Source organism: Ochotona curzoniae, unplaced genomic scaffold (genome assembly GCF_017591425.1).
Source record: "Ochotona curzoniae isolate NIBS_2020 unplaced genomic scaffold, NIBS_Ocur_1.0 contig_2861, whole genome shotgun sequence".
NCBI classification, from domain to species: Eukaryota; Metazoa; Chordata; class Mammalia; order Lagomorpha; family Ochotonidae; genus Ochotona; species Ochotona curzoniae.
This window is the reverse complement of record NW_024465620.1, coordinates 2,358,259-2,422,675: the sequence shown is the minus strand read 5'-3', so window position 1 is coordinate 2,422,675 and position 64,417 is coordinate 2,358,259. Positions and strand designations below refer to the sequence as shown.

At 62.3% G+C, this 64,417-nt stretch overlaps 8 protein-coding genes and 1 long non-coding RNA gene across 9 annotated transcripts in view; 7 read left to right on the top strand and 2 right to left on the bottom strand.

Moving 5' to 3' along the window:
• SIGLEC10 (sialic acid binding Ig like lectin 10) overlaps positions 1-1,665 on the top strand; it is a 6,144-nt gene extending 4,479 nt beyond the window's left edge. The window contains exon 10 of the mRNA XM_040978051.1: positions 89-1,665. Coding sequence (XP_040833985.1) covers positions 89-316 — 228 coding nt within the window. The 3' untranslated portion in view covers positions 317-1,665. The remainder of the gene's footprint in view (positions 1-88) is intronic.
• A 5,166-nt stretch (positions 1,666-6,831) lies between these two features.
• On the top strand, positions 6,832-7,954 carry CUNH19orf84 (chromosome unknown C19orf84 homolog). Its single transcript, XM_040978221.1, has 2 exons — positions 6,832-6,866; positions 7,417-7,954. The coding sequence occupies exons 1-2, from the start codon at positions 6,832-6,834 to the stop codon at positions 7,952-7,954; spliced, it is 573 nt and encodes a 190-aa protein (XP_040834155.1).
• Positions 7,955-8,808: 854 nt separating this feature from the next.
• On the top strand, positions 8,809-13,687 carry LIM2 (lens intrinsic membrane protein 2). Its single transcript, XM_040978351.1, has 5 exons — positions 8,809-8,862; positions 9,268-9,448; positions 11,779-11,928; positions 12,958-13,092; positions 13,323-13,687. Exons 2-5 carry the CDS (start codon positions 9,274-9,276, stop codon positions 13,382-13,384), a joined length of 522 nt encoding a protein of 173 aa, XP_040834285.1. The 5' UTR covers positions 8,809-8,862; positions 9,268-9,273; the 3' UTR covers positions 13,385-13,687.
• Positions 13,688-16,090: 2,403 nt separating this feature from the next.
• On the bottom strand, positions 16,091-18,026 carry LOC121154911. The gene is made up of 3 exons (XR_005883618.1): positions 17,506-18,026; positions 16,206-17,020; positions 16,091-16,174 (listed from the first exon to the last, which is right to left on the bottom strand). It is a non-coding gene; the product is annotated as an uncharacterized LOC121154911 (long non-coding RNA).
• A 299-nt stretch (positions 18,027-18,325) lies between these two features.
• On the top strand, positions 18,326-19,641 carry NKG7 (natural killer cell granule protein 7). Its single transcript, XM_040978049.1, has 4 exons — positions 18,326-18,784; positions 18,855-19,001; positions 19,077-19,211; positions 19,458-19,641. The coding sequence occupies exons 1-4, from the start codon at positions 18,628-18,630 to the stop codon at positions 19,514-19,516; spliced, it is 498 nt and encodes a 165-aa protein (XP_040833983.1). The 5' UTR covers positions 18,326-18,627; the 3' UTR covers positions 19,517-19,641.
• A 42-nt stretch (positions 19,642-19,683) lies between these two features.
• Positions 19,684-21,765, top strand: CLDND2 (claudin domain containing 2). Its single transcript, XM_040978050.1, has 4 exons — positions 19,684-20,476; positions 20,649-20,789; positions 21,133-21,252; positions 21,605-21,765. The coding sequence occupies exons 1-4, from the start codon at positions 20,308-20,310 to the stop codon at positions 21,676-21,678; spliced, it is 504 nt and encodes a 167-aa protein (XP_040833984.1). The 5' UTR covers positions 19,684-20,307; the 3' UTR covers positions 21,679-21,765.
• A 245-nt stretch (positions 21,766-22,010) lies between these two features.
• ETFB (electron transfer flavoprotein subunit beta) lies at positions 22,011-31,156 on the top strand. Its single transcript, XM_040978048.1, has 6 exons — positions 22,011-22,111; positions 27,647-27,805; positions 27,941-28,099; positions 29,552-29,614; positions 30,070-30,228; positions 30,944-31,156. The coding sequence occupies exons 1-6, from the start codon at positions 22,055-22,057 to the stop codon at positions 31,112-31,114; spliced, it is 768 nt and encodes a 255-aa protein (XP_040833982.1). The 5' UTR covers positions 22,011-22,054; the 3' UTR covers positions 31,115-31,156.
• A 1,543-nt stretch (positions 31,157-32,699) lies between these two features.
• Positions 32,700-37,389, top strand: VSIG10L (V-set and immunoglobulin domain containing 10 like). Its single transcript, XM_040978220.1, has 10 exons — positions 32,700-32,739; positions 32,831-33,586; positions 33,743-34,036; positions 34,496-34,780; positions 35,108-35,362; positions 35,446-35,724; positions 35,992-36,288; positions 36,718-36,831; positions 37,010-37,158; positions 37,318-37,389. The coding sequence occupies exons 1-10, from the start codon at positions 32,700-32,702 to the stop codon at positions 37,387-37,389; spliced, it is 2,541 nt and encodes an 846-aa protein (XP_040834154.1).
• Positions 37,390-41,001: 3,612 nt separating this feature from the next.
• Positions 41,002-51,795, bottom strand: IGLON5 (IgLON family member 5). Its single transcript, XM_040978350.1, has 8 exons — positions 51,717-51,795; positions 46,129-46,207; positions 45,236-45,468; positions 44,107-44,226; positions 43,237-43,371; positions 42,966-43,086; positions 42,509-42,663; positions 41,002-41,090 (listed from the first exon to the last, which is right to left on the bottom strand). Exons 1-8 carry the CDS (start codon positions 51,793-51,795, stop codon positions 41,002-41,004), a joined length of 1,011 nt encoding a protein of 336 aa, XP_040834284.1.
• Positions 51,796-64,417: the final 12,622 nt, after the last annotated feature.

Below are 64,417 nucleotides of genomic sequence, written 5' to 3'. Positions count from 1 at the left end.
TGGTCCCGTTGCTGCAGATGCTGGCTCAGTGAGGGCGGGATTCAGGCTCAGCAAGCACGAGTGATTTTCCCTCCTCACCACCACCCAGGCTCGGAATCACAAGGGCAGACCCAGCAGCCCTCCCCAGGACCCGGCTCCAGGTACGGCTGCCCTCTCCCAGGAACACAAGAAGAACCCAAAGGGCCTGCACGCTGTATCTGAGAGCTGCCAGGAGGAACTACACTACGCCGCACTCAACTTCCCTGGCTTCAGGCCCCGGGACACCTCGAAGTCTGAAGATGCCTATGTGGATTATGCAGAAGTCAAGTTCCACTGAGGAGCTCATGGGCTTTAGAACGGGGACTCCAATAAAGGGGGTGCAAAGGCCCAGTGTCTCTCTTGCACTCTCTCTCAGTCCCCCCGAGAACACGTCACCCCATTCATACCCAGGCAAGCACCTGGAACATCTTAGCAAATCTCTCATCCACCAACTGGCCAGAAGCCACGTCGGTCCTAACTTTATCTTCCTGCCATCACTCTTTAAGCAACAGAGTGTGGTGACGACTTACAGAGGACGGCACGGTGTCAGGGGCAGTGTTTGCATTGTATTCGGCATGGTAACCCCAAGATGGCCCCAGGTGCCGGGGATGCTGCGTGAGTGAGCCACGAATGCCTGCCACTTTCTGTCAGCACCTCACAGCTGGTCCCTAGGTGGGTAAAGAGATGTCCTGCTTTCACTCACAAGGACAGATGGTATTATCAAGATCCAGATCTTAGGATCGGTAAGTCGCAATTCCAACTCCTGGCGCTTTCTCGGCTTGTAGCAGGTGCAAAGGATGTACGAGGTGTGGAGAGCAGGGAGGGCAGGCTGCAAAGCACGGAGCTGCTGTGTGCTGTGCCTCCTCTGCTCTCCTGGGCTCCTCTTGCTCCTTCACCAGAGGGGCCTTCGTCCGGCCACTGTGGCAGATTGCACAACAGGTCAGTGGCTGGCCCCGCTTCCTTCTGATTGGGCTAAGGAACTGACCCTAGCTGCCAGGAAACAAGTCTTGTGGTGTGAGGTCACCCAGCACAACCTCCCTGTCCCCTAGAAGGGCTGACGGCGACACAGCCAATGGCTGGGATCCAGCCCAAGGCCTTGGAACAGACAGCACTGTAGCACCCCCGGGTTCACTTGGAGCCAGAAGGCGTTGGATGAGCCACGTGCAAAAATCAGGAACTCTCCAGAAGCCTTGTGAGGACTGAGAGATACGCTGGTCCTGCCCTGCCCTGTGTTGCCAAATCCAGCCACGGTAGCAAGCTTTAGAGGTCTGCGTGACCCTTGGGAACTGCCAGGCGGGGTCGCCAGGACGGCCCGTTTGGCCAGGGGTAACTGAAAATCACCCGTCGGGGTGGCGAGTCCTGCGGTAGTGACTCAGGAGTCGGAGGGAAAGAGGAAGGATGCTGGGACACTGGGACCCAGCACCCAGGAAAAGCAGTGCCAAGCAGAGCGGGAACTCTGTACACACCAGCGTGCCTGCAGGCTGCTCACTCCAGGAAGTGCAAATGCTAAACGGTGCGGGTCTCCTAGTCCACTCTTCTCTGCCACACACTTTTCTTTCCCTCGTCCCTTAACACTGTCCCTCAGACATCCTGCCGCTCTCTGGCCGGCCCTGAGGATTAATCTGCCTTTCAATAAAATATTTTTTAGAGATTTGTTATTTTTTATTGGAAAGTCATATTAACAGAAAGGAGAGACAAATATCTTTCATTGGCTTGTTCACTCCCAAAATGGCTGCAACAGTTGGGTCTTAGTTGATCCAAAGCCAGGAGCCAAGAGCATTTTCCAGGTCTCCCATGTGGGTGCAGGGTCCCAAGGCTTTGGGCCGTCCTCCACTGCTTTTCCAGGCCACAGGTAGGGAGCTGGATGATGGGAAGTAGAGCAACCGGGATACAAGCCAGTGCCCATATGGGATCCTGGTGTTTGTGAGGGCACACCTGGCTCTCAATAAAATACTGGGGGAAAAAAACAGGAGAGGGGAGGAGAGGGGAAAGAGAAGAACGGAAATGCAGCCTAACCTCTAACTCAACTTAAATCCCATCACTCCTCCTCCCATCCAGTAGGACTGGACCTTCCAATGGACAAGGACCATGTGGCTCTGAGATCAACTTCTTTCTCTCTCTATTTGTGGTTCATTGGTTTCATTTCTCAAAGCAGTGAGGCTTGGAGAAGGGACAACACAGCGGAGCGAGACCCTTGATCTAACTGGCCGTAGCCGAGATCTCTGCTGGCTGAAGCTCCTCCCCAGCCCTCAACGAGCTGGCCCAGTGTCCAAGACAGGCTCTCTTGCACAGCAAAAACCCAAGGACTCAGAGAGGTCCACTGAGATCGTCTCAACTCCCATGTGCCTGCCCGTGGGCACTGTGCCTGGGTCCCTTCTCCAATGCCACCAGCTGGCACATGCCACACACCCTCTTGCTACCCTCCTAGAGGAACAGCTAAAGCCGAGCTACCTCCATGGCACCCTACACACCCTGCAACCCCCTGGGTACCCAATGCTTCCACGCCCCTTAAGCCCTGCTGAACTCCTACCCCACAATACCAGGGCTTGTCGATGGGGACTTCAGGTGGCAAGATCGGAACTGTTATGAACAGAATTAAGAAAGAACTCTGGGGCGGGGGGCACAGCAGGGAAGACCCCAGCGGAGATGCCCACCTCCCGGACATACCCGAGGAGGGTGGGAGAGACACATCTCTGTAGGAATCCCATCAGAGCAGCGCAGACTGAGCCAGCCTCCAACGCAGGAAAGCCTGGTGACAGCACCCCTCCTGTCCTCATTCAAATTTCCTACAGGGGGCCAGCATTGCAGTGCAACGGGTTAAGCTGCCGCCTGTGACACCAGCATCCCATATAACTTCAGGCTGAATCTGCTGCTCTGCGGCCAACCTAGCTCCCCATTAATACACACGGAAACGCAGCAGAACATGGCCGAAGAGCTTTGAGTCCCCTGCCACCCACGTGGCAGACCCAGAGGGAGTTCCAGGAATCTGGCTCAGTCTGGCCCAGCCCATCATTGGGGCAGCAAACCGGCAGATCAAAGGCTTTTTTGTCTCTGTAACTCAGCCTTTCGAACACATTTTGAGGAAAGAAAAGACAATGGACAAAATCAGTGTTCCTTATGAAGAAACAGCAATCCTACAACCCCACCTCTGACTATTGCCCAATTTGAACTTTTTTTGCCCAAATTTCAAGGCCTCTTTCCTGACCTCACAAATACTCCTGTGCCTGAAAAAAAAAAGGGGGGGGGGGGGTCTCTGCATGGAAAATCCTTACAACTTCCAAAGTCTGACTCAAGCACAAGTTTTGTGGAAATAAAATCAGGACAGAAAAAAAACCATGAACTGGGTTGCCTGTGGAGAGAGGCGGGTGCGGGGGTGGGGGGGCATTCATGGGGAAGGAATAAGAGGGAATTTCCTGGGGGTTGAGTAACAGTGTCCAATATTTCAACAGGCTAGAATTATTCATTCATACCCCTCAGATCTGTGCCTTTCATGACAAACTTCAGAAGAACAAACAGTGGACCCTAGCTGATGACATGAAAAAAATTAAGAGGAAATTCAAAAAGTTAGAGGAAATCATGAATGGATGAGAAACTTAGATGTGAGCTACCAAGTGTACCAGGAAGCCATTACAGAATCGAAGGGTGGGTCACGGTGTAATTCGGTCATTTCCTATGTGTGTGGGCCTTCCAAGCCACACCCTCCGTGGACGAATACGCCCTCCCCAGGACCCGCAGTCAGCCATCGTCCCCACCTGGGGCACCCAGTCCTGCGAGCAACACTTTAGCATTGTGTCTCAACTACCTGATTTATCGTGCCATTTTTGATGCAGGACCAGAGGAAACGGCGGGACCCCGGCCTCCCCACCCCAAGCCTCTGCAGTCCCCTGGGGAGACAGTAGTGGGTGGAGAATGAAGGTCTGTTCGATCCTACAGGTCAGTGACCTCTGCCGCGGGGTGAGGCCCCTGCACACACAGGAGGAGGGGAGAAGAGAGGGTGGATCCCGACTCAGGGGTGAGCGGCGGGCGTGAAGACCAGGCTGGTGGTCGAAAGGAGATCTCGGGAGTCTACGGGGAAGAATAGGTGGAGGGGGAACCTCAGCCGCTGCAGACAAAGACCCGGGCAGAAAAAGAGCTCAAGAAAGTGCGCGAAAAGGTGAGAGCCAATTAGGGCACGAGGGCGAGGCCGCTGCAGCCAATCCAGAGCGAGGTTGCTAGCTCAGGGCAGGACTGGGAAACGACCCCTTGTCTTCCGGAAACGGGACGGTAACGCGCGCTCGCCCGCCCGCCAATCAGAACGCGGAATGTTAGCAAGGAATGGGCGGGGTCGACGCACGTCCCCCAAGACGCGGAAGTTGATTGGTCCTTTTCCAGAACGGCCCTGCCTATATCCCGGAAGCGTTTCCTTGGTGATGCGTTCAGCTCTTCCTGATGCGATGGAGTGCGGTGCGGCCGGCGGAGAGAGGCCGGCACCGGGCGTCGGCTGCCTGATGGACAGCAGGGAAGGTCATCCGTCCTGCCGGGACGGTGCTGTCTCGTGAGGACGCGGACTCCGGAAGCATCACAAGGCCACGGTCAAGGTCACTCCCGGACTTTTCTAGAACCTCACAGCGGCCAGGAGGATGGTCAGGGCTCGAACCCCTGCACCCATGAGGAAACGGGGACGAAGTTCTGTGTCCTGACTGGCCCAGCACGGGTCATGGCGACCAGCCGGAAGATCTAACTCTGCCTTTCAAATAAAGTATTATTTAAACAGAACATCATGAATTTCTCCCAAGAAAATTCACAAGTGTTTGCACCTACATAAGTTATGCCGAATTGTTTAAAGTTGATTGTTTTTATTGGAAGGCAGATTTACAGAGAGAAGGAGAAACAGAGAGGAAGGTCCTCCGTTTGTTAATTCGCTCCCCAAGTGGCCACTTCCACCACCCAGTCTGTCAACTCCACTGGTTCCCTCCCCCACGGACATGGGCACTCACTGCCCTTGATGCGCCTGCGCTGTGGAAGACAGAGTGCCTTGATGACCACATGAGGTTGCATTCTAAGTGGAGGTGCCGTGAGATTCCCCCCCCCCCAAAAAAAAAGTTAACCCCACCTGGTCCGTATGTTCTGTTAAGGCAGCGTTTGCCTCGTTAAAGACACAGATAAGGGCCAACACACCCTGCCTGGGTACCCTGCCTTTGAGTTCCAAGCTGCTCCACTTCCCATCCAGCTCCCTGCTGTGGCCTGGGAAAGCAGTGGAGGAGGGCTGATGTCCTTGGGACGCATGTGGGAGAGCCGGAAGAGGCCCCTGGCTCCTGGTTTGGGATCAGCTCAGCTCTGGCCGTTGCAGCCATCTGAGGAATAAAGCAAAGGATAGAAACTTTCTCCCTTTCTCTCTTTAGCTCTGCTTTTCAAACAAGCCTTAACATTCTTTCTTTTTTTTTAATTTTTCATGATACAATCCCACAGGCATAGGGACTCCCTTTCACTCCCCACTTTACCCACCCCACCCAGTAAACCTTACAATTAAGATGCATAAGCCCATTGCACTTGGGCCTCCACTGAAAACACAGACTTTCAAGCTCAGTTGCTTGGGTTTGAATCCCAGCCGTGCCACTTACCTGCTCCGTGACCTTGGACCAGTTACCCCCTCTGAGGTCCGGCTGAGTCACACACGAGCTGAAGGCTAAACTGGGTCGGTGGTATTCACTAGAAGAGACCCCCATCGGCTGTGACAGCTCCTGGAGGCCTGCCCAGGACGTTGACTGCCATGGAGGGCAGACATTGGACCAAGCTTTGAGGAACGTCTCTGCCAAGTGGACACTCTGAGAAGGACCGCCAGCCAATGGACCTTGGCAGGACTTCCTCACCCTTGGAGCAGCAAGATCAACAGAATCCCAGAAACCGCTCGAGTGCTGAACTCAGAACATGCTCCACATCAGGGACCCTGGGGTGACACTGAGTGGCCGTCTCCCATCCCCTGGTGCAGTTAGGCTGCTGGGAGCAGCCCTCTCCTCTCCCCTCTTCTCCAGATACAGAAAGAAAAAAAAAAAATGGAAACAAGTGTCTCCTCATCCGTTTCCCTCCATCCCTCAACCCTTCCCACCCTGATCAGCAGTCCACATGGGCCTGTATCCTTCTCAAGTATGTAATCATCAAAAATAAAATAAATTTATTCTTAAAAGAGAAACCCCTATCGCTGCCCTAATACCCTCAAGGAAAGACAGCAGGGCTGCAGGTGGGAGAAGCCTGCAGACATGCAGTGTGGGAGCCCAGAGTCCAGGGGCACGAGGGACTCCATGGCAGAGGAAGTGTGGGCTTCCATCACAGGACCGGGGACAATGACAATACTGGGGGGAACGTGGTGAGGAATTCACAGGATCCACTACATGATTTTCGCAACTTTCCTGCCATGTCCAGGGACCCACATTCCCCCTCCTGACTATCCCTTTATGGCTGAAGAACAAGCTCGGAGGACCAGGCAGTAGTGGGGTATGGGGGACAATCGGGGACCCAGGATTCCTGGGGCCTGAGAAAGAGATGGGTTGTGGGTTTCCCCAGCTATGAAGAAGGCTGCGGGATTGTAGGGGCCGAGGGAGGAGACGAGGGCTTGTGCTGCTAGGTCAGCTGGAACGAGCCGGGGACTCGGTCCCCCTGAGGCCCAAAGCGGAGGAGTCTGCCTCTTGGGGTGCTGGGCGTTGAGTAAGTAGACCCGGCTTGGGGCGACACTCTGCGCGCTCTGCGCTCCGGGAACAACGCCCACGCCTGCCGCCATTCCACCAAGGCCCTGGGCCGTGGAACCTGCTGGAAGACGCTGGAGACTCCCTGGTGAGGATGGAACAACCAAAGGGCGAGACTGAGTCGGACAGGTGAGAAACAGAGAGACCCTCCACGACACCCCGAGAGAGGGCGCGGAGGCGCAGCTAGGGAGGCCAACCCACAGCTCCCCCCTGCTCCAGGGTGGCCGAGAACTGAGGCGGGGAGGGGTCCGGGTAGGATGGCAGAGAAGCCAGGTCTTAGAGGGTTTGAAGGGACAGAGCTAACCCTGGGCTTAGAGAAAGAGAAACGAATGCTTCAGATGGAGAACTCCGAGAACAGCTTTGGATGCCCAGGGCACAGACGTGGAGGAGGCCACACCACCGGAGCCCCTGTGGTCAGAGCCCTGGCCACACCCAGCCCTTGTCCTGGCACTGACCAAAGCTGGTTTTGATGTGAAGAATTAAGCTTCCCCCAAAGTCAAAGAATTGAGCCCCTAGCGTAAGGGGGCAGCCGGATGCCCTCTGATATGCTGAGGTGCACAGCGGGGCTGGTGCAGAGGGGAAGGTAAGAAGTCAGGGGGCCGTGGGCAGGTGCACAGGTAACCCAGCAGCAGGAAAATGCTGAGTCTGTAAGATCCTCAGACCCGTCGTCTTGTCCTAGGAGCAACCTGCCCCTGCCGTCGGAGACCGGGTCATGTGCTGCTGCACCCTTCCCAGTCCTCCCAGCCTCACTCCTGGGCACCCCAGACCCAGCCCACCTGGGGCTCCCTGAGAGCCTGGCCTCGGTCACCGTGCCCATCCGCCTCGACGCCCTCTCCTACCTGCTGCACAGTGCCCTCCTCGGGGCTTACAGCCTCCAGCAGTCTATGCCTGCCTGCCCATGCTCGGCCCAGGACTGCTGCACCCAACCCAGCATGGCCAAGAGGCCACCCCGGGGCCGCGGTGGGTGGGAAGCATGGCGCAGGCCAGGCCGAGGCCAGGGCCCGGGCCCGGGGCCAGGTCAGGGCCAGAGTCAGCAGCGATGGGGCTCAGGGAGGGCTGAGCAGCCCGAGAGAGGCTGGCCGGGGAGGCCTGGGGCTGGTCCCAAGACCCGACCGACAACACCGCCACTGCCCACCCAGGATGGGAAGAAAACACGAGGCCTGGAGCCCCCTCCTGAGACGCCCCCAACTGCTGAAGACTGGGAAACTGAATACTAGGCCCCGGGAGGCCTGGTACCCAGCCCCTGCCCCCCGTCAGCTGATGAGGGGGTTCCCCTGAAGCCAGGAGTGACCCTAGCCTTGTGAGAGAAGTCCCCGGAAAGACCCTGTTGTCATCCCCACCCCCGCCTTAGGGGCAAGTCCTGGAAGTTTCCCTGGTGGACCCTGGACTTGGCTCAGAAATCTGAAAAGGCCGGAACCTCACCCACATCTGTCTCTTTGGTCCCTAACCACGTCCTGGGCATTCCCACCCCGTCTGTACCCCGGGTTCCCCATTCACAAGCTCCACCCTCCTCCTGGACACCCCAGGCCCAGCCCACCTGGGGCTCTGGGAGAGCCTGGCCTCGGTCACCGTTCCCGTCCGCCTGGACGCCCTCTCCATGCTCATTCCTAACTCAGCACAAGCCTAAAGTCTGCTTCACCTGCTTTCCCACCTCAGCCCCCGCCCCGCCTCCATCCTCACCCCCCTGTCACCCCACAGGAGCACACACACACCTGTAGCCCCACCCCCTGCCCTGTTTCTGCTTCCCCAAAGGGGAGGCCTTGGTTGAGAATAAATGTGTGCCTTGTCTGTCTCTTGCGTGTGTTCAGTTAGGCAGCCGGCTGCTGTGAGCAAGGCCTGTGGGAAGAGGGGAGCTCACAGAGGGTGGCCAGTGGGGCCAGGAGGGGGTGGCAGGGTGGGAGCCCCTGGATCCCTGCCTCAGCAGATTGCATTCGGGGGCCCTTTGCCACGGCTGCAGTTCTGCCCGCTGGAAGCTGCTGGATGGCCGAGCCATTGTGTGGGAAGGCTTAAGGGATTGGGGTGGGGGTGCGCTGCAGGGCCAGGGAGGCCCCTCGAGCTGGGCCAACTCAGTCTGCACAGAGAGGCCGAGGCAGAAGGAGGGCTTGGAGCAGGCTCCGCCGCACAGGTAGGCATTGGGTCCGGGATCCGCAGCTGGTCCCTCCCCAAGGCCCTAGGGGACAGGTGCTTTCCTGCCTCTTGCTGGGATGTGGTGTCCCAACCCCCAGACCCTCTTCTCCCAGGGCCCCAAGTGTCTGGCTCCCAGGGGTAACCCCAGTCCCTTTTCCCTCAGACCCAGGAATCCAGGTTCAGCCCAGCCCCTCCTCCCTCACACCCAAGGGTCCAGACCCTCAGCCCCTCCTACCTCACTCTCAGAAGTCCAAGATCCCAGCCCCTCCTGCCTCACACTCAAGGGTCCAGGCCCCAAGCCTTTGCACCCCAGGACCCAGATCTCTACCTCCAGGGCCCTGGTAACTCACATCCCACCACCTTGCCTTCAGCAGCGCCTCCTCCTGGTTCCCCTTGCCCGCAGATCGCCATGTACAGCTTCCTGGGCGGAGGCCTGTTCTGTGCCTGGGTGGGGACCATCCTGCTGGTGGTGGCCACAGCGACAGACCACTGGATGCAGTACCGGCTGTCAGGGTCCTTTGCCCACCAGGGCCTGTGGAGGTACTGCTTGGGCAGCAAGTGCTTCCTGCAAACGGAGAGCATCGGTGAGCTGGGCTGGCAGGGGTGTGGGGCTGCTGGAAGAGGGGATAGGTCCCCCAGGGCAGAGCCTCACAGCTCTGCAGCACAGAGAGTGGAAGGGACCAGCCCAAGGCCACTCAGCAGGGAGGGGACAGAGCCGGAATTGGGATCTTGGGCTCACTCCCCATACGGCCACCATCGCCACAGCTGGGAACAAAGCACTTCTTCCAGGTCTCTCATGTAGGTGGCAGGACCCAAGCATGTGGGCTATCGGCTGCTTTCCCAGGCCCAGTAGCTGGGAGCTGGGTCAGGAGTGGAGCAGCCAGGACTCGGACCTATGTCCTTGTAGAATGCTCGTGTTACAGACAGCAGCTTAACCTGCCGGGGGACGGTGCCGCTCCCTCCGGGTGTTCCGTAACTACAGAGACCATGAGCGGTGGCCCTGGGCTCAGCTGCTGCAGGAGGTGGCATTTCCTGACTCAGGAAAGTTTCAGGCACGGCAGGCTGAACCGAGAGCGCTGCCAGCCTGGCATTTTCTGACAGCTGTTAGCCACCATGGCATGCAGAAGCCAGGCGGAGACCCTACACGTGCCAAAATCTTGGGCAGGATGCGATTTGACCACCTGCCATGCATCCAGCCACCCATGCCTTAGATCTACAGATGTTTACATTCCCGCAAAGCAGGTTTCGCCTCAGAAAGCTGTTCTCCTGCGGGGGTTGGGAGAAGTCTTGGGCGGAGCTGTCACCTGCCTTGCCTGGGGGAGCCAGCCTGTAGGGGGGCACAGCGTGGTGCTTGTGGGCCATGGGGATTCAGAGACAGGAAGCTTTAGAAAGCCGTGAGCACACACAGAGTACATTAGATAACATGTATCAGGCACAGCAGCTCGGTAACATTGTATATAATTCACTGTGTGAGAATGTAAGTAAATACAGTTAGGACATGAAGGGTACATCGTACCTTTCAATGTGAAACAATGTGACATATTGTATATACTTCTGTGAGACATAATATATACTAAATATATATATATCCTATAATGCATGGATCCTATGGAATATACTTTTACATGCTAGAGTAACTAAGGACTATTCAAAAACTTCGTGGAAAAACTCTTCAAAAACTAATGAAAAGGGACCTACACGGTAGCCTAGTGGCTGGAGTCCTCGCCTTGCACGTGCCAGGATCCCATATAGGCACCGGTTCTAATCCTGACAGCTCCACTTCCCATCCAGCTCCCTGCTTGTGGCCTGGGAAAGCAGTCAGGGGCAGCCCATAAACCTACCCATGTGGGAGACCAAGAAGAAGCTCCAGGCTTCGGATTGGCCAGCTCCAGCCATTGCAGCTGCTTGGGGAGTGAATCAGCAGATGGAAAATCTTCCTTTCTGTCTTTCCTCCTCTCTGTATACCTGCCTTTCCAGTTCGTTCATAAATAGATAAATAAATAGAAATCTGAAACAAAAAACTCATTTAAAAAATGCACGAACGTCAACAGCTGTTTGCCTCAAACCAACTGCTCTTCCGATCCATTTTCCCACAAGCTTGTTGAAGTGCTGTCATCTAACATGTTAGTAAATCCATGCTAGTGATAGGTTACTGCTTCCAGCAGCAGGATGAGCCTCTCCCGGGGGCCTGCTGCGTGCCCCGCGCGGCACTCAGCACTGCGGCGGAACGGACACGTCTCTGTGTCACTCAGCTAAGAGGGCGAGCCAACGGTTTGCATGAACAAGACTTGACCCCCGTTCTCCTGATGAGGGACGGGAGAAGCCCCACCCCACCCTGAGCTCCGTGACAATCACAGGCACCTGCTTCGTGTCATTGAGCCAACCCTGAGGGACAAGGTGATGCCTCTTTATTGAAGGGGTAAACTGAGGCATGGGGCAGTGGACGGGCCTGCCCTGGCCCAGCAGCTGAGTAAGTCAGAAGCTCTTAGCTTGGTTTCCAGAGCACAGACCACAGTGGTGCGTGTGGCTGATTGCTTTGCATGGCATTTCAGCACCTCTAAAGTCTTGGCCAGGATTTAAAAGGTCGGGAGAGACTTTTACATACACCTCCGGATGTGCAGCTCTTTCAGAAAAAGAAAAAAAAATTCCAATTTTGCATGCCCCACCTCCATAGCCATGCCAACAGCTGGGCTCTGAACAGCGGCCTGCTTGAAACAGGGCAGAGGGAGGAGGTGTCTCGGGAGCTGGGCTTTGCAGGGTGAGGACGAGTTTGTAGGGGAAGCAGACGGCATTTGCAAAGAAGTGGAGGAGATGGAGAGAAGGAGGAGGTGGTCCTCAGGCTCATGGTGACCCTTCCTGCCCTGCGCACTGGCAGTGGAGGAGGCCTGGGTGTGACCGTGGGGTCCCCCTGCAGCATACTGGAACGCCACCCGGGCCTTCATGATCCTGTCTGCCCTGTGTGCCACCGCGGGCATCATCATGGGCGTCCTGGCCTTCGCGCAGCAGTCCGCCTTCACCCGCCTCTCCCGGCCCTTCTCGGCTGGCATCATGTTTTTTGCCTCCAGTGAGTGATGACGCCACCCCAACCCCTCTCCTTGCCCCATCTCCCTGTCCTCTCCATGCCGCCACACCCCAACTCTCAATCTTCCTCATTCCCATTCCCCACCCCATCCATGCCCTCAGTGACCCCACTCTGTCTACTCTTCCTTCCTGTCCCCAACCCCTCTCACCCCCACCCCTCCTCTTCCTCTGTCCAACCCTATCGCAACCATAGGCCTCAGCCTGGACTATTCCTGTCTCCACCCTACACTAACACCACCTACCCCCAGAATTAGGGGTGGACCACACAGCCTCCAGGGCACAGCCCCCAGTGAGCCCACCCCTCCCCGCAAAACAAGCAGTCTATCCGTGTCACTGCCCCGTTGACCAACTGGCTCCGCAGCTTAGAGGCTCCCAGGACCAGTCAGGATCAAACACTTGCTGGAAGCTCTCTTTCTTACAGCCTCAGCTTGAGCACAACAGGACGTGACTCGAGGTCAGGCAAACAAGGACAATCCTCTCTCCTTGTGGTCAGATGCTACCCTCCTGCGGGGGTCCCAGGCCAGGAAGCCCCCACTGAGCTTCAGCACCCAGGGCTTCACTGGCCTGGCATCGTGTGAGCCTGGTCAACTGCAGCACTGGCCAGTAATGAAGCTCGCTCTCCAGCTCCCTTCTGAGACAGAACTGGTGCCAGGCGGCCCACAGCACCCCTGCGGCACACCCACCAACACACACCCTCCCCTCTCATCACGTCACCGGTCTTGCTAGAGACCAGAGGCATCACCCATTGGCCCGTGAGTGATAGGGATGCTCCTTACATGAAACTAGGTGACAACCACCACATTCTTCATAGTACAACACATCCCCACCCCATCCCCATCCCACTTTCAACCCAACCCCCTCCTTATCCTCCCCTGCCCCCAACCCACCTCAACTCCCTTCTCTACCCTCACTCTCCACACCCAGCCCCAGCCCTGGTCCCCCATCCACTTCCTCCTTCCCTCTCTCCCCAGCTCTGGTCACCCACCCACTTCCTCCCGCCCTCTCTCCCCAGCCCTCTTTGTCCTGTTGGGCTTGGCCATTTACACCGGTGTCACGGTCAGCTTCCTCGGCCGTCGCTTTGGGGACTGGCGCTTCTCCTGGTCCTACATTCTGGGCTGGGTGGCCTTGCTCATGACCTTCTTCGCAGGTACCGGGGGGCCCAGGGGTGGGAAAGGCAGTGCCATGCACAGGAGGGCTTGGGAGGATGGAATGGCTGGGCCGGGGGCAGGGGGTGCCCACACGGACCACAGGGAGGTTGAATGCAGATTCCATACATGAGGTGTCCATGGGCTGTGAGACAGCCAAGCTGAAAGCCAGCACAGTGTTGCGGAATCCGGGGGGTGGGAGCAGTATCGCCTGGGATCCATTCTCACGCAGGAATCTTCTACGTGTGTGCCTACCGGATGCATCAGTGCCGGCGCCTGTCCACACCCCGCTGAGCCCGCGTGTGTCCCCCCAGCTTCTCCCAGAACTCAAAATGAAGTCGCTGAAAAGGAGGGCGTCTAGAGACCTGAGATCTTGGTTTCTGGGAGCGTGATGGGGCTGGAGCCTGGGCACCGGGCACGGTGGTTGGCTCCTGGGTCCCCACGGTGGGGGAAGGAGGAAGGATAGGACCTGGCTGGAGTGTGGGGAGGACACCCAAGCCCCCGTCCCACCTCATCCCACCAGGCAGGTCGCTAGAGATGTGCGGTATCCTTTAGAGGAACTTTTTGGGGTCTAATAAACATGATGTGAAACTCTTACAAAGCGTTGAGTGGTTAGGGTAGGGGGAAACGGTGGTGGGTGTGGGATGGCCCACATTGCTCAAGGTTCGGTGGGGATGGGGATGGAGGCAAGTCACGCGGTGCCTGCCCAGGAGTTAACCGCAGGGCAGCCCCGAGGAAATGGAAATAAAGAAGCCGTATACACCCCTCTCCCACTGCCCCCCAAAGTGATGACTAGCACAATGGAAGTAGACGTGTTCTCCAAGGCTTACCGCAGTCATGTTTGCAGGCACTGATTCTGATACGAATAATCCTGCTGTTGTCATTCCACTCATCTCGTTACTCACTCAACTTTTCCACTCGAGACCAGGCACCTCAAATGTCATGGGTCTAAAAATAAGTTTCTGAGCTCTTGATCGCTGCCCACTCCCCCGATACACACCCAGTACTCCTCCCACGGTCTCCCCATCTCACAAAAAGACAAGCCCAACTTTATCCAGCTGCCAAAGCCAAGGACATTGGGCTTCTCGGCTCCTGCCACTCCCGACCTCTGTCAGCAGCTAGCATCGGCTGTGTCTGCTTCTGGCTCAGCCGCAGTCAGCCCCCTGGTCCGAGCCATAACCTTCATCTCCCTCATAAGTCACTGCCACAGCCTCCGAACTCTCCACCTTACTTCTGTCCTCACCTTCCCCAGCTCCCTATAGAATATTCCTCAACAGTGTCCAGCTTGAGTTTTATTAAAACAGGATTCAAGCTGTGACCCTTCTCTGCTCCACGCCCTCCGGTACATCCATTCCAAGCCAGGAGCGAAATTCCACCAAGCAAGAATTTCTACTATAGCTTGGATATTTTTATTTGAAAGGCAAATTTTACACACACAAAAAATGGTTTTCTCTCTGTTGCTTCACTCTCCAAATGATCTCAACAGCTACAGTTGAGCTGATCCAAAATTGAGAGCTAATAGCTTCCTCCAGGCCTTGGACCATCCTCGGCTGCCTACTGAGGCCACAAGCAAGGAGCTGGAAGGAAGTGGGGCCGCCGGGATACGAACTGGCATCAACCGTACTGGCCCCTATTTGTCTCGTCCTCAACTCATATTGATATCTGATTGCTGGAGTGAGGAGCCTTGAGGGAGGTATGTGGATCCGGGGGACTGGGTCCTGAGGCACAGGCCAGTGCCTTTCTGGGGAGATAGGTTAGCAACTGGGGGAACTCGGCCTCCTCTTTCCTGCGTGAAAGGACACAGCTTGAAAATGAACAAGTTAGGGGTGGGCACTGTGTGTCACAGGCAGGCTTCACCTCTGCCGCTGGCATCATACATAGGTACCAGCTTAAGCGTCAGCTATTCCACTTCTGATCCAGCTTCCTTCTAGCACAAAAGGTGGCTCAAGTACTTGGGCCCCTGCCCCCACCCCCACTAGGGAGACCCAGGAGAAGCTCCTGGCTTGAGCTTGGCCCAGTTCCAGCCATTGTGGCCACTTGGGCAGCAAACCAGCAGACAGATCTTTCTCTGTCTCTAACTCTGCCGATCAGATAAGTAAATACATCCTTTAAAAGATCAGCAAACGGGACAGAGTTGGGGTAACCTTGGGGAACTTCCAGCTGTCCCCTCTCCCTGGAGTGGGGCAGACAGCTACAGTGTAATGGAGTCATCATGTCACTAGAGATGGTCCCCTGGGACTAAGCATCCAGGGTTTGCATTGTGATTCGTCTCACAAACACACATCACCTGCTGACCCTGGTCGCTCAGGCTGCAGCCCCTCCAGTGGTGAGATGCGCAGAGTATGGCCACTCCCACCCCTGCATAAATCAGGCATAGACTACCTGGTGTGGTCAGCAGAAAGCTCTTAGCAGGTAAGTCCTTCCAAGGGCTTAGAAGTCCCCTGTCCAGGGGCTGGACAACGGCCCGATCCTTCTACGGGGCTGCTTGCTGGCCTTGCTGCAAAGGCTACTTGGGCGGGAAGGTGGCAGCAAGGCGGGGGGCCCTGTGGGCGGCTGGGGCCAGGGCGATGAGTTGTTTTTTTTGTGTGTGTGTGTGTGTCTGCTTTTGGAAGCCTTTTCCTCTCCAGCTTTCAGTAAGACAGCACCAAGGACCCGATCTCCACTCAACAGAGCATTGGGAGAACATTGAGTATTCACGCAGGCCGATTCGTATGTGTTGGGATGTGTTGTAATGTTAGAGTTTGGGAATCACTGTCATTTTACCATGATGGTAGGCCACATTCAACGTCATTAATAGAGTGGGGCCCATAAGTGCGGTGGTGGTCGCCATAACTGTGTATTTATTGGGAAGGCAGTGTTATTAGAGGGCGAGAGACAGAGATCTTCCATCTGCTGGTTCACTCCTTGATTGGCTCCAGCCGCTGGGACTGGGCCAGGCCAAAGCCAGGAGCCTGAAACTCCAGCCGGGTCTCCCACGTGGGTCCAGGGGCTAAGCACTCGGGCCATCCCAAGTACATGAGCAGGGAATTTTGGATCAGAAGTGGAGCAGCTGGGCTCAAGCTGCTGTTCTTATGGGATGCCAACCTCACAGCTGATCTTCTAATGGGATGCCAACCTCACAGCTGGCATTCCTATGGGATGCCAACCTCACAGCTGCTGCTCTATTTTATTTTGGGGGATCCATGTTTTTAATAGAATGTAGGTTCACTGAGACCAACAATCCTAGCTGCCATGTGCCATGTGGCCAGAACCCCAAGCCCTGTCTTAAGATCGCTGAGGTCCAAGAGCATGGGGATGGTGGGAGAAGGGACAAGGGGAATCCTGGAAGCCCTAGGTGCGATGGGCATTGGGAAGAGTCCCAGACTAGGGGGTGCAGCCCTGGGACAGTGGGCACTGTAGCACCAGTAGAAGGACTCAGTTTGGGGAGTAGTCAGGGTGGGCCCTGGGGTCAGGCAGAGGCTCACAAGAGCCCCCCTCCCCAGGTAGTCATGCTGTGGGTGTCCCGTGACACCTAGGGCTGCTGGGGATGCTTTGGACTGGGGGAGGGTAGAAGGGACAGCAGAAAGGAGCAGGGGGTTTCAGGCAAGTCCAAACACCAACACTGCTGGGGTAAGACTGGCAGAGACGGAGCAGACCAAGGCCTAGGGCAGTGTCGATGACAAGGGGGCATACCCTTCAGGCAATGCTCCCCAGAGGAACCGGAGCACATGTCCCAGGGGAGCCGACAAGGACACACCAGGCACCTCCAGCTCGCAGGCCCCAGCAGCTCAGCTTGGTGTCACGGTCCACCCCTGCTGTGTGGGGTGTGCAGTCCAGGGGCATCAAGCACCTGGGCCCGTGGTCAGCCATCAACAGCTCCATGTGCATGTTCAGGTGCAGGCCCATGTGGGGACATAGACTGGACAAGAGGTGATAAAAGTGGGCCAGGAACTAGAGGGTGGAATGAATGAGGCAGTGAGTATGGGACTGGAGCTGGAGAAGGGTTGAGAATAGGGCTAAGTTTGGGGATGGAGACTGGGTTTGGCACGGGGTGGCAGCTGGAGTAAAGATGGAGAGGGGTTGGGTTTGGGAATGGTGTTGGATTTGAGGGTAGGCATGGGGATCAACTAGGGTTTGGAGCCGGGGGTAAGGATGGTGTTGGGTTTAGGTGTGAGGCGGTACTGAGCTTGTAGTCGTTACAGCGTAGGATGGTGTAGACAGGGAGTGTGCTGATGGGATGGGCACGGCATTGAGTTTGCAGTTACATCTGAGCAGGACTGGGGTTTCATTAGGGGTTGGAGCTAGGCTCAGAGATGGGACTGGCAGCAGTTTCCTTGTCCGAAGAGAGTAGGGTTAAGTGAGGGGTGGAGCAGGCTTGGGGCTAGGACTGGCTCACCATGGGGTCCTAGCCAAGGTGGACCCTGCTCACCACTCACCTGGCCAGACACCCCGAGGTCGGGCCAATTGCTGCTGCTCATGGGGGTCCCTGACCCAGACTGTCTGTGCTCCCGTCTGTGCTGCTGGCATCAGGGACTTCGACTCTGTGAACATGTTCCTGGGAGCAGCCAGTGTCCTTGCTGGGGGCTGCCACTCGTGGGTCTCCCCTAAGGGAAAGGATCGGGCTATGGGGCTGCTTTGGGCTGGCCTGGGTCAGGCTGGCATGGTGAATGCTCCCATAGGAACCCCTCTCTCTGAAACTCACCTTAGCCCGGTCCTTCCACCTGGGTCGTGGCACACCTTCCCCTTGCACCTGCTCACAGTTGAGACCCCATCCAAGTCCTGGTGCTGGGAGCACCAAGGGTCCCTTCCTGGCACCCTTGAGACCCTCCTGCCACTGGGCTGCCATTGCCCAGATCCTGGTGGGTGCGGGGAAGCCAGCCCAAGCACAGCTGCTTCCAAACTCACTGAGGACATGGGGCAAGTGCTTCCTCTCCAGAACCCTTTCAGAAATGTTAGCAGCACTTGTCCATCCTGTACGTAAGCTCCAACTGGGAAACCCAGGGGTCTTAGCTCCGCACCGGCCCAACCCTTCCTTCCTCAAGACCTGAAGTTGTGACACGTACACCATTCCCCCTTAACCAGCCCCTTCCTTTGGTAGAGACCCCAGAGGTGAAGATGAAAAGTTACAGAACCACAGGAAAGCATGACACATCCCCAACTGTCCCCCTGTGGCCACTTCGCCCCTCCCCGGCCCACTCCTGCCCAGGGCCTGATTGGCCATCCGCCACTGGTCTCACCGCTTCCAGGAAGCCCTCTGGGGTGCTGAGGGTTCCACCGGTAGGACTTACAGAACCTGCGACAGAGAGGCAAGCGCTAAACCACACCTAAACCACGGAGGTGCAGACAACCCCGCCCCGGGCCCTCCGTTACCCTGGCTAACGGGGGGATTGGACCGTTGTCTGTGCAACTCAGGAAGGGGGAGTGTGTGAAGAGTCCTCTGCCGGGAACTGTGTGAAACCAAGCATTCCTCGCTGGGTGGGGTGCAAGGACTCCCAGCAGGCCCTGCTGCCCACTGCTCGCGCTGTCTGGAGCTTGGAAGACTCCTCGCAGCTGGCTCCATGGAACCCCACCGCAGCCTCGCCCTGCTGACTGGCTGCCTGGGCTTGCTGTCGACCCTGGTGGCTCTGAGCACCGATCACTGGTTCGTGGCCAAGGGGCCGGGTTTCTTGTTTCACACGGGGCTCTGGCCCCAAGTGGCTGGGGTCCCAGTGGCAGGTAGGTGAGGAGGAGTGGGCTGTTCTGGGGAGGGGGTGGCAGAACAGCTCTCAGTCTCGTCTCTTGCCAGACTACATCCACGTGACACAGGCCTTCAGCATCCTGGCTGCCCTGTTTGCCCTGGTGGCTGCGGTGTTCCTGGCGCTATCTTATATCGTCTCACTGTCGGCCCCGGGCAACGGTCCCCTGGTATCCACCATCACATCCTTCGCTGCCGGTGAGGAGGGGGGCTGGGCTGGGCAGCAGGAGGCAGCGAGCGCCAGGGCACCTGCTGAACGTCTCTCGCCCGCAGTCCTGTGTATGATCGTGGCCATGGCGGTGTACACCAGCGAGCGGTGGGACCAGGTCCCGCACCCCCAGGTCCAGACCTTCTTCTCCTGGTCCTTCTACCTGGGTTGGGTCTCGCCCATCCTCTTCCTCTGTGCAGGTGACTCTTACGGCTCTGCATCCCTGGGGAGCTCAGGAGGGGGGGGCGTTGGAGGCCATGCGGGGGCCAGGAGGGCAGGATGGGGGGAAGGGAGGCAAGGATGGGGGCCAGGAGAGCAGGATGGGAGGCAAGGATGGGGGCCAGGAGAGCAGGATGGGAGGCAAGGATGGGGGCCAGGAGGGCAGGATGGGAGGCAAGGATGGGGGTGGGGGCACCACCCACTCTGACTGCTCCCTGGCACCCCAGGTGCCCTGAGTCTGACTGCACACTGCAACAGCCGCCGGGCCGGTTATGAAGGACTGTGAGAACAGCGGGCGAGTTTGGAGTCTCTGAGGCCTGGACTCACCTCCACCCCCACCCCTCTCCCAGCCTTTCTCCAGCGCCCTTGCATATTCTTTCCTTCATTCAACAAAGATTGGTTTGGAATCTGGCTCTTGCATGATCACTGTGACCCCGGGGAGGGACAGCGCCAGCTCTGGGGTGGGCCTAGGAAGCTGAGGGTTGGCCACAGCGGGCAGAGGGAAACGGGGTGGGCACAAAGAAGACAGCTGCATTGCGTGAGCGAAAGGAATGGGACATGCAGAGTTGCAAGGGGTCTGGACCTGCCGGCCAGATGGGGTGTGGCTGGATGTCAGGGGCCGGGGGCTGCAGGAGGGGCGAGGTGGGCTCCCCTGTGACAGGGCCAGGGTAACAGCCACAGGAAAGCCCAGGACCAGAAGAGCTCAGGGAAAGAGAAGCATCTAGAAGCACCAGGTCTAACTGTGAGGCCTGTGATGTAACCTCTGTTAAAAGAGCTGCCGGTGTGTGTGTGTGTGTGTGTGTGTGTGTGAGTGTAAGAGAGGGGGTGTCCCTTTAAGGGGTCCCTGGGAAGGGGGTTCTGGAACCCTGGCTGCCTCACAGAGACCCCGACCTCCTGCCCCCTCCCCCCGCTGCCTCTCTGGGCTCTGTGTCTGCCAGGGCCTGGGAAGCTGGGTGCTGTGAGTGCTTTCGGGGCGGGCCAGGCCTCTGGGCACTCCAGGGGAGGGGGCAGCCGGGTTCGGGGAGCCGGGAGCGGAGGCCAGTCCTGCCGTGTGGCCCCTGCCGCAGGCTGCGTGGCATGGGCGTGAAACACAGCCTTCAGACGGGCGGCACCTTCCTCAGCTTCTTGGCCAACATCCTCAAGGTGCTGTCCACCAGCAGCAACTACTGGATCCGCTACCATGGCGGCCACAGCGGCCTGTGGCAGGAGTGTAGCCAAGGCACCTGCTCCAACACCCCGTGCCAGAGTGAGCGCCCCCGTGGCCGCACACGGGCAGCCCCACATGAGCCCACTGGGGCTCAAGGCCCTCCAAGCCCGTCCACGCGTGGGGTCCCCTACTGCAGTGGGATGGGGTGGCAGCACCCCGCAGGGCTCCCGGTGGCCAAGGGCTGGGGGCTGACGCGGCCTGGTCTCCCCAGCCATGCTGGCTATGACTGGGGCATGCATGGTGCTGGCCACCGGCTTTGGCGTCTTGGCCACGGTGATGGGGCTGCGGATTCTGTGCCAGCAGGACGAGTCGCTGCGGGGCCAGCAAGTGTGCGCATGCCTCTTCCTCGTCGGTGAGAGGGCGCCGGGCTCCCCGGGATGGCCAGGGGAGATGGGGGAGATCTGGGGGTCCCGGGAGGAGGGCGACCTCCAGGGGGCAGGGCTGGGCCAACGGGGGTGGGCGGGGCCAAGGAGGGGTGGGCGGGGCCTGACAGCTGAGGAAGGGGCGGGTGTGGGTGTGGCCAAGTGACTGGGATGAGGCTGGGTGGGCGGGGCCCTGGAGGTGGGGCTTGGGGCGGCAGGGCTGTGGAAGGGCATGGCCCGGTAGGCGTGGCCTGTGTGCGGCTGGGGGCGTGGCCTGGGCGTGGCCCAGGGAAGGTACCCACTCACCTGGAGGTGCGGGTCGGCCGGTCCCAGGGCTGCTGTTGCTGATCGCCTTGACAGGGTACACAGTGAAGAACGCCTGGAAAAACAACGTCTTCTTCTCCTGGTCCTATTTTTCGGGGTGGCTGGCTTTACCCTTCTCTATTCTGGCGGGTAACCAGGGCAGGAGGAAGAGGGTGGACCCTGTCCAGGGGACGCCCCTGCCCCCAGACCACCTGCAGGCCCCTGTCCCTCGCCCACACACCCCCACACCCTTCCCTCTCCCTACCCCCAAATCCCAGCACCCCTCAGTTCCTCCCCGACTCCCTGGACCCAGGTCCCAGCCCCGGGGCGTACTTGGCCGTCCAGCACCCACCTCGCTGCACCTGCCCTCCCCCTGCCCCCAGCACCAGCACTCCTCTGTCCCTCCCCGACTCCCTGGACCCAGGTCCCAGTCCCCGGGGCGCGCCCGGCCTCCCTCCCGGCTCCCACCTTGCTCACCCGCCCTCCGTCCCCACCCCGCCAGGCCTCTGCTTCCTGCTGGCAGACATGATCGTGCAAAGCACGGACGCCATCAGCAGCTTCCCGGTGTGCCTGTGAGCGCGGCCTGCCTGGTGCAGAATAAAGGCACAGACTGCAGCCGCGCGGCTCCGCGTGCTTTTCTGGGGGAGCAAGGACACGGGCGTGGAGGACCCCGCAGGGCGAGAGTTTGGGGGACCCCGCGGCCCTCCCCCGCACGACCTTTCCCCTAGTTCCCCGCCACGCCCCCCAGCGGCAACAACTTTTCCGCCCCGCCCACTCAGCTCCATCATTGGTCCGCCTCCGCTGGCCACACCCCCGCGCTCGGCCTCGCGGCCTCCTGATTGGGCGGAGGAGCCGCGGAGTGGCAGGCGGCGCGGGCACGCAGGCGCAGGGCGGCGCGGGGGCGGGGCGTCGGGCGCTGACGGACGCGGCCGCGGGGCGCTGCTGCGGGAAGATGGCGGAGCTGCGCGCGCTCGTGGCTGTCAAGAGGGTCATCGACTTCGCTGTGAAGGTGACCGGGCCCTCCCCACCACCATTCCCACCTGCGGGGGAGCCTGCGGCCGCGAGCTTCCGGCACCCCGAACGCCACGCCGTGTGTGTGTTGGGGGGGGTCTTCCCGTGACCTCTGACCCCGGCAAAGTCACAGCTGTCAGGTTCTGACGGTCAGAGCGCCCCGGGCCCCCGACCCTGAGAACGTCTTCCCGCGGTGTCTGGGAAGCAAGGTGAAAGTTCAAGGGGTCCACCTTGAACCCTGACCCTCAGCTAGGTCAGGGGGCTGGAGGAGGTGTGGTTCAGAGTCACCCCTGCAGGAATGGGGGGCCAGGAGCGGGCTCAGAGTCACCCCTGCAGGAATGGGGGGCCAGGAGTTGGGCAACAGCCGGAGACCCAGGCTTGGAAGCCGGAAGGCAGAGAAGGGGGCCTCTCACACACACACACAGCAGGTGGACCGGAACCCCACACCCGGTGTTGGTCCCATCTGCACTCCTCGGGCAGCAGTGCTGACCAGCAGGTGCCTCGTGCTGCTCTGGCAGTCACAGGACCTCCACTCTCCAGGTCTCCTCTCATCTCCGATTGTTCCCAGAAGTCAGCCCTACCACTTCCTCCCCCCACCTTGGGAGCTCCTCCAGCCCCTGGGCCCCCCTCTGCCCCTGACCCCCCTCCAGCCCCTGGGCCCCCTCCGCCCCTGGGCCCCCTCCGCCCCTGACCCCCCTCCGCCCCTGGCCTCCCTCCACCCCTGGGCTCCCCTCCGCCCCTGGGCCCCCTCTGCCCCTGGGCCCCCCTCTGTCCCTGGCCCCCCTCCGCCCCTGGGCGCCCCTCCACCCCTGGGCCCCCCTCCACCCCTGGGCCCCCTCTGCCCCTGGCCTCCCTCCACCCCTGGCCCCCCTCCACCCCTGGGCCCCCCTCCGCCCCTGGGCCCCCCTCCGCCCCTGGGCCCCCTCTGCCCCTGGCCTCCCTCCACCCCTGGGCCCCCCTCCGCCCCTGGGCCCCCTCTGCCCCTGGGCCCCCCTCCGCCCCTGGGCCCCCTCTGCCCCTGGCCTTCCTCCGCCCCTGGGCCCCCCTCCGCCCCTGGGCCCCCCTCCGCCCCTGGGCCCCCTCTGCCCCTGGGCCTCCCTCCACCCCTGGGCTCCCCTCCGCCCCTGGGCCCCCTCCGCCCCTGGGCCCCCTCCGCCCCTGCCTGGGGTATCTAGGGTCATTTTCTTGCCCCCTTAGCTTGTTGGACTCTGACCGACACAGAGCCTGGCCCAGCAGAGAGCAGAGGGGGAAGGGCAGGCCCCATCCCCTCGGCTCCTGCCCCTGGGACGTCCTGTCTGGACCTGTCCAGGCCCTTTAGGAACAAATAAGTGATTCAGACCCTGCCAGCTACCTGAACACCAGGCCAACCCGGATATTCAACCGTGTCTGCCCTTCCTCACCTCCCGCAGCCCCACCCTTTGGCCGGCCTCACCCCTGCCAGGACACCCACACCACCACCCTTTGCACCTGCTGGTGGAGCAGGCTGCTTTGCCCCTGCCGGGCCCCAGCTACTGCCCCTCCTGCCTCTCTGCTTTCACCCTCTGGCCTGCCCAGCTCCAAGCCACCTGTTATATCAAATCCAATATCACTTCTTCACGGAAACTGCCCCTCTGGGCTGGGGTCCTGCCTGCCCAGATGCCCTGGCACCACATGCCCTCCCCAGACCCACAGCCCTTGCTGGGAGCCAGGGCTGAGCACTGGCGAGTGCCCACAGCACTCACGCCCTCACCTCTGTGAGGCCTTTCTGGCTTAAAGCTGCAGCCCTCTGTGTGTCCCCACAGCCCTTGGCGTGTCCCCACAGCCCTCAGCGTGTCCCCACAGCCCTCGGCGTGTCCCCCAGCCACCCCCTTCTCTTGCTGCTCTGTAATCCAGTGTGGGGTTCTTCCTCACTGCTTCTGTATCTCTCCCCTTGTTGGAATTGGCAGGGTTTGTGTGACGCATTCAGGGCCGACTCAGGCAACAGGTGCACTGTGGGACCACGGGGGGCGTGGGCGCCGCGCTGTCTGGGCTCACTCCCTGCCAGGACACCTTTGCACGTCGCTGAGCTGTGCGGTCGTCTCAGCCATGGAGTTGATGCTAGCTTTTTTTTTTTTTAATCAAAGATTTATTTATTTTTAGTGGAAAGTCGGATTTACAGGAGACACAGAGAGGAAGATCTTCTGTCTAATGATTCACTCCCCAAGTCACCGCAAGGGCCGGAGCTGAGCTGAGCTTAAGCCAGGAGCTTCTTCCAGGTCTCCCACGTGGGTGCAGGGTCCCAAGGCTTTGGGCTGTCCTTGACTGCTTTCCCAGGTCACAGGCAGGGAGCTGGATGGGAAGTGGAACAGCTGGGACACGAATTGGCACCCGTATGGGACCCTGGCACCTGTAGGGAAGCGTAAGTCGGTTGAGCCATGGTGCCAGGCTGGCACACACCATCACTGGGCTGTGTGTGGGAAGCCAGGTGCCCCCTCCTCAGGCCTGTCTCTCCAGCTACCGGCCCACTGGCTGGCCGTGGCCATAGCAGTGAAGATTTGCTGGCCACACCATCTCCTGCCCCCAGCCTGACCTTGGCTGTTGTCATGCTTGCCCTGTGCCCCAGCACGTGGCCAGGGACTCAGGGGACAGAGGACGCTGGAGGACAGGGCTGGGGCTTATGTAGCTAGAAGCTGCTTTGTAAGGAGTGTCCTGCATGAGGGGCGGTGCAGGTGTGGTGTTAGTGTGTGTTAGTGTGTGTGTCAGTGTGTGAGTGAGTGTGTGTTAGTGTGTGTGTCAGTGTGTGAGTGTGTGTGTGTGTGTAGCCGGTCAGGAGATGATCTCTTCAACCCTGGGGCCACATGGGGACCCTGAGGGTCTCGGGCTCCCAGGACAGGTGGGGGGACAGAGCACTGGCCTGCCATGCCGCTGACCTGGGGCCTCCCTGGGCCTCCACTGCAATGTCTGCTAGCGGGCTGTCGGGGTGAGCGAGCCAGCATGGCGTGGCCCGAGGCTGAGTGGGGAAGGGTGAATGTGAATCCAGGGATGCTGCCAGACTCCTCCCGGGTCGGAGAAGCGGAAGATAAGCTTGCCCGGGCGCAGAAGCCATCGCTCTTCTTACACCACCCATTTCCCATTTGAAGGCCTCGCGTCCTTGGTGGCGAATGGCCTAGTTCAGTGTGTACAGCCACCACTGCTTTGTATTTTTAGGTTTATTTATTTTTATTTGAAAGTCAGATATACAAAGAGGAGGAGAGACAGAGAAGAAGGTCTTTTGTCCGATGATTCACTTCCCAAGTAAGTGCAACAGCTGGAGCTGCGCCGATCTGAAGCTAGGAGCCAGGAGCCTCTCCCAGGTCTCCCACACAGGTGCAGGGTCCCAAGGCTTTGGGCCATGCTCTGCTGCTTTCCCAGGCCACAAGCAGGGAGCTGGATGGGAAGTGGAGCTGCTGGGATTAGAACCGGCGCCCATATGGGATGCTGGCACTTGCAGGTGGAGGATCGACATACTATACCACCACACCAGGCCAGGTTTGCATGCTGGCGAGTAAGTGGCCATGCCAGGCCAGGTTCTAACAAGGAACCCATGGCAAGCAGATTGTCTGTCGCGCCTTTACCCACCTTCCATGCAGCAGCCAGGGCTGGGCAGAGCTATGGAGAGTCCCTGTCCTGTGGGGTGGGCATTCTGGGGCGGGAGACAGACAGGTGGCAAGGCAGGGGTGACAGCCGGACATGGGATGGGCAGAGGGCGCAGTCCACATTGTTGTGGGAAGAGCTTTCCGGCAAGGGAGGCTGGGAGGGCTGGGAAGCGGGAAGGATGGCTCCGATGGCAGCAGCAGCTGTGCCTTGCCCAACAGAGGCCGCCTCCTGCGTCCCATGGGCCTGGGCCAGGCAGAGACGCTTGGCACGTGCCTGTCGCTCCCCTTACGCCCCTTCAAGGCGAGTTTGCTCCTTCCTGGCTCCCAGCCTTAGTTTTAGTGTTAGAGCAAGCAGCTTTTTATAGAATAGTAGGGGCCCAGTGCGATGGCTCAGTTGGCTAATCCTCCCCTTGAAAGTGCCAGAATTCCATATGGGCACCGATTCAAGTCCCAGCTGTTCCAGCTCCCTGCCTATGACCTGGGAAAGCAGTCAAGGACTGCCCAAAGCCTTGGGACCCTGCACCCACGTGGGAGACCCAGAAGAAGCTCCTGGCTTTGGATTGGCTCAGCTCTGGCCGTTGTGGCCACTTGGGGAGTGAACCAGCGAATGGAAGATCTTTCTGTCTCTCCTCTCTGTAAAATCCACCTTTCCAATGAAAATAAATACGTCTTAAAGAAAAAGTGAGCTAGCAGCCACAGGAAGTGACTACTGGTGCCCTAGGTGTGTCTTCCTCCTCCGTGCCAGCTCTGATTTGTGTCCTGTCTGAGGGGGAGGCAGGGACAGTCCTCCCCGCTCAGCCCCGGACGGGGGAGTCCCAGCAGGCCCTAGGGACGCAGGCTGCCTATAGCTTCTCTCTGGCCACATCCTTCCTCGGGGGCGGCCACAGGGGAAGAGCGGGCAGGCTCAGCGGCTCCCCTGGGCCACCTCGGGGTGCTGCTCAGCACCACTGCCCCAGCCCCATGTGGCCGGCGTCACCTTGTGCCCGCCCCTTTGACCTTGAGGCCGCCAGGCCAAGAGCTGTCCTTGGCTGCCTGGTCTCCCGCTGTCCCACAGCCTGCCAGGTGCAGCCTAAAGGCCCCTGCTGTCACGCCCTTCTGCGTGTCCTATCACGGCTGCCTGAGCCCCCACCAGCTGGCTCTCTGCCCTTCCCCCCTCTGCCTGGCTCCTAATCATTTCCACCAAGAACCCAGAATGATCTGGAAGTACAGCGGGTCCACTGCCACGCTCCCCACCCTCTTGCTCTGGGGATCATGGCCCAGCAGTACCTGTGGTCCAGGTGGGCTGCTTTGGAACCCCAAATCCTTGCCACTTAAGTGAACCTCAGGACTGGACATGACTGATCTTGGGCACACCATGTCTCCTGGCTTTCCCAGCTGCCAGAGGCCAACTGCCATTGCCTGGCACATGCGCCTCTTCCCTCAGATCTGCAAAGCCCCCATGTGAGCACTCCCTGACTCAGACCATAACTCCCTTAGTCATCCACAAGGTCCCCCTAAATGGCCACTTCACCCAGAGCGCATGCGTCCCAAAGCCATTTGTACCAGGTGAGGTGCCCTGCATCGGGGTTGGGATCTCTGTAGGGGGCCCTGCCATGCCTGTCTCAGCAGCCTAGCCTTGGAGTGAGGGCATGAGGGCCGCCTTCGACTCTGCAAACCCCAGGGCCTTGGCATGCGCTCTCGTGGGATCAGCCAGCCACCTGCTGGACAGAGAGGCTCCGGTCAGCTCAAAGTGACCTTGCTCAGCAGCTCCAGAATCCATGAGAGGCTGGTGGGAGGGCCGCAGCCCACGGGACATGTGTGCTGAGCTCTGACCCTGCAGAGGCCCCAGCTCCGGAGTCCCGCTCCGAGCTGTCCCTGTGCAGCCCAGGGCGAAGCCTGCGCCCTCCCCACGCCGGGCAGCCTGTCCGGCCTGACGCGGCCCCCTCCCTGTGGCCGTGCAGATCCGGGTGAAGCCGGACAGGACGGGCGTGGTGACGGATGGCGTGAAGCACTCCATGAACCCCTTCTGCGAGATCGCCGTGGAGGAGGCCGTGCGGCTCAAGGAGAAGAAGCTGGTGAAGGAGATCATCGCCGTGAGCTGCGGGCCCACACAGTGCCAGGTGCGCGGGACAGGTGGGGCCGATGCCCAGGGAGTGGGCGGGGCTGGACCCCTGGGTGTGAGGGAGGAGCAGCTGGAGGCCTGCCCTCGACCCTCCTGGGACAGGAAGCCCGATGAAGCCGTCTGTCCTTGGCAGGAGACCATCCGCACAGCGCTGGCCATGGGCGCTGACCGCGGCATCCATGTGGAGGTGTCCCCTGCCGAGGCAGATCGCCTGGGTCCCCTGCAGGTGGCCCGAGTCCTGGCCAAGCTGGCCGAGAAGGAGAAGGTGGACTTGGTGCTGCTAGGCAAGCAGGTGGGTGTGGCAGGCCCTCTCTGGGGACCTGGGGACGGGGTGTGTGATGACAAGCATGGGTGGCCCCGCCCCCGGCCCCGGGGATGAGTAGCTGTCACCCTGCAGTGACCCATGACTGCCGTCTGAGCCAGGAGGGCAGGTCACGCTGGGGTCACAAAAGTCCCTTGTTCTTGGAAGCTGTGGCCTGATGCACACGGCAGCGCGTGGTGGGGGAAGGCCGGGGCCTGGAGGAGGTGGCAGAGCAGGGAGGTGGGCGGGAGCCATGGGGAGGGCTGGACCTGGCCCTGGCGCGTGTGTGGGGAGCGTGGGGGGACTGCCGAGGGCCAAGCAGGTGGGCCCTGGGCAAGTGCCATGTGGAGCTCCCTGTCCACTCTGGAGAGCAGGCAGTGCCCCTGTCCCCGCTGGGTGCTCAGCCCGTCCCAGGAGCCCAGCCACCAGAAAGCCAGAGGCCAATGGGAATGACATGCTCCCTGTCAGGTTGTTGGGTGTGGAGGCTGGGCTAGAAGGTTAGGGTGCAGGGTAGAACAGGCAGCAGGGCCCACAGGAGAGGGTTGGGGAGCCTGGGCAGCTGGCTCAGCCAGAAACAAGAGGACGCACACAGTGCTGGGGGCCGGGGGCTAGGGGCAGGAGGCTGGGCGCTGGGGGCCGGGGGCTGGGTGCTGGGGGCCGGGGGCCGGGGGCTGGGTGCTGGGGGCTGGGCGCTGGGGGCTGGGCGCTGGGGGCAGGGGGCCGGGGGCTGGGGTCCGCTTCCCTGGAAGCCTGGGCTCAGGGCAGGTCTCACTGATATGCAGCTTGTCCCACTATTGGGGACTGCCACCCGAGAGAGAGAGAGGCCGCATGAGCTGGTCAGATGCAGCTCAGGCTGGCTTCACCCAGAAAGCTCCTTCTCGCTCCCATGTAAACAGCTTCAGGCATGGCTTGACCCACGGTCACCCATGGGCGACACAAGGCCCTGCCCCCCCAGCTTGTTTTGGTGTCCTGCGTCTCCAGGCTAATGACACCAGTGGCCAGACGGCCTCGTCCCCTCCTTGGGTCCAGCCGCCATCACAGGGGTGCAGGCTGGGAGGTTCCCACTGGCCCAAAGCCTGCCCATCCAACCCCCAGGAGATCCCGGCTCCCTTCTGTTCATCACAGCAGCGGGAATGCTAGGAGGCCCCGTGTGGCTCTGGATGAGCAGTCGCTTAACTTGGCCTGGGTGAGGAGTCCCTCTGGGCGAGCAGCCCTCAGCCGTTGCCCTGTAAGACAGCCTCACACACGCTCCACCCCGCTCCCTGTGGCTGCTGGTGCCCCCACTGAGGCAGGGCTGAGCGCTCGTGAGCCGGGTGGCTCCCAGGGCCTGGAACGGCCACCCCGAGACGCAGTGGAGAACACGAGCTGACCCCTCCCTAGCCCGAGCCCTGGGATGCTGCACCGGCCCCGTGTGGGTGCTGACGGCTCACTCGCTCCCCTCAGGCCATCGATGACGACTGCAACCAGACGGGACAGATGACAGCTGGACTTCTGGACTGGCCGCAGGTGAGGCTGGAGCAGGGAGCGCCTGCCAGGGTCCCTGCAGCCTGGCTTTACCCCAGGGCTGCTGCACACGCTGCTGTCAGCTCCTGGAGCAAGGTCCCCTCCGAGGCCTCCTGGGCCCCTCACTCACCTCCTCGGCCCCCTGCTCCTCATCTTCCCCCTCCTCTTCCTTCTGCTGCTTTAGTAGGTGCAATGGCACGAAGCTGGGTGGGAAATGGAGCAGCTGGGACTTGAACTGGAACCCTTATTGGATGCCCGCATCACCAGTAGCAGCCTAACCCGCTGCCCCGCAATGCCGGCGCCCAGGGGTGTCTGTTCACATGCCCCTTGGATTCCAGCCAGCGGCTCCCACCCAGTTGAATCCCCGCCCTCAGACCTCCAGGTGGGCGCTCCGCAGCGGCCCCCCACCGGGGGCTGCCCTGGTCTGACCTGGGTCCACCGGGCCCCCTCCCGTCCAGGGCACATTCGCCTCCCAAGTGACGCTGGAGGGGGACAAGCTGAAGGTGGAACGGGAGGTGGACGGGGGCCTGGAGACCCTGCGCCTGAAGCTGCCGGCCGTGGTGACCGCCGACCTGAGGCTCAACGAGCCCCGCTACGCCACGCTGCCCAACATCATGGTGAGCGGGGAGAGACAGCCAGTGGGACCTGGCGGACAGGGAGGGACTCAGACGCTGCAGCCAATAGAAAGCTTCGCTGGGTGCACTGCGGCCAATGGGAAGAGCCCGTGGGGGGATCTTGCCCAAATGAAGAGGATTGATTGGATCAAGAGGCTCATTAAGGAGGGTTTATGAAGCCTCTTGACTGACAGCTCCCCATCACGGTCAGGAGGACGGTCAGTGGGTCGTTCCAGCCAATGGGGACGGTTCCTTGGGTCATCCACCAAGTGGTTCCCACCAGAAGGATGGGTTTACCACGCGCCCTGCCGCACCTGGCACCCCAGGAGGAACCGTGCCCCCAGGCATGCCCCCCCAGAGCCTGTACGTCCTAGCTGGTGGTGAGGCTGCAAGGCTGCCTGGGCGGGAGCGGTCCAGGAGGCCGCAGGAGGGCAGGCGGAGCCCAGGCCACCCCGAAGGAGCGGTCAGGAGGGCAGGCAGGCCCAGGCCACCCCGCAGGAACGATCAGGAGGGCAGGCAGGCCCAGGCCACCCCGCAGGAGCGGTCAGGAGGGCAGGCAGGCCCAGGCCACCCCGCAGGAACGATCAGGAGGGCAGGCAGGCCCAGGCCACCCCGCAGGAGCGGTCAGGAGGGCAGGCAGGCCCAGGCCACCCCGCAGGAGCGATCAGGAGGGCAGGAGGGGCCCAGGCCACCCTGAGAACCGTGACTTGCCGTGCAGAAAGCCAAGAAGAAGAAGATCGAGGTGCTGAAGGCAGGGGAGCTGGGCGTGGACCTGACCTCGCGGCTGTCGGTGCTGGGCGTGGAGGACCCTCCGCAGCGCACGGCCGGCGTCAAGGTGGAGACCACCGAGGACCTGGTGGCCAAGCTGCGGGAGATCGGGCGGATCTGAGCCGCTCCCCGAAACTCGCCAATAAAACTGTGACGCTCTCAACATGCGTGTCTGTTAACCTTCTTCCCGCGAGGCCCGGTGTTTGATTCACTCAACAGCTATTTACTTAAATCTCCCGTGGGAGCCAGGCCTGTACAGGCCCTGCCGAGGAGCCGTGAGTCAGGTTCAGGCCCCGGACTTGAGACGCCTCCGTGTGGAAGTGGGTGCTTGGGACGCAGGGGACTGGGGTTGGGGGCACAGGCGCTGCACAGAGGGGGGACCTGGGGAACGAGGAGGGGGTGCATCTGGCCTGGCCTCTGGAGTCACTGAGCCTCAGCCACGAAAGCATCCGAGTGTTGAGTAAGTCATGAGGCCAGTCTGTGGTGCAGTGGGTGAAGCCTCCATCTGCAGTGGTGCCGTGGTTCAAGTCCCAGCTGCTCCACTTCCACTCCAGCTCCCTGCTAACTTGGGAAGGCAGTAAAGGTCTCCCACACGGGTGCAGGGTCCCAAAGCTTTGGCTCAACCTTGACTACTTTCCCAGCCCACAGGCAGGGAGCTGGATGGGAAGCAGGGCTGCTGGGATTAGAACCGGCATCTAAATGGAATCCCAGTGCTTGCAGACTTTAGCTGCTAGGGTACCGCCCCAGACCCACAGGTCTGATTTCTGTGTCAGCTCCTGTGGTCTCTTGGAGCCCATCCCCTGGTCTGCAAAGCCAGGGTGACCAAGCCCACCTCACAGGGCATTTGGGAGGGCGCAGCCCACTCAGGCACAGGAAGTGGTGAGTGTGGGCCCTGGCAGAGCCCAAGTGGTAATTATTATTTTTCTTCTTGATAAGGCAGGACCTGCAGGACAAGGTGTGGTGGCTGAGCCAGGGTGGAGGTGGGCAGGGCGCCCTCAGGAGCATCCCAGGGAGGGAGGGCAGCCTGGGCACCGGCTGGCAGGTGGGAGACAGCTCACGGAGGGCAGGAGGGTGGAAGGGTCAGCGCCGGAGAGGGTGGGTGTGGACATCTGCAGAGGGCGCTGGCGAGCCAGTGGTGGGCAGGGAGGTCCTGGAGCAGATGGGGCGTGGGGTGTAGATCCAGAGATGGACAGTGGGGAGGGGGCGGCCCTCCCACCTGCTGCACAGCAGGGGTCTGGCAGACGGAAGAGGGCAGTATAGGGGACACAGGTGGCGTGCAGAGAGGACTGGGTGGGGAGACTTGGTTCTGGAAGCACCAGGGAACCTCGGGAGGCCAGGAGGGAAGCCGTCGGCGGGGGGGTCTCTCGGGAAAGTCACCTCACCCTCCTCCTCCAGGAAGTCTTCCTGGCTTTGCCTGCCCCCCCCCCCCCCGGTCTGCCGGGGGTGAAGGATCTCCCCATTTTCCCCCTAGGCATGGCGAGCGTGCATGGAGCCTGTCATGAAGATAAGTGGGGTGGGGTGGGCGGCTCAGCCAGCAGACAGCCGGGGTGGGGGTGCCAGCGCCACCCGCCGCTGCCCGCCGGGCCTGGCTCCCTTCCCCGCCCAGGAAGCTAAGCCACCAGGCCTGTCAGACTCGTCCAGCCCGGGAGGGACCGCACAAACCCCGGGTCCCACTCCAGTGTCCTCTTGGAGGTGCGGCCAGCAGCATGGGCACAGCGCCGGCTCTGCAGGTCCTCCTGCTGCTGGGTAAGCCCCCTTGCCTGGCCTCCTCTGCCCTGGCCCCCTGCCCACCTCCCCAGCAGCCTCCCCCTACGCGGCTGTCTGCTCTCCTCCACAGCCTCCGGAGGAGGGGTCCTCGCCCTCAGAGCCACTCCAGGACCCACACAAACCAACTTCTCCCAGGGGCTGGAATCCACCAAAGCCTCCAGCTGGAAACCGCCCATGGAGGCCCCAAATCCAAAAGTACCGTCCCCTGGAAGTGCCAAGCCCAGGGATTCCGACTGGCTGGCCGGGGCCCTGAACTCGAGCCAGATGGCGGGCTCCGTGTGGTCCAACGTGGGCACCGAGGGCCAAGATGCCGTCTGGTCCGACATCCCTGGGTCCCAGATGGTTGCTGACCACCCCCGGGGGGCTCCTTTCTCCACGACCACCCGGGCTCCCAGACCCTTTGCCCCCGTGTCTCACACCACAGGAGCTGCCCGGGACCCCCTTGATTCTTCTGTCCTGAACCCCCAGTCCAAGGTGTCTTTGGGGAACCCCCAGGCTAGCTTCCCCCAACAGGCCCAGGGGCCTCTGGCGGTGCTGGTGGGGTCCACCATCCGGTTCCCTCTGGATCCAGTCCCCAGCCCCGGGCCCCCCACCCCTCTGGTGGTCTGGCGCCGGGGCTCCAAGACCCTCGCAGCGGGGGCCCTGGGGCCGGAGGCCCCTCCCAGCAGTCTGGACCCTGCCCACCGCGCCCGGCTGCGATTTGACCGGATCTCAGGCGGGCTGGAGCTTGCTTCTGCCAGGCTGGAAGACGCGGGCGTCTACACAGTCGAGGTCATCCGGGCTGGGGTCCCCGTGCAGATCCGGGAGTTCACGGTGAGCGTGTATGGTAAGCGTGTATGCGAGATGGGAAGGGGGTGGTCCCTGCTTGGGGCGAGGGAGTGACCAAGGCAGGTGCACTGGGGGCCACACTGAGGAAGGGGTTGGGAGCCCGGCTTCCGAGCGGAGCCTGAGTCGGACGCCACCGTCCCACCTCCGCTTCTAGAACCCGTGCCCCAGCTGTCCGTGCAGCCCCCGGCCCCGGAGACAGAGGAGGGGGCGGCCGAGCTCCGGCTGCGCTGCGTGGGGTGGCAGCCGGGGCGCGGGGAGCTGAGCTGGAGCCGGGACGGACGCGCCCTGGAGGCGGCGGACCCGGAGGGAGCAGAGCCGGCCCGCGTGCGCGCGCTGGGCGACCAGCTGGTCATCGTGCGCCCGGTGCGCGGCGACCAGGCCCGCTACACCTGCAGCGTCCGCAGCCCCTTCGGCCGGGCGCAGGCGGCGGCCAATGTCAGCGTGTACTGTGAGTCAGGGGCGCGCGGACGGGGGCGGGGGGCGAGGGCCGGGGGCCGGGGGCGAGGGGCGGGACGGGGGCGAGGGGCTGGGGGCGAGGGGCCGGGGGCGAGGGGCCGGGGGCAAAGGGCGAGGGGCGAGGGGCTGGGGGCGAGAGGGGCGGGGGCGAGGGCCGGGGGCGAGGGGCCGGGGGCCGGGGGCAAAGGGCGAGGGGCGAGGGGCGGGGGCGGACGGGGGGCGAGGGGCGAGGGGCGAGGGGCCGGGGGCAAAGGGCGAGGGGCGAGGGGCTGGGGGCAAGGGGCGGGGGCGAGGGGCTGGGGGCAAGGGGCGGACGGGGGCGAGGGGCCGGGGGCGAGGGGCGGACGGGGGCGAGGGGCCGGGGGCGAGGGGCGGCCGGGGGCAAAGGGCGGGGGGCAAAGGGCGACGGGCGACCCCCGGCCGGCCGGGTCCCGACCACCGCCTCCCGCAGACGGCCCGGACGCCCCGGTCATCAGCGTCTCCTCGGACCGCGACCCGGCGCCCGCGCGCTTCGTCAGGGCCGGCAGCACCGTGAGCCTGCGCTGCAGCGCCCCCTCGCGCCCGCCCGCCGACATCGCCTGGAGCCTGGCCGACCCCGCCGAGGCCGCCGTGCCCGCCGGGCCGCGCCTGCTGCTGCCCGACGTCCGCCCGGGACACGCCGGCGCCTACGCCTGCCTGGCCGCCAACCCGCGCACCGGCCGCCGCCGCCGCTCGCTGCTCAACCTCACGGTGGCCGGTGAGGGGGCGGGGCCGCGGGGCGGGGCGGGGCCGAGGGCTGGGTGGAGCCAGCGCGGCCGGACAGGGCGGGGCTGAGGGCGGGGCCAGCACGCCGAGTGGGCGTGGACTGGGCTGGGCTGAGGGCGGAGCCTGCACGCTGGCTGGGCGTGGCTGGGCTGGGGTGGGACGAGGGGGCGGGGTTGGCGTGCCGGGGACGGGGTGGGCGTGGTGGGGCGGGGCTGAGGGCGGGGCCAGCACGCTGAGTGGGCGTGGCGTGGGCTGGGCGGAGGAGCAGCAGGTGCGGCGGGGCCAGCGCCCACCCCACGGCTCTCCCTTCGCCCCGCAGATCTGCCCCCCGGGTCCCCGCAGTGCTCGGTGGAAGGCGGCCCCGGGGACCGCAGCCTCCGCTTCCGCTGCTCGTGGCCCGGCGGGGTCCCTGCCGCCTCCCTGCGGTTCCAGGGTCTCCCCGACGGCGTGTCCGCGGGGCCGGCGCCCTCTGCGCTCGAGGTGGCCGTGCCCGCCGACCCCCGGCTCAGCGGCGTCCGCGTCACTTGCCTGGCCCAGCACCTGGTGGCCACGCGCACCTGCACCGTCACCCCGGGTGAGAGGGGGGCGGGTCTGGCCTGACCGACGGGGCGGGTGAGGGGGCAAGGATGGCCACGAGGACGCCCCTCCGCCCCGCAGAGGCCCCGCGCGAGGTGCTGCTGCACGCCGTGGTGGAGCGGTCACCGTCCGGGGAGGCAGAGGTGGCGCTGGAGGCTTCCGGCTGCCCCCCACCCTCACGGCCGACCTGGGCCCGCGAAGGCCGGCCTCTGGCTCCGGGAGGCGGGGGGCGCCTGCGGCTCAGCCAGGACGCCCGCAAGCTCCTCATCGGCAACTTCAGCCTGGACTGGGACCTGGGGAATTACTCGGTGCTGTGCAGCGGGGCGCTGGGCGCAGGGGGCGACCAGATTACACTCACAGGTGAGGCCCCACCTTTCCAGGGGGCAGGTCACAGGTCCCAGCCGCTCCCTCACACCCAGGGGTCCAGCCCCTCCTCCCTCACACCCAGGGGTCCAGCCCAGCCCTCCTCCCTCACACCCAGGGGTCCAGCCCCTCCTCCCTCACACCCAGGGGTCCAGCCCAGACCCTCCTCCCTCACACCCAGGGGTCCAGCCCCTCCTCCCTCACACCCAGGGGTTCAGGCTCTGTTTCTCCCCCTTACACAGCTGCTCTTCCTTCATGTCCCAGGACCGTCCATCTCTTCCTGGAGGTTGCAGCAAGCCCAGGGAGCAGCCGTGCTGACGTGGGACGTGGAGCGCGGGGCTGTGATCAGCGGCTTTGAGATCCAGGCGCGGCCAGAGGGACCTGACCTGGGCAGAGCCGCTGCCTCCAGGGACTGGATCTCGCTGCTCCTCCTGGGGCCCCGGGAGCGCTCGGCGGTGCTGCCCCTCCCTCCCCGGAGCCCTGGCACGTGGGCCTTGCGGGTGCTGCCCACCCTGGGGGCCCAGCCAGGAACTCCATCCCAGAGCCGGATCTACCAGGCCAGTAAGTTGAGGCTGTTGGCACCTCCGCCAGGGTTCCCTCCTGGTACTCAGAGCAGCTGTTCATCTGTTCCCTGCGCCCAGGACCCTGTTCCCACAGGTGTCTGTCCAACCCAGTGATGCTTCCTTGGTGTTTTTCAACCACCACGTTGGCGTGGTAGCATGCTCCCTGCCCCAGCATTCCACCGTGTGCGAGTGATGCATGGACCCCAGGGGCACCTGCTCCACCTCCTTGCCCACCACCCGGCCCCATGTCAGGCAGGCACACCATGGCCCTCACTAAACGGAAGGAGAGCTGTGTAGAGAACAGAGAGGGGCAGGAGGCCCTGGGGTCCTGGGTCTGCCCCCAGCGAAGGCTGAGCTGGGGGCTTAGGAAACCTGGCCCCTGCCTGCCCACCCCACACCCCTCCTTCTCGCCCTTTGTTCCCTGCAGGTCCAGCCCTGGGCCCCGGGGCCATCGCTGGCATCGTGCTGGGCTCCCTGCTGGGCCTGGCCCTGCTGGTGGCACTCCTCATCTTGTGCACCTGCTGCCTGTGTCGCTTCCGGGGTGAGTGAGGCGCACAGGGAGGGCCCAGGGATTGTGGCTCGCGGCTGAACCAGTCAGCACAGCCGTGGATCCTCTGCCCCACCCTCCTTAGCAACTGATCAAAGTGACGCTGCTTGGCTGGGTGGACGCGTGGGCGCAGCCAGTCACGACCTGTGTCTCCCTTCTTCCCGGTGCTCAGACAAGACTCTGAAGAAGCATCCGCCTACCTTGGCACCTGTGGTCTCCCCGCCGGGGAAGCAGCAGCTGAGCGTGACCCCACTGCAGACCCCCTGGGCCCTGCCCTCCAAAGTCCCGCCCACGGACCCTTTCCCAGCCAAGACCCACCAGGTGGGTGAAAGTCGAATTGTCATGTGGCTTAGCTCCCCCTTCCCCTCCTTTCTGGAGGGAGCCCAGCTAACTTCTGGAAGTCTCTGGCTGGAGCTGGAAAGTCTGGGTGAGCCTGGTGTCATGCACCCCCTCTCTTAGGTAGCTCTGTCTCTCTCCTAGGCCTCGGACCCCAGGCCAACCATCTCCCCAGGCAGGGGCCCCAAGGCTGTACGGATAGCCACGCAGGTGTGAGCGAGCCTCGTCTGTACAGGAAGCTGTGGGGTGACACTTGTACAATGGAAGGTTGAACTCCCCAAAGTGGGGCTTCCGTTCCCTGCCCCTTTTGCAGAAGATGAGCCGACAAGTTTGTGCAGCTCAGCTCCCAGAGACACCCCTAGGACTCTGAGACAGGCGGGACCCACGTCGCCTAGTCCTGCCACACTCCGCTGCCCTAACCATGGCCCCACCCCTGCACTGACCATGGCCACAACCCTGCCCTGGCTGTGGCTCCACCCCTACTATGACCATGACCCCTGCCCTGACCATGGCTACAATCCTGCCCTGGCCGTGGCCCCACCCCTGCACTGACCATGGCCACAACCCTGCCCTGGCCGTGGCCCCACCCCTACACTGACCATGGCCATAACCCTGCCCTGGCCGTGGCCCCACCCCTACACTGACCATGGCCACAACCCTGCCCTGGCTGTGGCTCCACCCCTACTATGACCATGACCCCTGCCCTGACCATGGCTACAATCCTGCCTTGGCCGTGGCCCCGCCCCTGCACTGACCATGGCCAGAACCCTACCCTGGCTGTGGCCCCGCCCCTGCCATGGCTCCTCGCACCCTGACTGTCCTGGTCCTGCCCTGACCACAGCCATGCCCCTGCCATGGCTCCTCCCACCCTGACTCTGCCCTGACCATGGCCCCGCCCCTGCCCTGGCTCCTCCCACCCTGACTCGGCCCTGACCATGGCCACGCCCCTGCCCTGACCATGGCCCCGCCCATGCCCTGGCTCCTCCCACCCTGACTCTGCCCTGACCATGGCCCCGCCCCTGCCCTGGCTCCTCCCACCGCCTGACCGTGGCCCTGCCCTGACCATGGCCCCGCCCCTGCCCTGGCTCCTCCCACCCTGACTCTGCCCTGACCGTGGCCACGCCCCTGCCCTGACCATGGCCCCGCCCCTGCCCTGGCTCCTCCCACCCTGACACTGCCCTGGCCATGGCTCCATTGAGCAGCATAGACTCCAGTGTTCCTTCCGGCCTTTGGTCCTGGCGTGTGTTCAGTCTGGAACATTCTCTTTCCTCAGTGTTCAGCCCTCGAGCCCCGGGATCGCCATTACTATCACAGAATGCCTGAACCCAGCCCCTCTCTTGGTCCACCCTCCCTGGACTAACGCCTCCTCACACCCAAAGGTGCCTCCTCACTCACGCAGCCTTGAGCTTCGACTCTAAACTGAACAGCCTCGGGAAAGCCAAGACCTGCCCTGACCTCAGCGCCGGACCGAGCAGCCGGCAGGTGGAGGCGGCCAACCGAGACCGGTTAGCCGGGCAAGGACCGGACTTCCTGCTGCTGCTTCCTTTTTTTAAAAAAAAAAACACAAGGTTTTATTTATTTATTTTCATTGTATTATAAAGAGGAGAAAGAGGCAGAGACTGACGGATCTTCCCTGGTTCACACCCCAGTCGCCTGCTGGGCTCCTGACCATCCTGTGTCATGTCCTGCCTTGCCCATGGCCTCATGTGACAACAAGGCTGCTGTAACTCCACTCCTTACATCTTCACAAACCAGAGTTAGAGGACGGGAACAGAGCTGCTTTCCGATACACATATTGCTTTCTCTCTCCCTCCCTCTCTAGTCAACACGCAGACGTCCCTTTGTGTCTAGTGAAAGAAGAAAAACAGAACCGCTTTTGTCAAGCCTTCCTTAACCAAAGCAAATCAATAATCAAAGCAGGGGTGGGGGTAGGCTGTAAAGGAGAGAAGTCTCCTGCAGGCGCACCTCATCACTGGAGCCATTTATTCACTCAACACACACGCTTGCACAGCGGTCCCTGCTGCCCGGCCAGACGCTTCCTGCAGCCACAGCTGCCTGCTCGCTGCCTGTGTCAACCTTGGCCGGACGCTGCCCTCGCTGCCGATCCACACAGCCAAGGATGCGGCCCCCTGCTTTCTGCCTTGAAGCCCTCCCCCCGACTCGGGTCCTGGATCAACCCTGGCTGTCTTTTCCCTTCGAGCCCCTGAAAACAAGGCTTGATGATGCCCGAGGCTCGGCCCCCTGCCCCGAGCCCTCTCCCTGGGAGGAGAAGCCCCTGAACCACGCTGCCCAGGAGGACACCACCCTGAGAGCAGTCACCTGTCTACCTCTGAACCAGTCATGGCAGGAAATGGGCTGTGTCCGGTGGCTGGAGCCCACCAGGGACTTCCTGGGCGAGGGTCATTTCCAGCTGTATCAAAGGGGAGACCAGGGTGCAAAGGAATGACCCCAGGTACCCCTGCCCGTGCCCCCTCCCACCCCCGCCATCAACGACACTGACCCCAGCAGGCGAAGACTTTGGAAAAAGGCGTTTATTGGTGTGGTGGTCTCAACACTCCCCATGAGTCGGAACACACGGCCCCCAGGGTCCTCGCCCTCCCCTGCGCCCCCGCCCCCTCCCCAGCCCTGGACCCTAGGAATGGAAGACAATGCAGGATGGGGCCCACGCCCCCGTCTGAGGTACAGTCATTGGCCCCTGCCCCCGGCCCCCCTCTCCACAAGCTCTGGGTGCTGGCAGGAGCTGGTGACCAACGGCTCAAGGCTGTCTGTGTGACGCCACTTCCTCCCCCACTGTGTGTGGGTGGCGTGTGCTGAGCCAGCACCCAGTCTGACAACAGCCACTCCACCCCACCCCGGGGACGCCCAGGCAGTCACCGGCCACAGGACAGCTGGAGCCCAGGGGGCCTATTGCTGATCACAGTCGCTGGTGTGTGTGTGTGTGTGTGTGTGTGTGTGTGTGTGTGTGTGTGTGTACGCGCAGGTCCACCCTGGAGGAAGACCCAAGCTGCAGGAGGCAGACAAGCCCACCCACTCTTGTGGACCAGCTGCAGGGGCTCCAGGGCAGCCAGCTGGTGCTGCAGGTGGCAGAGGGGGTGGTGACAGGCTTGGGGGGCAGGTGGGGAGGGCAGAGCACTGAGGCAGGCTGGCAGCTGCGGTCACCTGCGTGCCTGTTGGATGGAAGCACCGATCGGCCCAAGAAGGAGCCAGAGAGTCCAGGGGAGGCAGGCTGGGGGCAGGGGCCAGGGCGGGGTCTCAGGCACCTGAGCCAGTGCTGGGGCCCCTGGCTACAAGTAGTTCAACAGCAGAGGAGGCCAGGGCCTTTCACAGGGAAGGACCAGCGTGCATAAAACTGGGGAAAGCAGGGAGCCCCCCTCACCCAGCAGAAGCTCCCATACCTACCTCCAGCCAGAGGGGACAGGTAGCAGGGTGGGAGGCAGGGATGTGGGAGTGGCCAGAGAGGGAGGCCCTAGCCCCTCCTCCACTCTCTCACACGCACACACACACACTCACACACACTCACACACTCTCACACACAAGCCAGGGACAGCCTGAGCTAGGAGAGGTGTGGGTGCCCGGGGATGGGTGGGCCACAGTCGGAAGCGTGAACGGGTGGCGAGAATGGCTGTAGAAAGATGCATAATTTTGCGTTATCCCTCACAGTGATGGGTTCTCTAAAGATCTTCCTCTTCCTCTCTTCCTCCTCCTCTTCCTCAATGGCCGAGAGGTCTTCTGCCCCCTCGAGACCCACGGCGCTGCTCCCCCTGGTTCTCCCACGCACTTGGCCGGAGGCCCCCTGCCCGAGGGGAGGCGGGCTGCCCTGCTCGGTGCCTACACCCTCCACCACAGCCAGCCCAGGGCCGGGAGCAGAGCCAGGGGCCCCGGGGGTCTGGGTGCAGAGTTCTCCAGGGATCCCGGGCCTGCGGGAAGAGAAACAGGATCACAAAAGGGCTCCTGGGACCGTGTCCCCCTGGGGGCTGTGCCGAGTGTCCCTGGGGTCCGGTGGGTGCTGGGCTCTCTCCTCTCTCACTGGTCCATCTTTGACGTCTTGCAGATTCGTCCTGGGCCCGCCTCCATAGACCCCTCGGCTGACACTCACTGGGCCCAGCGGGCTGCACTTCTGCCCTTGAGGTCCCAGACTGTGCAGGGTGCCCTCCCGCCAGCATCTAGGCCTCTTGAAGGAGACCTGGTTTTATACCCAGGGCCACTTGGATGTTTTAAAACCACAAGATTATCCACTTAAAACCTCAGCTTGCTATTGGTGCCGGCATCTGCTGCCCATGACCCCAGCATCCCATAGGAGCACGGGTTCGAGTCCTGGCTGCTCCACTTCCACCCAACTCCCTGTTAAGGAACCTAGGAAAAGCAGTGGAGGATGGCCCACGTGCTTGGAGGCCTGCACCAATGTGGGAGACTCCTACAGAGTTCCGGGCTCACAGCTTCAGCCACCGCAGCCACCTGGGGTGTGAGCCAGCAGGTGGGATCTGTCTCCTTTTGCCTCTGGTATAGCACTGCCTTTCAAATAAATACATCTTTTTTTTCTAAGTAGCCTGCTGTAGATGTGTTGAATTCTGAGTCACAGCTGTGGTTGGCTGGCTAGGGAGGACCAGACCACAGGATATTTAAAGGGCCTTAGCCCACCTGCCCGCCAGCAGTTCTCACAAGAACAAAATCTGGGAACACAGATATGAGAAGGGAGCTGCCTCAAGGCCCAGGTCTGCCAAGCTGCTTCCCAATGCAGAGGCTGGCCGCCAGCGAACTCCATCCAGAAGCTTCCATCTCTAACTGCGCCTGTCCATTCTCTCCCAGGACCACAGTCGGTGTGCAATAAGGACCGGATGAGAAGTTCCCCCTCTCAGAGGACTTTTTTCTCCCCCTGCTTCGGGTTTTTGCAAAGTCTGCATATACATAAATGGGCCGTCTTGGGGGCTGGCAGCGAATTCGCCCCTGCTGGACATATGGCCGAAAGGTCATTTTTCTCAGCTATTGGTCATGGCTTTAGGCATTTTTCAGACTGTGAGACCGATCACACGAAATCAGATGGCAAGAGGCCCGCATTGAAAACGCCTGGGATTTGCAGGGCCTTCGGGGACACTTTGGCCGTCAGATCTCAGCGTTGCAAAAATGCCGGTGCCTCACTGCTAAGCTACAAGCTCTGGTCTCTGGCACACTGCTGCGTCCCGAACTCCCAGCCTGGAGCTGGAGCTCTGCGCCACGGAAGGCCTCCGGAGACTTCAGTGTGTGCCTCTGGTCTAAACTCGGGGTTCAGTCTGGGGACAGGGCCTTGTCGGGGGTCCCACCCACGCTCCGGGACCGCCACCACAGCGCACGGACGCACGTAGGAGTCGCATGGAAGCGCTGGACGCTCCGAGCCGGTTGGCGGCGCGACACGTGTAGTTGCCATAATGCCGGGCGCTCACGTTGGCGAAGAGAAGCATGGAGCGGGTGCGCTCCGTTTGCACCTTCAGGCCCTCGGCTGTGCCGCTGCTCAGCCTGCGGAAGACCAGGGTCGGAGGTGGGCCCGGGGAGGGAGGGACCCGGACCCTGGCGCCGGGCACAGCGCAGGGTCCACTCCCGTCCTCACCCATCCAGCCCCGGCCTGGCTGCGCGCGGGGACGCCTGCTTCGGATTCCAGCTACAGCATCCAGAGGCGCTCCCGCCGCCGCGCGCCCCCAGCCCCTGTCCTCAAGGGGCCCCGGCTCCAGTCCTTCTCAGCCCCAGGACCCACGTGCGTCTCCCTGTGCTGCCCGCCCTGCAGCCCGCCGGCCCCCCGCTGGCCCCGGGGCGGTCCTCACAGTCTGTCGTCCTTGTACCACTGGAAGTCCGCGGGTGGCACCGCCATGGCCTCGCAGCGTAGGAGGGCGGCCCGGCCCAGGGCGGTGCGCGCGCTCGTCACGTCGGTGATGGTCGGAGGATCTGGCGGAGGGCGAGGCTCAGCGGACTGTGCTGACCAGGGAGGTGGAGAAGCGGGGAGGAAGGGGCAACTCCGGGGCCTTGCCCCCAGCCCTGTGCGCTCCCTCCACCCCGTGCCTGGGGCCCTCCCGCCTGCAGGGGAAGGGGGCTCACAGTTGACTGTGACCAGCACGCGGCGGCTGTCGGGCGCCGAGTTCACCCCGTTGTGCGTCACGCACTCATATTCGCCAGCCTGGCCGCGCTGGATGCCGGAGATCTCCAGGATCTCGCCCTCCGAGGTGAAGCCATCTGTGGGGGAGCGAGGGGAGGGGAGGCGGGGCCGGACACAGACACTTAACACGGGACAACACGGGCACAACACGGACACACATCAGCGGGGCGGGCACAGCATGGCCTGGAGAGCCCCGGGGGCCGGAGGAGCCGGGTGGAACGAGGATGGGGTGGGTGGAGGAGGCTTAGGACTTGGGGGTCCCGGGAATCAGGTAGGGGTGATGACTCAGCTCTGGTAGGAGTGAAGGGCGCTCAGGGGAGAGGGGAAGCCCGGAGTCTGCGGTCTGGTACTGCAGACCCAAATGAAACACCTGGGAGGAACCCCGAGCCGGGGGTCTTGGGGGTTGACGGAGGGCAGCCCTGAGGTCAGAGAATATGCATGCCAGCAAGGGCCACTTGCTGTGAGAACAGCTGGGCCAGAGCATCCCGCCAGGAGAGGCAGGGGTGTGGCCTGGGCCCTGGCTGGAGCCTGGTTAGGGATTAGCAGTTAGAGACCTCCATTCAGGAGACTCCCAGCCCCCCACCGCGCCAGGCACGGAGCACAAGCCTGGACTGGTCAGGGAGAAGCAGAGGCCCCAACCTGGAGACTGGGGAAGAGTCTGGGGGCTGGTGGGGTTGGGGCAGGGAATGAAGTCATAAGAAGGGAGGGTGGGAGCAAGGGAAGGAGCCTGGGCATCCGGTCGGGGTGTGCGGGTGGTAGTGTGGAGGGTCCAGGCTGCCTGCCGCGGGGGGAGCCCAGGCTGGGGTGCTCACCTCGGAGCTGTCTCCAAGTGACCGTGGGCTCGGGCCGCCCCACAGCCAAGCAGAGCAGGTTCACGTTGCCACCCTCGTTCACGGTCACCGGCGAGGAGATGTTGACGATACGGGCGGGGACTGCGGGCAGGGGGCAGTCAGGGAGGGGCTGGGGTGCCCCCTAAGACCCCATCCTTACAGGCAGGGCTGGCAGACACCACACCTGCACCATCGCTCCCTTCTCCCCAAAAGCCCTGTGTTTGCTCCAGCGGCGGGCCTGGCTGCTGAGCCACTGGCTCCTCTGTGTAGACAGCTATCCACCTGCTGCCTGATGGTGGCTGATCTACCTGTGTAGATGGCTGGTCCACTGGCTCTGCTGTGTGGACACGTGTTCTATCTGTTCCTCTCTGTGAATTACTCATTGACTTCCTGCCCTTTGCAGACTCTGTTTTGGGGTCTGTCTTCCTTAACTCCCTGTTTGTGGTTTCCTAAATGTCCATTTTTGCGGTAACTGGATTAACACTCATGAGGTGCTGGCTGCACTGTAGATTCTAACTCCTTTACTAAAGCCTGCCCTCTGGGTTGCCCCACTCCCGGTGGGCGGGAGGCAGCTTCGCCACGTGCCATCAGGTCACAGGTAGGAGAGCTGGGTGCAACATGCAGGTGGCCCCTGTGTGCCTGCAACACACAGCACCCCTCCCCGACTGCAGGCTGGACTCCCGGCTGCCCAGGGTCTCAGCTGGTGGCCATCTGGTGTGCCGCCAACCCACTCAGCGCTCCCTGTCCCCGGGGCTTGCATCTGTCTCCCAGATTCCCTCTGATGCTGCACTGTGAGGAGGCTCCTGAGCTCTGGCCCATCCCTGCCCTGCCCCCAGCCCCGTCTCTGCTCTCTGCACCTCCTGGTCCATCCCCATTCCCCTGCTGTGCCCCATCTGCTTCTGTTTTTGCCTGGGAAGCACTCTCAGAGCCCTGCTTTGGAGTTCCAGTCCCAAAACAGTGCCGGCACACAGCAGGCGCCCACTCAGTGCAGACTTCCTGAACATGCCCACCCCCATCCTGTCACGACCCTAAGAATGTGGGTGGTGGCACCAGGGGGGTTCACCTCCCCATCCCCAGCCACGCGCCTCCGGGGTTCCCAGCCTGGGCTCACCGTGCACAATGAGGTAGACCTGAGTGGTGTACGGCTGGTGGCGCGTCTGGAAGGAGCAGGTGTAGAGGCCCTCGTCGCCCAGTCCCACCTGCGTGATGAGGATGGAGAACTCCTCAGGCGTGTTGATGAGCAGCCGCACGCGGGGGTCGCTGGTCCAGCGGTCATTGCCAGCGTACAGGATGTTGGAGCGGTTCAGCCAGGCCACGCGGGTCACGTGCTCGTCGATGAAGCAGCTGTGGGGTGGAGGCGAGGGTTGGGAAGGGTTGTCTCTGCTCACTCCCACAGCTCTGTCACCTCCACCCTCCATTCCTGCCAGCAAGGTGTGTGTGGGGGGGGGAGGGCAGGTGGGCAGAGGCTGAAGATAGCCGCAGATCACACTGCAGCCTGAGGGAGTTGGAAGAGGCGGACCACGAGCACAGCAGAGTGAGCACTGGGGGTGACTGAGGGTGCTGTGTCAGGGATCTCAACGGGCAGGATTCAAGGAGGAAGAGAGAAGGGGGCGGACAGAGAGAGAGAGAGAGGGACAGAGACCTGGGGGGGGGCAGAGACCCAGGGGGGACAGAGACCTGGGGGGGCCACAGAGACCCAGAGTTGGGAGAGGAGAGCCCCGAGAGAGGAGAGACAGGGTCTGGGAGATGACCATTCGGACTGTTGTCCACGGAAGGTGAGGCTGTGCTGTGTCCTGAAGCACGCGTGCGTGATAGAGTGAATATCCCCAGGGCGCCTTCTCTCTCCACCCCTTTGCCAGACAAGGAGCCGGCTCAGAGTCCACACCCTACCAGGTTGGCCACTGCTGGGGCCACCCTCCCCGTGCTTGAATGTCCCCAGAGTCGGGAGGGCGAGGAGGGACAAAGCTGCTGAATCCAGGCCTGGATTCCCTGTGGCAGAGGTACCTGAGGGTGGCGTTGTCCCCTTCACACACTGTGTAGTTGTCAGCCGGGGAGTTGAACTCCAGACTCTGGGACAGCAGCCCTGTGGGTGGGAGGGACAGCTCAGCCTGGCAGCGTGGGCAGGGCATGGACACGTGGGCACACGCCTTTGCATGCAACCATGCACTCCCTTGCAGACGGACGCCTCCTGCAGGTGGCACTGCCCACCTGCCTTCCTTGGTGTTTCCAGGGACACACATGGCAGACATGCCCAGATGGGGACACACCCACAGCGTTTCCTGCCTGTGGGCTCCTGTGGATGCAGAGGCCCGCGATGGCCCAGGCGCACCCACCCACACGCAAACCCATGCATCTCGCCGGAATTCACAGTCGCGCAGCTGCAGCTGCAGCTACAGACACACAACACACACGCGGGCACACCCATGCTCCACAGAGCACACTCGCCAGGGCACGCCCACGCCAGCCCGCGTCTGGCTCTGCCACCATCCATCTCTCTGTGGACCGTGGCCAGCGGCTGGACCTGGGCCAGGGAGTGGGGGCTGGGCAGGCGGAGGCGAGGAGGAGACACCAGGCGGGAGAGGAGGGAGGGAGACGGTTGCATGACCTTGGCCGGCTGGAGCCGGAGGGCCCTAGCCCTGCCCCCAGCTGAGGACGAGGAGCTAATTAATCTAATGAATTAATTGCCCGTGCTGCCCCAATGACTCCCGGGGGTCCTCTCCATCAGAGAGGCCCCTCAGGACAGGTCTGGGCGGGGCCTGCTGCAGCAAGCAGTCCAGGCCAGGCCTCAGGGCTGGGGCTGAGCCTCCTGGCCACTGAGCTGGGCCTTCCCAGCCTCACCCCACCGACTGGTACTCAGTGGATGCTGCTGTGTAGCCTCCAGGAGCAACAGGGGTTGGCCACACACACACACACACACACACACACACACACACGCACACACACACACACACACACACACACGAGTCTCACAGATAGTTACAGAAGGTCTGGGGTACACACAGCCATACCAACACATGCCGCCCCAGACACATGCTCAGCAGCCCGTCAGTGGGCAGTGACCACTCTCCCAGGGGTACTCCTGTTGTTATGCCCAGTCCAGAGGGACAGTCCCAGGCCAGGCTGCACAGGGGTCTGCAGAGTCCGTGGGTGATGCACAGCCCTCCATGGGCTCTCTCTCTCTCTCTCTCACACACACACCACTTGACCACAATGCTGTGTTACTCTCCCACCTTGGAAAGCCCTATGTCATAGAGGGGCACCAAGTGGCAGGCACAGCCTTGGTCAGGGTCCCCTAACTTCTGCACTGCAGGTGTCTCGAGCCGTGAAGGGTATTGGGCAGTGGCCCTGGCCCCAACCTGCCGGTGCCAACAGCCACCACCCCGGGCACTGCCAGAGGCCCTGCAATGATGGTGTCCTGCAGGAGGTGATGGCAGGAGGCCGTGGCCTACGGTGCCCCAAGGGCAGGGGGTCCGGGCCCCCATCCTGGCATCTGCCGGCTTCACCCTCCTGCCAGTCTTCCTCCTCCTTTCAGGAATTCAGGATGGGAGGGTGCCCAGGTAGGGTGCCCACCACCCCAGTGAGCAGCCACTCAGCATCCCGAGGCCCTGGGAGTGGACAGTCCCAGCAGCCAAGGGAGGAGTCCGGGCCTCCGGGGATCCTCTGAGTCCCGGTCTCTGTGCCTGGCGGTTCGGAGTTCTGGGCTTGCATGCCCGTCTTACAAAATTTCTGGATGCCCCAGCAGCGCCAGGAGTCCCTTCCTCTCTGGGTCAGGCTGGCCATCCACGTGTTCCAAGATGACCGACCTAGAACCCAGCCCCTGTCCCTCTGGTCACCTTGGGTTGTGCCCCTGTCTGGCCCCAGGCTGGCACCTGGGTGGGACATAACTGCAGCTGCAGGACTACATCATGCAGGCATGGCTTGAGGCTCTGCTCCGGTCTGTGCCCTCTGCGGTGGGGGCTCAGGAAAACACTCACTGAACCCAAGAGGGTGCCTGTGACACACTGCCATACTTAAACTCCTATTCACTCCTCAAGACCCCAACACAAATGCCCCTTCCTCCAGGAGGCCCTCCCGGACTGTTCAAGGCACAGTCCCCACCCCATCGGCCTACTGGGACTCCCCTGGACTTGGCTGACCTAGGGGCAAGGAACCCTGGGCAAAGGTGCAAACAAGGCGATTAGATCGGTGCTCAGCCGAGGCTAGCGCTCCTGGCTGCACCTGCTTCTTACAGACATCCACCTCCACTGGGCCCGGCGGCTGGGGCGGGGGCCAGCGCTGTGTCCGGCCTGGCGGCTGGGGCGGGGGCAGCGCTGTGTCCGGCTGTTGCATGCTCTGGGTCAGTGACTCCTTCCTTCAGCTCTGTCCTTGCACTGGCTTTGTCCAGCGTAACCAAGCAGGCAGCCGGAAGAGCCAGGATGGCAGACTCAAGGCACGGCTCCCACATGCAGGACTCATCCTCTCCTAGGGACTCAGCTTACCCCTGTGAAGGGGAGGGCTAATCGTACCACCCTCCTGGGGTGCGAGGAGGGGGCTACAGGAGTGTGGGGGGCAGTGAGCCTGATCAGCACACACTGGGAGTAGCATGGTCGTGGCCCAGGCTGGGCAGCCTCCCCACTGGTTGGTGAATGGAGGTGCAGGTGGGGGCAGGAGACCGAGGTGACACCTCGGTGCGGAGGTGGACACCTGCTCTGTGCCGGGCACTTGGGGCAGAACCGGGGCCAGGACCGAGACAGTGCCCTGTGAGCCTGGGAAGGTAGTGAGGAGGAAGTGAGGCTGGACCTGGAGACTCGGGCATGGAGAACGTGGGGTGGCTCACCACCAGAAGGGCAGCCAGGCTGCCACTGTCTCCTCCTCCTCTCCCTCCTCCTCCTCTCCCTCCTCCTTCGCTGTCTTGAATCTGGGTCCCTTTGCGACCAGCCCTGACTCCTGGAGAGCCCAGATCCTGAACGTGGAGCCCCAGATCCAGACGCATCCCCACCTCAGGGGCCTTTGCCTCCTAATGGCTAATTCTCTTCCTTTGGGTCTCATTCCTACTGTCACCTGCACAGAGCCTGTCCCCGGGGGCGGATGAGGAGGGGCCTGGAGCTCCAGTGGTCAGCAGGTCTCCACCCAGCCCTGTCCCAGGCTCCTCTCTGCAGCCACCTGCTCAGGTGTGCAAGTTTTCTGCTGTAGCATCTGGTCTCTCTTCTTCTGGCTACGCCGTGAGATCCAGGAAGGGCACTAGCTCCCGTCCACTGCCCCCAGTGCCCCCACTCCGTGCACCTCCCTCACCCAGCTGCCCCAGGACGGAGCCCCCACCCAGCTGCCCCAGGACGGAGCCCCCACCCAGCTGCCCCAGGACAGAGCCCCCACCCCAGCTGCCCCAGGACAGAGCCCCCACCCAGCTGCCCCAGGACGGAGCCCCCACCCAGCTGCCCCAGGACGGAGCCCCCACCCAGCTGCCCCAGGACGGAGCCCCCACCCAGCTGCCCCAGGACGGAGCCCCCACCCAGCTGCCCCAGGACGGAGCCCCCACCCAGCTGCCCCAGGACGGAGCCCCCACCCCAGCTGCAGCGGAGGGAGCTGCTGTTTGCTGTTGTTGGATTGTGTTTTAGTCCAACGACGGAGCTGCTTTTGTGAATGAGTGCGGATATGTGTCTCGACATAAAAGATTCAGGAAAACAAATTAAAGGTAGATTCCTGCGTGCGGCTCCAAGGAGGTTTTGTGAAGTGGGGGATGAAAACATGGCCAGTGGCCCGGAAACAGACTTGCTTTGCGTCAGCAAAGCCCAGCCGACTGGGCTTGACCCTGATCTTGGTGGGCAGCGGCTGGGTTCGTACGGCAGGTGCCCCCCCACTGCTGGCCCCGTCTCTCAGGAGCTGGGGGCCCCAGGGGGATGGTGGGGTTCCCTGTGATCCCTATGGGATGAGGCCTCTCTCTCCATGGAGGCTCTTGGAATTTGGGGGGCATCAAGAAGAGGCAGGCGAAGATGCTGAGTTGCGTTTCAGGCTGTCGCCTGGGTGGGTGGCTGGGGTGGCGTCAGTCACACCCTTCTTGCTTTTAATTCCCACGTGGGGACCCCAAGAGCAGCCAGAGGTGGGAAAGCACTTGGGCACCCCACCCCTGCCCCAGGAGGCGGGTCCTGTCTGGGATCTGTGAGGGGCAGAGAGGGCAGTTAGCTTGAGACGAAAGGGTAGGGAGATGGACAGAATAAGGAGAAAGAAGAAAAGGGGAGAGGACACGGCAAGAGACCAGGATGGGCTAGGAGAGGTGGCAGTGGCCGAGATGCCCGGAGGAGGCAGAGGTGAAAGGACAAGAGGTCAGGCGGAGGCCGTAGGGGACAGTGTGAGACACACAGACAGTGGGGTGGACAGCAGCAGGGCTGCGGGACAGGCAGAGGGATGTCCCAGCGAGTGCCAGGGATGGCGCCCTCCGGGGATGACAGACAGAGAGAGAGAGAGGTCACGCAGCAGGCTGTGGTGGCCCTGGCCAGCGGGGGAAGCAGCGCGGAGACTCTGGTCCACTCCCCTCCCTGCCTGATGGGCAGTCAGGCCTGTGTGGCTGTGGGTGTCAGCAGGTGCCATGACTGTGTTGTGGCCACTCAGTCTGTGTGGGCGCCTCTCTGAACCTGCTTGGGGGGTGGGGGGTGTCTCTGCTAAAGGGTCCCCAGACTGCATGTCCCTGACTGACCCTCTGTGGTCGGGGGTGGGGGAGCAGGTTCCCTGCCTGCTGCACGCCTGCCAGCAGCCTGCCATAGGCATCCTCTCTCCTCCCTGTGCCCGGGGGCATCTCCTTGCCCAGCTGTGCTGGCCAGGCCTGTTTTGGGGAGACCCCAGCCTGGGCACAGGTGCCTGCCTCCTCTGCTGAAGACCACCCCCCCCGCCCCCTCCCAGCTCCTCCATGGCCTCCCTGTCCAGTTCTCACCCGCCTTGGCTCCCCCAAGCCTCCACATTCCATCATGAACCCCGACATCCCATCAGAGCTGAACCGCCCAAGTCCTCAGCACAGCACCCCAAACTCCAGGGTCCCCCTGCTCCGTTCCCCCACATTCCGCACTTCCCCACCCATCCCCCAAATGCCAACACTCTCCACCCAGGCGGCCCAGCTGGGGGCTGCTTGCCCCCTCCCCTCCCTTCAGGGCGTCGTGGACACCTCCCCGGCCCAGGCAAGGACTTCCTTAGGGACCCGCTCCCACGCAGAGGCCAAGACCCCCACGGGGCATCACCCACTCCCCTCCCACCCAGCTCCGCATCCCAGCTCAATTCTAGATATCCTGCCTGCGGACCCCCGGCCCATGTCCGAGCCCCCTCTCTGACCCCCAAGCCGGATTCCTGCCTCGAAGCCGGGATCCAGCGTCTGCGACCCCTCCGCCCGTGCCAGGGAACGGCAAGGAGACCTCCACCCCCTAGACCCGGGCCGGAGACCCGGGCGGGCAGACCCCTGCACCCTGGAGGACATCGGAGGACCCTGGTCCGTGCCGGGGCGCGCCGCCCCCGCCCCTCCGGGGCCTGGACCCGAGCGTGCCGGGGGCCTCCCCGTCCGGCCCCGGGATGCAGCCCCGCACGCCTGCACCCCTCGCCCCAGCCTCCCCACCCCCCGGGCGCTGCGGTACCTCGGCTGATGACGGCCAGGCCGGCCAGGGCGGCGGCGGCGAGGAGCCGGAGCCGGGCCCCGGGCGCAGGGTGGGGCATCGCGGCGGCGGCGGCGCGCAGGGGGAGGGGAGGGGGCGGCCGGGGCGCGCGAGGCCTGGGGGGAGAGGGGAGGGGGAGGGGGACCCCGCCTGCGGCTGCACCGGCCCGGGGGGCGGCGGGGGCGGGGGGAGGGGCCGGGGGGGCGCGACGAGGCGGCCGGAGCTGCTGCAGACCCGGGGAGGGGGGCGGCGCTGACGGGCAGGGAGAGCGGCCAATCAGGGCAGGCGGGGGCCCGGGGAGGCGGGGCCGGGGGGGCTGCTCGGCCGAGGGAGAGGCCTTTGTTACTGCGGCCCGGCCCCCGCCCCTCCCGACGCTGCACCCGGGGTCGGGGACGCGTGCCCGAAGCAGGCTCCGCCTCCTCAGGCCCCTCTGTCAGCGGCGCCAGACGCCCCCCACGCGCCCTGCCCCGCGCCCTCGGCCCGGGGTGCAGCCCAGGCGCTCCCCTCAGACCAGGGGTGCAGCCCCTGCCCTCACACCCAGGGGTCCAGACCCTCCTCCCTCACACCCGGGGGTCCAGCCCCTCCTCCCTCACACCCAGGGGTCCAGCCCAGCCCCTCCTCCCTCACACCCGGGGGTCCAGCCCCTCCTCCCTCACACCCAGGGGTCCAGCCCAGACCCTCCTCCCTCACACCCAGGGCTCCAGCCCCTCCTCCCTCACACCCAGGGGTCCAGCCCCTCCTCCCTCACACCCAGGGGTCCAGCCCCTCCTCCCTCACACCCAGGGGTCCAGCCCCTCCTCCCTCACACCCAGGGGTCCAGCCCAGCCCCTCCTCCCTCAGACCCAGGGGTCCAGCCCCTCCTCCCTCACACCCAGGGGTCCAGCCCTCCTCCCTCACACCCAGGGGTCCAGCCCAGCCCTTCTCCCTCACACCCAGGGGTCCAGCCCCTCCTCCCTCACACCCAGGGGTCCAGCCCAGCCCCTCCTTCCTCACACCCAGGGTCCAGCCTCTCCCACACCAGGGGTCCAGCCCAGCCCTTCTCCCTCACACCCAGGGGTCCAGCCCCTCCTCCCTCACACCCAGGGGTCCAGCCCCATTCCCTTCAGATCCAGACATGGGATGGGGACATACTTGCTCCCCTATGTCTTCTTCCAGAAGGGTATAAAACACCTTTGGGGGCAGTGTCCTCCCCAAGCCTAACTGGTCCCCAGAATATAGGGGGTGGAGAGGGTCGGGGGGCTGATTTTCAGGGTGGGGTGTAGACGAGGGGCCTATCATCACATACTAAGCCCCCGGACCCCCTTTCTCTCTGTGTCCTGGCTTGGGGGGCCCTGGGTGTGCCCCTTCTCCCAGAGCTTCTGCAATGCCATGCTGCAGGACCGGGTTCTGCCCAGCACCCCGCCTCCCCGGGCCCTGGCCCTGCCTCTCCAGCAGCCCTCCATCTTGCCCTTGACCTCCCCACCCCACCTCTATCCTCAGATCAGCCTCCTGCTGGGAGACACTGCTTGCCTCCACCACTCACGGGGTCCCCTGGAGCTGGCTTTCTGGGTGTCGCTTGTGTCAACTCCAAGGCTTGGGGCCTGTGCCCTGGCGGCTCCCTGCATGCCACTGTCTGTCTGGGCACCCTTCCCTTAGAAGGTAAAACCGCCACCTTAGCCTGGTGGCTCAAGTCCTCACCTTGCACGCACTGGGATCCAGTATGGGCAATGGTTCATATCCTGCCGGCTCCCCTGCCCATCCAGCTCCCTGCTTGTCACCTGGGAAAGCAGTAGAGGATAGTCCAAAGCTCTGGGACCCAGAAGAGGCTCCTGGCTTCAGATCAGTTCAGTTCTGGCCATTACAGCCACTTGGGGAGTGAACCAGCAGATGGAAGATCTTTCTGTCTGTCTCTCCTCTCTGTAAACCTCTCGAATAAAATTAAATCTTTTTTAAAATGCCACCACCTGTGATGCCAGCAATCCAAATGAGCGATGGGTCAAGTTTAGGGCGCGCCACTTGCAGCGAGCTCCCTGCTGTGCCTGGGGAAAGTAGCAGCTGATAGCCTAATTACCCGAAGGGCTGGGTCAGAAGTGGGGCAACTGGGACTTGAACTCACACCCGTGGGGGTGCTGGCACTGCAGCTTAACCTGTAGCACTATAGCACCAGTCCCTAAGTCATTTTTTTCTTAATATTTATTAACTTATTTGGAAGGCAGAATTGCACGCTGGTTCACTCCCCAAATGACTGCCACATTCAGGGCTGGACCAAGCCAAAGCCAGGAGCCAGGAGTTTCCTCTGGGTCTCCCCTGTGGATGCAGAGACCAAGGACCTGGGCCATCCTTTGCTGCTGTTCCGGGTACGTTGACATGGAGCTGGATTGGAAGTGGAGCAGCCAGGACACAAACTGGCACCCCATGGGATGCTTTCATGGCTTAGCCCAACCCACCACAGTGCCAGCCCCAAATTACTTTTTTTTTTTAATGGGCAAAAGACTCAGGATAAACAATTTGTAAAGCAAAAGTGGGATTCCAGTAATCCCATGAAAAAAGCCGTGAAAACGGAGCCCACCGTGAGCTGTGACTATGCTTCCACCCGCATGGCTGGGACCCAAGGGGAGGGGCCACCGGCCAGCACCTGACAGTGCTGCCACCCAGGGGACTGTCAGTGAGCACCGAGGCAGCCACGTGTCCCGCTGCAGGTGGGCATGGACGAGGAGCTCAGCCAGGGTGACAGGCGTGAGGCTGAGCTGTTGGTGTGTGCAGAGACGTGGGGTGGGACGGGCCCTGCAGAAGGGCAGTCTGTGTGATTGCTCCGGGAAGATCTGCAGGAAGGGTCTGTCTGGACCGTGAATCTCAGCCATTGCGGGTCGGGGACGTGGGCAGCGGTCAGTGAGCGGGAAGGGGCGACAGGGGCAGAGCCTTTGGCGTCTGAGGGGCCACTAAGCAGGTGGCGGAGGTGGACGCATCACTGCAGAGAGGACGACCAGTAGGGAGTGGCTGGAGAACGGTGTCCAGGCGCTGGAGTTTGCGCCCCCACCCACAGGGCTGTCATGGCCATTCGTGGGCGTGGGCCTGCTGTCAGCTCACGTCCTCGGCTGTCTCCCGTGTCCCTCCTGTCTGCAGTCGAGGCAGGGCAAGGCGACACGCTGTAGCCGGCTGTGGACTGCAGGGGGCAGTGCAGGCCCGAAGGAGTGGCCACTTAGCCCACTGGACCTTTTGCAAACTAAAGAAAATGGAACAGACCAGCATGGCCCCCCCCCAACTATAGGATGGCATCTGCCCGTGGCCTTTGCATGCCTGTCCGCGGCTGGGTGCTCACGGATTGCACAGGACAGACGCCCCGTGTTCAGGCTGTGAATTTACCCGGTGTGTTCTCTGCGTAGAGATGCAGACCACACCGAAACGCAAGCCTGCTGGCCTTTCGAAGCCGCAGTGTCCACACGTCGGCGTCTGCCAGGACACTGCAGCCAACTGCGTGCGGACACCGAGGGTCCCGTGTTCGTGTGTATGCTTACATGCGTGCTTCCACCGAGCTACCACGTGAGCCCTTGATGCGCCTCTTTCGAACCCCGACACCCAGAAAGCGGGCACACTGTCCACGCCGACCCCCTTGCTGTCCATGAGCGGGCACACTGTCCACGCCGACCCCCTTGCTGTCCATGGGGCCATTCCCTTCCTGTGGCGGGGTGGGGGGCTCTTGGATCGTCTGTCTTCGGGCTGCCGATCAGGACCGACCCCTGCCTTGGCTGGCTGTGTGCTGGGGTTGCCTACAAGGGCAGTTCTACCTGCAGCGTCCCATTAACCGAACCCCCAAAGCGGCTTTTTCCCTCTGCAGCGTGCGCTTGCTGGGCTCCGTCAGCAGGGGGCGCTGCTGCGTCCTCCTCCGTTGGCTTTTCTATGGGACTTTATTATTATTATTATTATTATTAAGATTTATTTTATTTTGTATTGGAAAGTTATATATGCAGAGAGGAAGAGAGAGAGAAAGGAAGAGCTTCCATCCACTGATTCACTCCCCAAGCAGCCGCAATGGCCAGAGTTGAGCTGATCTGAAGCCAGGAGCCAGCAGCTGCTTGCAGGCCTCCCACGCGGGTGCAGGGTCCCAAGGCTTTGGGCCGTCCTCCACTGCTTTCCCAGGCCACAGGCAGGGAGCTGGATGGGAAACGGGGCATCTGGGACATAAACTCGTACCTATATGGGATCCCAGCGTGTGCAAGGCGAGGACCCTAGCTTCCAGGCTACTGCACTGGGACCTATTATTATTATTTTAAAAACTATCTGAGTGGTAGAGACACACAGAGCTCTTTCACCCGTTGAGTTACTCTGCAAGCGGCAGCAGCAGGCAGAGCCGGGCTGGGCCGACCCAAGCCGAGAGTCTGAAACTCGTTGCAGGTCTCCCGCGTGGGTTCAGAAGTGGAGCAGCTGTGACACGAGTCAGCACTCATGTGGGATGCCAGCCTCACGGGCAACACCTTAACCTGCTGCACCAGCCCCCGGATTTTCTGGATAATAGTAATGACGGTTAGAGGAGTGGGAGACCAGGAGGGAGGCCCCGCTCCTGCCTCGCATCTGGCTTACTCCTGCAAGGTCTCTGTGTCACCCTGCCATTCTCATCAAGAAATACATTTTAGGGAATCCCACTGATGGCCAAGAGCTTCGGTCGTTGACCGGGCGCCTCCAGCATGCCTCTGCTGTCTCCCGGGCCGGACTCGGGCTCCTCCGGCTTGGTCCAGGCAGCTGGGCGTGGCTTGAACGAAGCTGCCCACGCTTCCTCATCGCCAGCACCGAGCAGCAGGCAACAGCAACTCACTTCAGGACTCGGCCCGCTGCCTTGGTCCAGAGGGGACGTTTGGGGTGTGTGTGTGTGTGTGTGTGTGTGTGTGTGGCGGCGGGTTCCTAAAGGGGACTTGGATGTCCTTCCTTGCTGGGCTCGGTGGCTTAGGGCCTTGGATCTTCTTCCCCTGCCTCCGCCTGCCCCCGCCATCCCAGCACTGGACAAGCCTGGCCGGGCATTGGTTGCCTCACCTGTGTGTCCACTCCTTCCAGAGGAAGTGAGTGGATAAAGGGAGGGAGGGTAAGAACGGGGGGCAGGAACACACAGATGCACAGAAACGGATCTTCTGCAGGCAGGCGCAGCGCAGACACGCACGGCAGGTGTTGGGCTCAGCAGCGAAGGTACCGAGTCCCACACTGGAGCGCCTGGGTTCTCGTCCCAGCTCTGCCCCAGCTGCGGCTCCCTGCTGGTCCCAGGACACACGGGGGACGGCCCCGGTGGTGGGAGACTGAGATGGGATCTGAACTCCTGGCTTCAGTTCGGGCACAGAGGGCATTGGGGGGTGGGTAGGAGCCGCCCCGCACGCCCGCCTCTCATTTTGCCAAGGGCAGCTAGGGGGGATGGTGGATGTATCAGTTCGCTGGAAGACAGCAACCGTCTCACTGTGGGTGCTGGTGCTTCAGGGTTCACAGAACAACAATGAGAAGGCATGCTGGCACTGGTGCCAAACCTGAAACCCGCTCCTGGCAGGCTCACAGCCTCTCTCTCTCCCTCAAGCCGTGGGAGGACCCCATGGCGGGGGCAGCCAGCACACGGTGTTTAGACTGGATAGAAACACGTCTCATGTTTTCTAAGAGGAATTGGAACAACATGGAGCGAGGATGGCAATGGAGGCAGACATGGAGACTGGAGGGCGAGGAGGGGTGGAGAGCAGGCACCAGACAGAGGAGGAAGGCAGAGGGAGTGAACGGAGAACAGAGCGGTCTTCCGAAGTCACACCGCAACCTGGTGGGGCTGCTCAGGCCCGCAGCGCCCTCCTCCATGCCTGGGGAGAGGGTTCAGCCCCAGGAGCCGGCTGCGTCCTCCTCGCTTGCACACAGCCCACCTCTGCCTGCCCTGTGCCGCGGGGACTCCCTGCCGCTGCCCAGCGTGCTCCCTACGGAGCACTTGATGCTCCCCCGGCACTTGGTCGGACTCACTGCTCATTGCCCCTGCCCTGGCTGGAGACCCACCCACCTGGCTCTGCCCTCCCACACCCCCCACCAGGAAGGGCCATGCTTGCCGTGGTACAGCTTGCACGGCCGACCTTCTCTGTGTGCAGGCGCACTCAGGGGCCATGCCTGGGCGCCCCTCCAGGCACTGCCTCAGCCCAGGGCCCCGAGCCCCCTGAGGCAGTGACCACCCACATGGGCAGGGGGTGGTGGTGGTACGTCCAGGCAGGGCTGCCAGCACAACCAAGACCCGCTTCGGCTAAGAGGTGGCCCCGGGCAGATGGGCAAAGAGGGCTCTGCCCATGGCTTGTCTGTGAGGCAGGCTGGGTTTGAAATGCTCACTCCTTGGCACCAACAGTCTCAGCAGGCACCAAGATCTGGAACTCTCTCCCAACCCTGGGAGTCCCTCCAGAGGTCATTTGGGGGCTGCTTTCCCAGGCCGGCTCCAGCCTCTGCAGAATGGGGCTGGGTTTGTTGCCGGGGCCTCGTCCCACCTTCCACCCCCGAGACAGGCCAGGTGTGCTTGCCAGCGGCTGCAGGGCCAAGGCTGTGGGTTGCAGGTCCAGCCCGGTTCTTGTGTACCCACGGTGGCCACAGTGCAGCCACGGCTTTGCACATGCAGACCTGGGTGGGGGTGGTGCTTGCCGAGTGAATGGCGGGGAGGGAGAGAGCCAGGTGCCAGCCAGGGTGTTGTTGCTCCTGCCCTGGGATCCGTACAGGCCTGAGTTGTGTGGTATCCCAGAGGCAGCTCACTCCTGATCCCCGACATGTCCTCACCCTAGGCTGTGGGAGACACAGGGGCTGTGGCTTCGGCTGCCCTGGGCAAGCCCCCTGCCCCTTGCTGCCCTGGGCAAGCCCCCTGCCCCTTGCTGCCCTGGGCAAGCCCCCTGTCCCTCGCTGCCCTGGGCAAGCCCCCTGTCCCTCGCTGCCCTGGGCAAGCCCCCTGTCCCTCGCTGCCCTGGGCAAGCCCCCTGCCCCTCGCTGGACCTCCAGCTGAGCAAGGATCCAGCCACGTGCCCAGCACCCCGCTCCCCCGCAGGCTGTGCTGTGTCCACATTGCAGTATAGGGCCCCAAGCCTGCAGCATATCCGGCAGGGTCAGGGGCTGGAGATGGGGGCTTCCCTCAGATGGTAGGGTTAGCAGGGGGCTTAACACAAATGAAGAGGCCATGATGACACAAACGGGTATATAGTGACACCACGATGTGGGAGGCCTCAGGGAGAGGGTGGCCACGATCTACAGCCCCCTACCCGGGAAGCAGCCCCCTACCCGGGAAGCAGACCCCCCACCCGGGAAGCAGCCCCCTACCCGGGAAGCAGACCCCCCACCCGGGAAGCAGCCCCCTACCCGGGAGGCTCCCTCCTGTCACCCAGACCCCAGCTTGCTGCTTCTGGAACCGTGAGAAGACCCCCGCCCCAGGGCTCCCTGTGCCGCTCCCAGTAGGGCAGTGAGGCTAGGGTGGCCTCACCCCATGGGGCAGGGCCCCAGGCATGCAAACCCAGAGGGGGACCCCGTAAGGCCTCTGGTAGGGGTTGTCTTCCAGGTCAGGGTGGGAACCCCATTTCCCAACTGGTGCCCTTTAGGGGTTCCTCCAGGCACCTGCCGGCTCACCGCCAGGGTAACCATGGGCCCAGTGACTTGAGCCCCGTGGAAGGGACGTACCCCAGGCCAGTGGGGGTGTCAGGCTTCCTGGGTTCTGGTGGCTCCCTCAGCTTCGCGTGGCTCCCGCCCCCTCTGGTCTTCAGGACTCCATCTTCCCTCCACCGAGTCAGCACCTTCATTCTACAAGAGCAAGCTCTGTGTCACAGCTGTGTTCAGCGTCTCCTGTCCAGGAGGAGGTGACGGGAGAGGGGAGGAGACGGGGACAGAGGCGCTCGCTGTGTTGTTGCACAGTAGAGACGCCGGAGTCTGGTGGTGGGCAAAGAGGCAGGTGGTAAGTGAAGAACCGGGCCTGTGATGTGGGACTCGGGCAGCGGCTTCCATGGCCTGCCCTGGGCTGCGGTGGGGTTTGCGCTGCGCCACTCACGCCGAGAGGACGAGGCAGAGGAAGAGCAGCGCGGCTGCGATGGCGCCGTACACCGCGCCCTGGAGCAGCCCCCTTCGGAACACACTGAGCTTCTTGCCTGGAGTCAAGGGGTGTGGCGGGAAGCCAGGTGGGCGGCTCGGCTCCGTTCCCGCCGGCCAGGGCCCCATCTTCACCTGCCGTCCCTCCTCCCCCGCGCCGTGTGCAGTCACCCACTTGGCAGCAGGAACACGCCAGATGTGTGGGTTCCGTAAAGGTTATTCCCCTCACAGCGGAGTTCCACGACCGCCTCGGGGGACTCCCCAACCAGGCTGATGGAGCTGTTGACCCAGGGACCCCACACGCTGGAAGTCACGACGTGGCGGTCGCTGCTGCCCACGGGGGCTCCTCGCAGCTGCCACTGCACGGAGGGTGCGGGGACACCGTGGAACGAGCAGGTGCACCGCGTGGTCCTCCTCAGGGAACAGAAGGCTGTGAGCAGCCTGGCAGGTGCTGGGAGGTGCAGGGGAGCCGAGTCACCAGGACACCCCACTTCCTCCAGGGCCAGATCCTGGGCTCTCTGGAGGGGCTGGGCATCAGGGCAGCTCCCCCGAGACTTCCCACTGCACTCACAGACCACCCTGAGTGAGATCTGGCCGCTCCTGGCCAGGTCATCCAAGGGGAAGTCCTGGTGACATCGGAACGGGGCGCCGTGAGCCCTGGGTGTTGGAATGAAGCGCAGCACGGAGGAGACAGCTGCGTTGGGGGCTTTGACCAGCCCGTCCTGGGAGGGGACCGGGGCTCTCAGTGTGGTGCAGGTGCCTTCGACCGCGCAGGTCAAGGTCCTGGGCTCCCTGACCATCGCAGTCCCCCGGCCAGACAGCTCTGGAAGGGAGAGGGAGAACAGGAGTGGGCCTGGATGCTGGGACAGGGACCCCCCAACACACACACCCAGGGACCGCCCCAGCTGCGTGTCATGCCCAGTGATCCAGTGGTTGGCCCTCACGAGTCCTCCCAGTTGCCCCCCAATCCACCTGCCTGCAGTCTGGGGTGGCTACTGGAGTGTGCATCTCACAAACTTTCTGTTGCATCACCCCTCAGCTGGGTGAGCAAAGTGAAGGTGGTGGAGGAGCCTGAACCTCGGATTCCCAAGAGTGAGGGTGACTGAATTCCCCAAGGATCTCTATGGCCGACAATCCCTAGGCCTGGGCCTCCCCCTCTCCCATCTTGGGATCATCTCCGAAGGGCTGGGCAACTCACTGCCCTGTGCATTTGTATATCTCTCCAGAAAAAACTACAGTACCCAGAGCTGGCATCGTGGCACGGTGGGTAAAACCAATAGCTACGATGCCAGCATCCCATGTGGGCACTGGTTCGTGTCCTGAAGATCCACTTCTTATCTAGCTGCCTGCTAATGGTCTGGGACAGCAGCAGAGGACGGCCCAAGTGCTTGGGTCCCTGCACCCACACGTGAGACCCAGATGGGTGCTCCTGGCTCAGCACCGGCCTTGCCATGGGTGCTCCTGGCTCAGCACTGGCCTTGCCATGGGTGCTCCTGGCTCAGCACCAGCCTTGCCAGCCGTCTGGGGAGTAAACTAGCAGATGGAAGCTCACTCTGTCTCCTTCCTCCCTGCTTTGTGACTCTTTCAAGAATTCATGTTGTTTTAAAAAAAAAAAAATTTTAACGACAAGGAGAAAGCGCCCAGTGGGACCCATCTGACTGTACGATGGTGGGTTTTGTAAGGCTCAGTGAGGTGGAACCCCACAATTAGCAGAACCCCCGTCTGTCTGCCTGAGCCCCGCCCCAGGGTGCACCTGCCACGGAGGGCTCGGGGTTCTCCCTTGGGAAGGCCCTCGAGTGTCCCCCCGTCTGTATGTAGGGCAGGGACGCCCAGCTGTCCCCTTGGAGCGGGTCGCGTCTCAGCAGGATACATTCTTGTTCCTCAAGGTGCCCACGAGGCGTGGCCCTGGCGTGGCTGCCCGAGACAGCGCTGGGTTTATCCAAGTCTATGGGGGAGCTGGCACTTCTGCTGAGCCAGTAGCCCAGGATGGTGGAATTGCTGGGGACTCCCCGGGGGGATTCGAATATGCAGGGGGTTGTGGTACACAGCCTCTCAGCCACGGTGGTCTTCACATCCATGAGGATGTGGGAGAGAAAGCCTGTGGGAGAGACGCAGGTTGTACAGCAGGCACATCCAGTGCCGCACCTGTGCCCCGACAGCTTCACCTGGCCTCAGCACCTGCCCAGCTCCCGGGAGGTGAGCTCTGGGCTCTTAGAATGGCCCACTTGATGGTTTCTGCTTTCCCTGGAGAGGCAGGTTTCCCTGCCCAGTCTCTGCCAGCAGTGCCACGATAAAAGCCCTGTGCTCAGGTTTGACCAGCTGCCCTGCCCGGCGGAGCGTTGTCCACACCACCACATGTTGCTGCTGGGAGGATCAGGCACAGCCTGCAGGACACTGTGATGGCCAAGGGCGGCCAGGAGCCTGCCACCAGTCCACCTGCCTCCTCTCCCGCCCCTCCCCGTGTCTCTGCCACCAGTCCACCTGCCTCCTCTCCCGCCCCTCCCCGAGTCCCTGCCACCAGTCCCTGCTGCCTCCTCTCCCGCCCCTCCCCGTGTCTCTGCCTCCAGTCCCTGCTGCCTCCTCTCCTGCTCCTCCCCGTGTCCCTGCCACCAGTGCCTTTGCCATCTAACACTGTGCCCCCTTTGCTGTCACAAACTGTCACAGACCTGCCAAGTGCGGAGAGCTACTGGGCAGGACAGTGGTCTTGGGAATTGCCCAGTGGCACCAGCCCAGCCTGGTCTGCTTGCTGATGGGTTGTGGTTGGTGTTGTGTGTCGTCGGAGACCTTCGCCACCACCCCCACCTCGTCTCTGGGTCTGCTTCCCGGTCAGAGAAAGCAGTGCGGTGACACTGACCCGTGAGAGCTGCGGGCAGAAGCTAAAGGCGGTGCTGCCTGCGCCGGCTCTCACACACTGCCCCGCGCCTTCACATGAAGCTTTTACTATTGTCCCCTAGACGCTGCAGAAGCAAGGACTCGGTGGGACTCAGAGCCTGGCCCCGGTCAGTTCTCCGAGTCGTCACCCCCTCGGGTCTCAGCACACGTGGCCGTGGCTCAGCGTGGGACATCTCCTCTGTGGTGTGGGAAGCCCCCACACAGGGCAGGGTGCTGAGAGGGCAGGGGTGGGTCATGGTGGTGACCTGATTTCCAGAGGGACAGGCGGGGTCACAGACATGGCATCAAGATAAAGCAGACGAGCCAGCCAGCTGGCCAGCATTGTGGGGGGTTCCAGGCAACTTGCTCACGAGGCTGGTAAAGCTGTACTGTGATTTGTGCCAAGGGGCAGCTTGGTCGAGAGCAGGCCACCCACCACTGCACAGAACACGCCCGCGAGCAGCGCCTCCCGCCTCCTGCTGGCATTCACACCTCCTCCCCCCCCTGCTGTCCCTCCCCGCCCGGCTGTCTCTCCCCACCCGGCTGTCCCTCCCCGCCCCGCTGTCCCTCCCCGCCCCGGCTGTCCCTCCCCGCCCCGGCTGTCATCACACTCACCCAGGCCTAGCAGCGACAGTGCCATGGACCTCACGGACAAGAGGCAACCGGGGTGTCTCCTGCTGCTGCAAGTGAGAAATCTGCGGGACCCTGAAAAGATGTGCAAGAGCCGTCTGAGGTGTGGCTTCCACCAAGTTACAAGGCGCATTGGTGCAACCACGCACGACCACCAGCCGTGGGGTGACCCTTCCGTTCATTCCTGCTTTTCTGGTTTGATTTGGTCTTTGCTGGCAGCCAGAACTCCAGTGAGGTTTTGCACGTTAACTATGTCTTCTGAGCCCACTACGTTCACGCAATTACCCTGGCTTGATTCTTCGGGGTTTTCCATGGACATTAGTCGTATCCCTGTGAACCCATGCCATCATTACTTCGTGACAGGGTTATCCCTTCCTGAATGAAATTTATTTTTAAAAAAGATTTAAATATTATTTATTTATTTTTGGAAAGGCAGATATTCAGAGCGGAGGAGAGACAGAGGGGAAGATCTTCTGTCCAATGATTCACTCCCCAAGTGACAGCCGCGGCCGGAGCTGAGTCCATCCGAAGCCAGGAGCCAGGAGCTTCCTCTGGGTCTCTCACACAGGTGCAGGGTCCCAAGGCTTTGGGCCGTCCTCCACTGCTTTCCCAGGCCACAGGCAGGGAGCTGGGTGTGAAGTGGAGCAGCTGGGACATGAACCAGCACCCGTATGGGATACCAGCACTTGCAAGGGGGAGGATTAGCCATTTGAGCCCCTGCACCCGGCCCCAAAATTGGGCAATCTTTATCTTTCAATGAATCTATCAGTGCATAAAGTTACTTGTAGGTTTCTTAATTCTTTCCATGTCTTTGAGATCTATCTTTAGACACATTCATTGCTGGTAAATGTCATTTGTCTTCTTTCTTGATGGGTTGGCCCAAGGTGGAAGAGTTTTACTGCATCTTTCCAAAGGGCAGGCGTGTTCCTCCATTTTGTCCATTGAGGTGACGATGCTTGGCGTGCGCAGCTTGCTGCTCACACACTGGGTCTGCGGGAATGTCTCCAGGGAAGACTGGCTAGCTGCACATCTACCGTCCCCAGTGTGGGCGGGCCTCGCCAATCCACTGGCACCTCAGACAGAATGGAACCGCCACGGCAGGCACTGAGCCTGAGCCGGCACTGTCCCCTCCTCCCGCCTCGGGATGCTGAAGC

What these genes read in the sequence shown, in the direction of transcription:
- NKG7 (XM_040978049.1), top strand. Translation starts at nt 18,628, where the DNA reads ATGGAACCCCACCGCAGCCTCGCCCTGCTGACTGGCTGCCTGGGCTTG. An exon ending in CATCACATCCTTCGCTGCCG is followed by an intron (nt 19,002 to 19,076) that starts GTGAGGAGGGGG and finishes TCTCGCCCGCAG; the next exon opens with TCCTGTGTATGATCGTGGCC. An exon ending in CATCCTCTTCCTCTGTGCAG is followed by an intron (nt 19,212 to 19,457) that starts GTGACTCTTACG and finishes CTGGCACCCCAG; the next exon opens with GTGCCCTGAGTCTGACTGCA.
- ETFB (XM_040978048.1), top strand. Translation starts at nt 22,055, where the DNA reads ATGGCGGAGCTGCGCGCGCTCGTGGCTGTCAAGAGGGTCATCGACTTC. An exon ending in TCATCGACTTCGCTGTGAAG is followed by an intron (nt 22,112 to 27,646) that starts GTGACCGGGCCC and finishes GTGGCCGTGCAG; the next exon opens with ATCCGGGTGAAGCCGGACAG. An exon ending in GACTTCTGGACTGGCCGCAG is followed by an intron (nt 29,615 to 30,069) that starts GTGAGGCTGGAG and finishes CCTCCCGTCCAG; the next exon opens with GGCACATTCGCCTCCCAAGT.
- IGLON5 (XM_040978350.1), bottom strand. Translation starts at nt 51,795, where the DNA reads ATGCCCCACCCTGCGCCCGGGGCCCGGCTCCGGCTCCTCGCCGCCGCC. An exon ending in GGTCTACCTCATTGTGCACG is followed by an intron (nt 44,227 to 45,235) that starts GTGAGCCCAGGC and finishes CCCTGCCCGCAG; the next exon opens with TCCCCGCCCGTATCGTCAAC. An exon ending in TGGTACAAGGACGACAGACT is followed by an intron (nt 42,664 to 42,965) that starts GTGAGGACCGCC and finishes GGTCTTCCGCAG; the next exon opens with GCTGAGCAGCGGCACAGCCG.
- LIM2 (XM_040978351.1), top strand. Translation starts at nt 9,274, where the DNA reads ATGTACAGCTTCCTGGGCGGAGGCCTGTTCTGTGCCTGGGTGGGGACC. An exon ending in CCTGCAAACGGAGAGCATCG is followed by an intron (nt 9,449 to 11,778) that starts GTGAGCTGGGCT and finishes GTCCCCCTGCAG; the next exon opens with CATACTGGAACGCCACCCGG. An exon ending in CATCATGTTTTTTGCCTCCA is followed by an intron (nt 11,929 to 12,957) that starts GTGAGTGATGAC and finishes CTCTCTCCCCAG; the next exon opens with CCCTCTTTGTCCTGTTGGGC.
- CUNH19orf84 (XM_040978221.1), top strand. Translation starts at nt 6,832, where the DNA reads ATGGAACAACCAAAGGGCGAGACTGAGTCGGACAG. An exon ending in GGCGAGACTGAGTCGGACAG is followed by an intron (nt 6,867 to 7,416) that starts GTGAGAAACAGA and finishes GTCTTGTCCTAG; the next exon opens with GAGCAACCTGCCCCTGCCGT.
- VSIG10L (XM_040978220.1), top strand. Translation starts at nt 32,700, where the DNA reads ATGGGCACAGCGCCGGCTCTGCAGGTCCTCCTGCTGCTGG. An exon ending in GTTCACGGTGAGCGTGTATG is followed by an intron (nt 33,587 to 33,742) that starts GTAAGCGTGTAT and finishes CTCCGCTTCTAG; the next exon opens with AACCCGTGCCCCAGCTGTCC. An exon ending in GAGCCGGATCTACCAGGCCA is followed by an intron (nt 36,289 to 36,717) that starts GTAAGTTGAGGC and finishes TGTTCCCTGCAG; the next exon opens with GTCCAGCCCTGGGCCCCGGG.
- CLDND2 (XM_040978050.1), top strand. Translation starts at nt 20,308, where the DNA reads ATGGGCGTGAAACACAGCCTTCAGACGGGCGGCACCTTCCTCAGCTTC. An exon ending in CTCCAACACCCCGTGCCAGA is followed by an intron (nt 20,477 to 20,648) that starts GTGAGCGCCCCC and finishes TGGTCTCCCCAG; the next exon opens with CCATGCTGGCTATGACTGGG. An exon ending in ACCCTTCTCTATTCTGGCGG is followed by an intron (nt 21,253 to 21,604) that starts GTAACCAGGGCA and finishes CCACCCCGCCAG; the next exon opens with GCCTCTGCTTCCTGCTGGCA.